At 41.5% G+C, this 72,089-nt stretch overlaps 1 long non-coding RNA gene across 1 annotated transcript; it reads right to left on the reverse strand.

Moving 5' to 3' along the window:
* Positions 1-9,480: 9,480 nt before the first annotated feature.
* On the reverse strand, positions 9,481-56,344 carry LOC137209855 (uncharacterized). The gene is made up of 2 exons (XR_010936137.1): positions 55,919-56,344; positions 9,481-11,341 (listed from the first exon to the last, which is right to left on the reverse strand). It is a non-coding gene; the product is annotated as an uncharacterized lncRNA (long non-coding RNA).
* Between the last annotated feature and the right edge of the window lie 15,745 nt (positions 56,345-72,089).

Consider the following 72,089-nt stretch of genomic DNA (forward strand, 5'->3'; position numbering starts at 1 on the left):
GAGAAAGGTGTCCTTTTTGGATGGACACTACCTTCATCTTATCATGGATGAGAGCAGCCAATGCAAAAAGGACTGATGGTCTCTCAGTAGACTCTCTGGGGTCCAACTTTCTATTGATGAATACACTGTGGGAAGTAGTTCCAGGGAACATGTCTCTGGATGATCTTTCTTTGTCTGTAGAGGCAAGACTCTCCATGTAAAGAGAGGACTTTAGCATTGAGGGAACTTGGGAGTCATTGAAACGTAATTGATAATGACAAGACCTTATGGTCAAGGACTGGACCATCATTATAAAAAGCTGTGACTTAACTATTCTAACCTGAGCTTTGCCATGTAGTAGCTGTGTGATCGTGGGCAAGTTAACTAACATTTCTGAACCTTGATTTCCCTATTTGTAAAATGGTGATGATAATAGTGTCTGTGGCATAGAATTGATGTAATTTTAAGAAGAGAAAACCCACCTTCTGTGCTTAGTGCAATAACAGAAGAACACAGTCTGCATGTATAATAGGGAAAAGGAATGAAGTCCTCAGAAATTAGCAAGGTTTATGTAACCCCATCTAGGAGAGAGGAACCCAGAATAGAGGAGCAAGGACATTCTCTAGGCCATAGGGAGATGGGTTTTATTGTGGTGGGGGCAGAATGAATTCTTCAGTTAGGGACAAAAGAGAATGACAAATACCTTTCATCATTGTGATTAGCTCTGCATTAAGCTCCTTTTTTGTTACTAATTTGGTATCCCAAGAATTTTCACACAGGTAAAAGTGAGCATCTGGAAAGCTGACTTTGGTACTCTGGTCACTGGACATATGTATTCCCCATCCTAAAGGGATTTATTGGCTGGAAGTAAACAAGGGGACATTATTCCCTTGAGCGGATGGGTCATAGCCTCTCTTCAAGGTGTTCAAGGCCTAAAATTAAAATGGAGCCCACCAAAGATACATGACTTTCTCATCACCCATGATCTTTACTTGAAAAATAATTAACTGGTTTCTCGAGACTTGGGACTTGAGTTGCTCAGCTGGGGTGACCATATGTCCTGGTTTGTTGCAGGACAGTCCTGGTGTATGCATTGTATCGCAGAATAATTATTCACAGCACTACCTTTCCTCCTGAAATCTATCTTGGTTCAGATGATTAATTATGTGGTCACCCTACCCTTATCACATGGGATTTGGCCCCAGCTTGGGGGAACTCATTTACTGTGTTTCTGGTTGTCAGTGTGAGGGGACAGATGTTCCTTTTTGTGATATTTCCCTTCTTTTTTTTGTCAGTTGGGATTATACTGTATTTAAAACTTTGAAAATAATATCTGGTTGGGTAATGGCCATTCAATAAAGGGTGGTAAGTATTATTGTTGTGGTGGTGGTTGTCATCATCTTGTGTGGGGATGAGATTTCTGCTGGTGAAAGGGCCTGCAGTGTGGTGGAACCATCAATTAACCAGAATGTTTTCCCTTTTCTACAGGAGGAAAAAAATAATAATTCTGGATGCCCACTGAAAGCCAGGCTCTGTGCTTGATGTTCTCTATGCATTTCAGTTCAATGGTGTTTTTATATCTATGTTTCTAGACAAGGTTTCTTCTCCTCTTAGTTGCAGTTCTGGCTCTGACATTTATTAACTGGTCATTTCATGCAGATCACTGACCCCTGTGAACCTCTATTTTCTCTCTTTTGGAGGAGGTTGTTTCAAATGAGAGTTCACATCCAACTGAGGTGATCAGAGAGTGGGCTCAAAATAGGACTGTCGTTAAGAAAAGCTGTAATTGTATTGTTTCTCTTGTCTGAAGAAAGAGTGTTTACAGAATAGGCTTGGAGATCCTGTCACTTAGCCACCACTGCCTCTTCCAAGGTACTGCTTTATGACTGTGTGTAAGAGGGCTTCCCACACCGACTCTGCCCATGAATCATAACCAGGGGAAGGGGCTTGACCACAGAGCCTGATAACAGCACTGTACTCTAGCATGTTGGTTGGATTCAGAAGCTGGGCGAGAGTGAGAAGTGGTTTTTCTGCTGGCTGCTCTGTTTTTTGCTTTGTTTTCTTTCTCAAGCACATGACAGGATCTGGCAGAGGTAGTGGTCAGGGGAGTATGATGGAGGAAGTAACCTTTTCTCTCATTGGGGGAGATTTGCTCCATTGAAACATGAAGTGCAACTTCACACGGCTGGGCCTTTGCTGGCTGGAAAGGGCAGTGTGTGAGCAAACAAAAATGTTCTTATTTTTTGGTCAATGAAAACTCAGTAAACCGCAGGAAGAGATGGCAACACTTTTCCCACTCCATTCACGTGAAGGATAATGAACTCCATTGTAGAGCCAGCCTTTGGGCATTATCTGATGCTGCTATTTCTGCTGGTCAGAATTTGCACGTCCCACATGACTCGGGCTCGTGCAGCCTCTTTCCCAGTGGGTGACTCTGACTGCTTAGCATTCTGCAGATTCTCAGCTCTGGCCTGGAGAGCCCACCACTCAAAATGAGCATGGCCATGTGGCCTCCCAACCTCTGACGTGGGAAATAGCTCCAGTGGGCATTTAGATTACAATGGGCTTTTCTTGTGGTTTTTAAATATTCACTGGCTTTTTGGCAAATGATATTCACACACACACACACTCCTCAGTGATTAGAATTTCAAATGAATGAGAATTTATAAGAATAATTATGGGGGGGCTTCCCTGGTGGCGCAGTGGTTGAGAGTCCGCGGGCCGATGCAGGGGACATGCGTTCGTGCCCCAGTCCGGGAAGATCCCACATGCCGCGCAGCGGCTGGGCCCGTGAGCCATGGCCGCTGGGCCTGCGCGTCCGGAGCCTGTGCTCCGCAACGGGAGAGGCCACAACAGTGAGAGGCTCGCGTACCGCAAAAAAAAAAAAAAAAAAAAAAAAAAAAAAAAATTCTGGGGCTTTCCTGGTGGTGCAGTAATTAAGAATCCGCCTGCCAATGCAGGGGACATGGGTTCGAACCCTGACCTGGGAAGATCCCACATGCCGCGGAGCAACTAAGCCCGTGTGCCACAACTACTGAGCCTGCACTCTAGAGCCTGCAAGCCACAACTACTGAGCCCAAGTGCTGCAACTACTGAAGCCCATGCGCCTAGAGCCCGGGCTCTGCAACAAGAGAAGCTACCGCAATGAGAAGCCTGCGCACCACAACGAAGAGTAGCCCCCGCTCGTCTCAACTAGAGAAAAGACCGCGCACAGCAACAAAGACCCAAGCAGCCAAAAATAAAATAAATAAAACAAATAAATTTAAAAAATAATAATTCTGTACGGTGAAGGGAAGGTAGCAATGTTTAAGTACAGACCATGCTACAGATCCCAGGTAGACAGTTCCCTAAAACTATCTTGTTAATTCCTCAGTGAACCCTTCAAGGTACATATTATCATCCCTACTGTACTAGTGGGGAAACCAAGGTTCAGAGAGGTTAAGTTATTGGCCTAAGATGAACACAAAGGAAAAAAGGGGTGGGTCCGGAAGATGATGCCAGTTGAAAATCAATTACATGCCAAGTGCAGTGGTAGGCAAAGCTGTAGACAGTTCCTCACTGATTTCTTATAACAACTTTATGAGGTAAGCATCAACCTCACTTACAGATGAAAAATGAGAGTTCCAAGAGGGTAGATAGTGTCTAGTGAGGCAGCCAGGATTGGAAACACATGCTGCCGTCCACATCATGCTGCCGTGTGATTCCACTTTTAAGAGCCAGAGACTGTTCCCAAGCCTATAATAGACTTATCTCAAGGATGTGATCAGAAAGGGAAGCTGGTTGGAGCTGACTTAGCACACGTTCCCCTACCTATGTCAAAAACTGTGTTCAATCGTTTCTTTACCCCCTTAGCAACCTTTGAAGACATACTGTGTACAAAGTGTCACAGAGGGCTCTGGTGTTCAAAACAATGATTTTTAATGTGTGTGTAACAAAACAACATGCATATATGTTCACTATACTGAGACAGCAAAGTAATGCAGTTTTAAAAGATTGGAATATGGTTGATTTGCAATATTACATTAGTTTTAGGTATACAGCATAGTGATTCAGTATTTTTATAGATTATACTCCATTAAAAGTGATTGCAAAAAATGGCTATAATTTCCTGTGCTGTACAATACATTCTTGTTGCTTACCTATTTTATTCATAGTAGTTTGTATCTCCTAATGCCATACCCCAGTCTCGCCGCTTCCCATTTCTTGCTCCCCACTGGTAACCAGGAGGATATTTTCTATATCTGTGAGTCTGCTTCTTCTTTGCTATGTACGTTCATTTGTTTTATTTTTTAGATTCCACATATAAGTGATATCATACAGTTATCTGTCTTTCTCTGTCTGACTTATTTCACTAAGCATAATATTCTCTAGGTCCATGAACATTGCTGCAAATGGCAGAATTTCACACTTTTTTATGGCTGAGTAATATTCCTTTGCGTCTATGTATATACGTATGTGCACACACATACACCACATTTGTCTGTTGATGGACACTTTGGTTGCCTCCATATCTTGTCTATTGTAAATAGTGCTGCTATGAACATTGGGATGTATCTTTCCAAATTAGTGTTTTTGTTTTTTTCCTGGATATATACCCAAGGAGTGGAATTGCTGGATAGTGGAAAGACACTTGATAAGATCCTCCGTACTCATCAAGCACTTTCGTAATTGGTGGTTAAATCTTTGTACTAGGAAAATTTTCTTATCAGCAATAGGGTGTAACATTTAAAAAAAGAAGCTACCGTCTATCCAATACCAACTTGGAGTCAGTACCATGCTGTATATATTATCTGTAATTTTTACAATAAGCCTGAAGGTAGGTATTATCTCCCACATGTTCTAAGACAGGAACCTGAGACAGAGAGATTAAGCAACTTGAAATATCAAGTCTTCAGCTAGTAACGGTTGGAGCCAAGATTGTGAATTCATTTGTGTTTCGGAGTCGGTGAGCTTTCTGCTCCTGCAGTCTGCTGACGTGCACACAAATGCAGCTTACCCCTCAGAGCACATTGGAGCCTCCTGATTGGGCTTTGTTTAAAACCCATAAAGCATTTTACGATAGTCTCAAACATGAGCCGTAGGATCCGGGAGCCTAATTATTAGTCAGCTAGGACTAGTGATCCTTATTTCATTTACAATTTTAAGATGGGACCCCCTTAAAGAATGCAACTACGTACCCTCTCCATTTATGATTTCCCTCCCTCTGTAAGAGCCTAGAGTGCCTCACGTATGGTAGGTACTCAGGAAGTGTTTGTTGAGTGTAACGTGATTTTTGCTTAATTTTTTTAAATTTTATTTTGGCTAAAAGAAGACCAGAAGCAGCCACGAAGAAGGGAGGAAGAGTCAAGACAGCAAGATGTAGCAATTTACTGGAAGGAAACAAAACGGGAAAACTATTAAAAGTAGACATACAATTTCATAAGCATAAAATTTAGGTCATTCAAGGTTGGGCAAATAACCCCAGTCATGTCAGTAATCTTAGTGGAGTTCTTCGTAATCTTTTCCACTGTCCAGCATTCACAGAAAAGATAATATTTGCTCAGCATACTGGATAAATAAAGGAGGTTGCTTACTGCAGAGCTGACCATCCTTGGGATCTGGCCAGTTCGCCCCGTCCATCCCCCAAGGACTAAGGGGATTACCACCTTGGCACAGCTGCCCTGTGGGCCCCAGCATATTGATTAGAAAGCACCATCTCGGAAAGTACCACAAAACTGAAAAATAAGGGGTGATGTCTTTGTCTTCTGCACCCCTAGCGTTTGACACTCAGTCACCCCTAAAAAATCTTTGTTGAGTCGAATAGAATGATGACTTTGCATTTTCCAGAAAAGACACTATTTAGCATCCTTTGTTCAGGAAGATGGGGCAATGCGTAATTATGTTAGAAATGTTTTGAAATGGAAGCCAAGGAAACAACATGGGGAATTTGCAAAGGCTCCCAGCTAGCCAGTGGCAAAACTGGGAGAAGGCACATCTTCTTCTTCTGCCACTGCTGCTGCTGCTTTTTTTTTTTTTTTTTTTTTCAGTTAAATGGTATGATATAGTTCTTCTGCTTGGGAGGGTCACACTGAGTGCCCAAAGCTGCCAGATGTTTCCAGCAGATAGACCACTGTGAACAGTGTACCATGCAGACACCCGGAGTTTATTTCTGTGTGCTAAGTAAGAGGTAGAAAGAAGGGGCACAAGGAGTATTGCATGCTGCATGGTCTGGATTCTATTTTAGATTTGCAGTGATATGGTGCTGTTTTGTGATCATTTGTGTTCTTTTTTAATCTAGAAACTTTCAAATAGATATTTAGATATTTCCAGTGTCAAAATTAGAGGAGACGTGCGTGCGGTTTCTTTGCTGGGGAGTGGGAAACCATTGCAAGCTGATGATAGCAGCCGTTACGATTTGACTAGTCTGGCATGAATTTTTCCCAAAGATATGCAACACTGATCATCCGAAGACTACTTGCTTACCAGAAAAAATAAAAGGCAAAAAGAGGAAAGAAAAGAATGATCTTGAAGGGAAGGGAAAGGCTGAAGCAAGCCTGCAAGGGTTTTGTTTTTTTTTTATGGCTCAAATTTCCTTCTGCAAGAGGTACCTTGTTGAAAGTGATACAGAAGGGCTGAGGTTCTTTTTTCTTTCGTTTTTTTTTTTTTTTAAACCATGCTCTTGGGAAGTTGCAAAAGCTGAACAGAAAGTATGAAATCTGGAAGTTTAAAAAAGGCACAAACCTCTCCAAAATGGCCAAAAAATGACTGATACTAAGAAGCAGAGGATATTGGCTCACTTGTCACTGTCCCAAATCTCACTCATTTAGTTTACTATTTTTTTTCCTATTAACTTAAGAATTAAGAAAGCTTACCAATTATTGTCCCAGGGACTTTCTCATAAATTCTCCTTCTGTATGATGAGAATCATTCCTGTAATTTATCATTAATAGCAAAGTTCCAGAAGTACCACCTTCTGGAAAGAGCAAGTCGGTTGTATCATTTGATGCACAGGAGGTTCTGGCGGATGTAAGTAAGGAACGTTGGAGGGAAGTTCACTCTGGGGATGCCCGTGGAAGCTGTTGTACTTCATCCAGGTCTGATTTGATGAGCAAAGTCACCTGAGGTTACCTCAGTGTCTTTTCTGGAATGGCCTTCGTTGGAGGATCTGAGCGGACACAGCACTGATTTAGATCTGGAGTCAACTGCTGACTCTGCCATTTAATGAACTGTATGACCTTGGACATCGCTTCAACGCCGTGAGCCTCCGAATTTCTCAACTGTAAAACAGGGATGCATGACCTCCAGCTACCTCACTGGGTTGTTGTGAAAATTAAATGAGGAAATATAGGCAAAGTATTTGGCATGTAGTACATACTGTTATAGCCCTTCTTCTGCCATCTTTTAATAGACCCAATGGCTATGTGGAGGTTGATAGGTGTTTAAACCAAGAATACACAAACACCTATTGTGATCAAGATACGCACGTTGGACTCAGTCCAGGACTCAAGGGGATGGGGGAATGTAGGGGACTCACATTTGTTCATCATCTGTTGGTGTCAGGCTCTGTGCTACATCATCTCACGTAGGTCGTATTTAATTCTTGCAGTAACCTCTGAGCGGTAGTTATCACACACATACTCATCCCCTGTTATGGATTAGGAAACAGGCTCAGGGAGTTTCTTACTTTCTTACAGTCATGCAGCTAAGCAAGTGGCAGGCTTGGGAAAGGAATTCAACTTTCCCTGTAGCTTATTGTGCAACTGACCAAGGTCATAATCTCAGACATGTATTTTAGGAAGTTCCCTACAGATGGACCATATCGAATTGCTTTCATTCTTAACAATGGCTGGATCATAGGTTTTCTGATATGCTGATTAATTGTGACCCCACTTGTAGCTCTCTTCTGCCTGAAGACCGTGTTTGTCCCCCCCAGCCTTTCTGATGTCGACTGTAGGAAGCTGCATTTCGAGGCCTTTGCCCTGAGTGCGGGGGGGGGAGAGACAGAGATCTTGAACAGGTTTTCAAGTGAAAGTGTCCAGATTTGGCCAAGTTCTTTTTCAAGTTTTCCAAGCCTTACCTCACTTCCACACCTCTGTGCCTTTGTGTGAGCTGTTTCCTCGATTTCACAAAATCTTACTCATCACCCTTTTACATCCTCCTTGACTGTCTTTTCCTATGTCAAGGCCTTTGTTACACACAGGTAGAATGAAGCATTCCCTTCTTTTTCATATGTCTTAGCAGTTATTACAATGCAGTGCATATAATTGGTTTCCCACCTTGCTCCACTAGGCTGGGAGCTTCTTGAGGGTATGGATTTCTTATTTCTCTTTGTATCTACTAGCCACTGCCTGGCATGTGTGAAATTGGTGTATTAATACTAGTAATCAGTGAATCAAAAGAGGCTAGCACTGACCTCTGAATTACTGTGATGTATCTGAGAGCAGTGTTATCCTCTTACGAGGCTAATCATTTATGCCAACTTTCCAGGCCTTTGCTTGGCCTCAGCATCCTCATTTTTACTCTTCTGTGGTCAGAGCAATCTCAGAATACCTCTAATCAATGACGATTTTGGTCCAAACTCTACCTTAACTGTTTATTTCTATCCTCTGCCTGGGACCCCTGGGAATTCTGATTTAATTGATTTGGGTACCTGCCTCCCAGAGCTAATTGTTTAAATATAACCAGCACAGTACAAGTCACTCAGACTGCAGCTCAGAGATCCCAGCATTTGGGGAAGAGATACACATGCGTGCAAAAGAGAGAAACCATTCATGAATGTTGGGGCCAGGGGAGGGGATAGCAGTTGAAAAGGATGTGAAAGCCACTTCCCTTTCTCCTGTGAGTAGAAACTCCAGTAGAAGTTATCAGAACCATTCATCTCTGTGATCATTCATTTATCTGTTTGTTCATTCATTCGTCCTGTAGAGCCCCTCACTGGTCTTTCTCCTCTTCTGGCCCAGTCTGGAATTCAGCGGTCCCCAGCCTTTTTGGCACCAGGGACCGTTTTTGTGGAAGACAATTTTTCCACAGACTGGGTGTGTGGGGAGATGGTTCAGGCGGTAATGCTAGCGATGGGGAGCGGTGGAGAGTGGCAGGGAGCAGCGGGGAGCTGCGGGGAGCGGCGGGGAGCGGTGGGGAGAAGTGGGGAGCGGTGGGGAGCGGTAGGGAGCGATGGGGAGCGGTGGGGAGTGGTGGGGAGCGATGGGGAGCAGTGGGGAGCAGTGGGGAGTGGCAGATGAAGCTTTGCTCGCTCACCTGCTGCTCACCTCCTGCCATGTGGGCTGGGGTTGGGGGGGTGAAGGGCACCCCTGGTCTAGATTATCATCTACTGCAGCACTGACCATGAGCTTTCTATGGTTCCCTGTTATTCATAAGATAAAGTGCAAGCTCCTTAGCATGGCATCCAGGATCATGGATCTAGTCTCTGCCTACTGGATCCCTCTCATCTCCTGCGGCCCCAAACTTGCTCTGCTCTAAGCTCTCGCCATATTGGACTCTTAAGGACACCGTTGAAATGCCAGGTTTTTAAAATTGTTGAAAAGTTTATTTATAAACTTATATCTATTTACCTGTCCATAACAATTCTGTTTAGATCATTCATGAAAATTTCTGAGACATTAAATAGCTAATCATCATCTTAAGTTACCTTTCTTGCTGACAAATTCTGTAACAAAGATAACATGAGCTTATTTGACCTAGGCAGAATAAAAGTGTTATATTTAATGCTAATAACTCTAAGGCAGGCTTGTTTTAATTAAAACAACAAACTTAAACTAGCTTTTATTTACAGAATGGAGCTCTTTACAAATACCATCTGAAGGTAAAAAAAAAAATCATACATGTATAACATACATACATACATAGACATACATAAACATACAGACAGAAACAGAAAGAGATCTTATAACTTTTATCCTAAAATGTTAGCCATGAGGCAGGTATGATAATGCAAAGCTCACTAGTTTGTTAAAAAACAGTTGAATACAAATTGTGTTTCTGGAAGTTTGTTTTGCCTCCATGCTTTCCTGTGAGCTGTTTTGCCTTCTAGATTTCTTCCTCTTCTTCCCTTACTTAGTTTTCAAAACTCAGCTGCACCTTATCTTCACTGTAAGGTTTTCCCTGATACTGCCAGTCTAAGAGAGCTATGAGTCCTTTTCTCTACTGCAGTGTTGTAGACACAGACCTGTCATAGCTCTGATTATATTGTGCTGAACCTGTTTGATATTCATCTTTCCTCCTACCTGTCTGTGAACTTCTCAGAGTCAAGGTCCATGTGCTGGTCCTCACAAGAGCAGCTCGTGACCTATAGTAGGCATGAAATAAATGTGCCTTGAATGAGCACATTAATTGTATGCTGCATGCTAAGGAGTTTGACTGTTATCCCGAATTCAAATAGAATCATTCATAGATTTTAAGCAGAGGTAATGGAAGGATTGGGGTTGCGCTTAAGGATGGAATGGAGAATGAAAGCAGTTGGGCGTTTCTGGAGGCCAAGAATCAAGTCCACCTTCTCACCCTCACCTCTAGCTCCTTCCACCATTATTATACTCCAACCACTCTGGAGAATGTTCACCTAGTGAGCTTCTGTACTCCTTCAAGACACAGCCAAAACATGGTATCCTCCCAGGAGCTGTCTCTGACCCATTTTCATAGCACTTTGTAATGTTCTCAATTGTGATATCTTTAATAATTATTGAGCATTTTATTATGTGCTGAGCACCTTGCACTTAAAAAAATGAATCATCACAGTGGCCCAATGAGACACTATTATGAAACTTCTTTGACCGTTGAGGCAACTGGAGCTCAGAGAGGTTAAGTCACTTGCTCAAATTACCCAGCTAGGAGTAGTAGATGAGATGTGAATGCAAGTCTGACTCAAGAGTCACTGTGCTTCCCCATGACAATATCTGTATCATGGTTTCTTTCTCTGCCCACATCTCATAGCAGAACACCTGACACAAACGGTTGGATTTAACTTAGCTCTGTAGCTCCGGTCAGTACGTTGGTTGGTATGGGGACATCGGGAAACCTCAGGATTGTTTGTAGTCTTTTCCTTCTTGTTTCCTCTGGGCAATGCTGGTGGTCCTCATTCTTTGTTTCTTTTTCTTGTGTTCCCCACGATTCTTTCATGAAGCTCAGTTTTCAGTTGCATCGGATGACTTTTCTCTCTTCTGTTGACATTTTGATTTGAAGTCTTCATCCGTCTTCCATGTTGCCCATGAAGCCCTTATCCCTGTTGTTAATGAGATCGTGGCCTCCCCTTCCAGGGACCCGTTGTTCTGACATGGTGAGAGGTGATCCACATTTCGAAGCCCGGTTGCCAGTATCATTTTGATAGCAGGTCCACACATCCCAAGGGTTCCTTTTCCTGCAAGGTCACGACCTTCAAGTAGACGAAGAGAGGAAATTATCAACCAGGTCTGTAAGTCTGTCAATTCTTTCACCCTGGGCTTCTGTTATGATAGAACCTAGACAGGTCTACGTTTAAACTCTGTTTCTACTGTTTCTTGGCCGTGGAACTTCTACAAAATGGGAGTACCAGTGACTGCTTTCCTGGGTTGTGGAGAGGATTCAATGTAGTAATGGGTATGAAGGCTCTTTGTTTAGCCCTGGTTCATAGCCCTGCTGAATGCTAACAATCTCCGTTCTCTTTGACATAAAGTCACCATTGAGGGTCCTTATGACTGGCTACTTTGTGTGAATCAGCCCAGTTTGGCAGAGGCTGCTAGACTTAATAGTGATTCAGGTAAAATGAATTTTCTACCTATTTACCATGTACCAGACACTGGCTAGGTGTTTCCATATATGTCTTGTCACATAACCTTATCACAGAAGTTGACATAGGTCTTCTTCCTTTTTAAATAATTAATTAATTAATTTTTGGCTGCGTTGGGTCTTCGTTGATGCACACGGGCTTTCTCTAGTTGCAGCGAGCGGGGGCTACTCTTTGTTGCCGTGCGTGGGCTTCTCATTGTGTTGGCTTCTCTTGTTGCAGAGCATGGGCTCTAGGGGCATGGGCTTCAGTAGTTGTGGTGCACGGGCTCAGTAGTTGTGGTGCACAGGCTCAGTAGTTGTGGCTTGTGGGCTCTAGAGCACAGGCTCGGTAGTTGTGGCATGTGGGCTTAGTTGCTCCGTGGCATGTGGGATCTTCCCGGACCAGGGATCAAACCCATGTCCCCTGCACTGGCAGGCGGATTCTTAACCACTGTGCCACCAGTGAAGTCCCAACATAGGTCTTCTGTAAAGGGTCAGATAATATGAACATTTTAGGTTTTTCAGGCCATAGGGTTTCTAACACTTCTCCTTAACTTTGCCTTTGTAGTATGAAAACAGCAGAGACAGTATATAAATGAGTGAATCTAGTTGTGTTTTGATAAAACTTTATTTGCAAAAAGAGGTCATGAGTCAGATTTGGCCCCCTGGTCATAGTTTACTGACCCCTGTGTTACTAGGATGTTCTTGGCCAACTCTCACTCCTCCATATTGTAGCTACCTCCGCCCAGAGATAGCACATTCATCTAGTGACTTCATTAGACTTCATATGGTTATCTCTGCTGTCTTGGTAGGCAGACATCAAACATCATGGCATTTGGTAACTGAGGCTCTCTGACCCAACTTGCTAATGCCTGTGCATCATTCTTTGTTTACTTCAAGGGGCACCTATTTCTTCCTGAGCAGGTCCCACTTCACACTGGCCAGAGTCTCCTCTTCTGTTTCACTCCAAAAGGGAAGGTTCATATTCTTCCACTTGGCATCCTCTTGATTTTCCTCCATCCCATCAGAATGTCTTCTTTCTAGGATTACTTTATCCCTATCACTGTAAGTACAGTTTATTCTAAGGTAGAGATCTGAGATTCTGTTTTTGGAATTGGACAGGTTGGGTTTGTGTTCTGGCTTTTTCCCACTCTCACTAGGTGTGTGACCCTGTGCAAGTTATGTAAACTTTCTAAATCCCAGTTTTTTTAATTTATAAAATAAGGGCAATAATAGTACCTACCTCATAGGAATGCATATGCCCTCAGCACTTTGAGTGGTCCATAGGAAGCACTCGTTCATTTATGTATTCATTCATCAGGTATCTACTGACTGTTTACAATGTGCCAGTCACTGAACGTCAGCCTTTATAATAACATCCATGGTCACTCATTGTGTAAATAGCAGAGCCAAGACTGAAGTCAGATCTACTAGACTTCTCATGCTCCTTACCCAATAATGGCCTTGAAAATAAATATTTTTAGGAAATTTATGACTTTTCACTAGTACTACAGTTTTGGTTACATTCTCTCCACCCCATCTCCTTTTTACATCAAAGTCCTTTATAGCCCCCGTAGTACTTCCAAACACACACCAAGTTCAGGCTTGGTAAATATTCACTGAATGAATGAATTTGGTGAGCCAACCAGTATCAAGTGGATTTTTCAAAAATAATGTCAAATTCTACAAAGGACTTGTATAGTCTTTACTCGTTCCTACCCTCTATATGACCATTGATATTTCTCCCATTTTCCCCCTTTGCCTTGAGATTGAGCTTTTCAGTCATTTCTCACAAGTACCCAAATTCTATCCAGAATTCTCATTGCTTCCCAGTCTATGATGGTCAAACCACACTTCACACGCCATGCATTTGAATATTCAGTGGCTTAGGTGGCTGCCAAGCCTAATTTTCCCAATGTCCCTCGCTGTCTCTCTCATTGCTTTTGACAGGAGCCAGGCTTACCGCAACACACTCGGCCTGTCAGGAAGGCTAAAGAAGCCGCCCCAGACCCAGATTTTTGGTGGCTGAACTGGTATCCTTTGCCTTACAAAGCCTTTAATTGAAAACAACGCATGGATTCTAACTTGTTTAAAATGTGTCCAAGTTCTGGCATGCATTGAATTGAACCCAAGACCCAAGACCTATCATCCCTAGAGAACTACAACATTAGAGGGACAGAGCTTAGGGTGGGAAGACCCATAGGAATGCAGAGGTCTGTAAAATGGCTCCAACATATTGTATGAGGTTTGGCAAAAGCCAGAACTCTTGTAGCCAGACACATTCTGCATGAAGTTTAAGCTGATTTGACATTGTGGCAGGGGATGTCCTTGCTCTCAGGGTTTATTAATTCATGATTCACTCATTGGGATTGTGTTTTGGGTAAGGTGCCCAAGATATCTTATGATTCCTGCTGAAATACTGCTAAAGCTTTGCTTTCCCACTCTCTCTCTCTTCTTCCTATTCTTGGTCAAGATCAAACAGCATTTGAATTTGGTATGTCTTTTTTTTTTTTTTTTTTTTTGCGGTACGCAGGCCTCGCACTGTTGTGGCCTCTCCCTTTGCGGAGCACAGGCTCCGGACGCGCAGGCTCAGCGGCCATGGCTCACGGACCCAGCCGCTCCATGGCATGTGGGATCTTCCCGGACTGGGACACGAACCCGTGTCGCCTGCATTGGCAGGTGAACTCTCAACCACTGTGCCACCAGGGAAGCCGAATTTGGTATGTCTTGATTTGTATTTAGGTCTTGGAAGTCAAATCATGTGACAAGATAGAAACTTGCAAGATCTATTCCCCTCACTCTCTAAAATAACTAGTGTAACCATCTATTTTAGCTATTCAGTTGAGTCTTTCACTTAGGCTCAGATATCATGAGCAGCGGAATTGTCAAAAATATTATTGTCCATTTAGAAATTATTCAAATAGACACTATTCTGAACTTTAGGTCCTTACGTTCTCAGGGATATATACTGCACACTGAGAAGTTCTTGTTTTGGTGTACATCCCGTTATGCCACCAATGGCCGTAGTTGGAAAGTTGAGAGTTATTCTTGCCTGTTCCCTCTCAATAGCTAACCAATTTCCAAGACATGCAGATTCCACTTTATTCATATTGCTTGACTGCATTCACTTCTTCCAGAGTCATAGTTCATGTGCTTGTCTTTCCTTCTCTACAATATTGCCATAGTTAGCTGACTAGTCTCCCTGCTTTCAGTCTTGTCCTCTTCCATTCCATCCACCAATCAGCAGTCATCTTGATCCATTGAAAGCATACATTTTTTCGTGTCATTCAGTTGCTGTAAACATTCTCAATGGTCCCCTTTTCTCTTAGGATAATGCCCCAAATAACAATCACAACCTACAGTGTCCAGCACAATTTGGTCTATGTCTTCTACTCCAGCATCACTTTTCATTCTTTAGGAATCGACCCTGTTGGACTCTTGGCTGTACTCAAGACAAACCATGTTTCTTTAACTGCTGTGCCTTCAACTTGATTCTTCTTCTGTCTTAATGGTTCTATTGACTTGTCTTCCAATAGCCTTATTCATCCTTAAGGACCCTGCTTAGCTACCACTTCTTCCAAGAAACCTTCCTAAGTCTGGATTATGAGCCCCTTCTCTGTGCTTTCTGTAGTACCTTGTTCTTACCCCTATCATAGCACTCATCATACGGTATTGTAATTAACTGTTTTCTTTTTCATTTCAGCAGCTAGACTATAAGTTCCTTGAAGATAGGACCACGTCATGGTCACCATTGTATTTCCAATGCCCCAGAAGGAGTCTGAGGGAAGGAATAATGTATTCAATCTTTTTACCTCCCCTGCCATGTATGTTCAAGGTATATCAGATGGATTCCCGTTTTTGAACACACTAAGCTTATTTATGTCATGATTCTGACTTTGTTCTAGATGTTTCCTTAGCCAGAAATGTCTTTTCCCCTCCTCTTCTTTCTCTATAATGATGAAAATAGAGTGTCACATGGTAAAAGTAAGAGGATTAAAAGGGGAGATACCTTGGATAGTTACTTCCATATGGTAAGCATTAAAAAAATATTGCTGATTGAAATGGTACACTGGACCTAGCAGGAACTAAATAAGTATTTGCTCAATATGTAAGATGGAGAATTTCCTTTTTATGTGGATAATGAGAAAACAGTCCTGAGGTTTAACTCTGGCTATTTGAAAGATTTGGAAGCGATGTTTCTCTGTTAGCGATATTTTGAGTTCTCAGTGAAAAGGGGTCCAACAGGCCACTTTAGTTGGTTCTTTGAGGCAGATTTTCAAGCCAAGATTTCACTCCACAAGCCAGCTCTTTCTCAGGCTTTGTTTTCCAAACACATACAAAACCAAGTCAATGTTCATCATTTATATCCTTTCCAAGTAATGTAAAACCATGACAGAATTTTTGTCTAAAGCTACATATTCACTCAGTGAAGTGACGTGCATTTCTAAGCCTTGGAGAATCTTCTCATTGAGTCAGTTTGTCTTTGGGGAAGGCACCGAAGCTAATGGGACACTTCAAGGTGGAAAAAAATGCTGCGTTCTCTTGTAAAGAGGGAAACGTATATCTCTGATAGTCGTAATAATCTTGTGTAGCCTTACAGATCTTCTCATTCCTTCCTTCCTTCAATCATGGAGAAGTTTATATATCCATCTCTGTGGATTACCTACCATGTGCCAGGCACCCTTGGGAAGTTTTCCATTTAATGTCTCTAATCTTATGCTCCTGTGAGGTAAATATGATCATTTCATTTTAATATGAGGGAGCAAGTGCTCATGGAGGGGAAGTGGTTTGTCTGAGGAGATGGAGAGGTAATTTAATTTCAGGTCTGTCTGTTCCTAAAATCCGTCATTTTTTTCACTCCACCAGACTGATTTTTAGGTGGGATCTTGACATTATCAGCTTTGCTGAGAGTGATGAATAGGAAGCTCTGAGGGGTTTAAGGACACAAGGTACATGAAGAAGAAGTGGCTCTATTGGGACCACCTCTAGGTCCTGGGCTTTCTCCTCTGTAACATGGCTGCCTTCTGCTGATGGATGGGTTAAGTTGCCTCAGATCCTTCAGCAAATAGAAAAGCAAAATCAACACACTGACGTGCATGAGGAATTGAGGATTATTTAATGTCGGCTTGGTCGTAATAGAGTCTCAGTCCATAACAGACTGTTCATACAGAGGCCTTTTGTTCAGGCTCACATTATATGCTCAGTGAACATACTAGAAGATATGATCTGAAGTACAACCCCAGTGACCCCTGTCAGGGCCCTAGGCTTGGTGTGGAGCCGGGACAATGTAAGTCCTTCAATGAACAATCATTATTGATCTCTTACTATGTGCCAGGCTGTGTGTTGTACTCTTGGTGTACCCAAAGCAGTTCTTAGCTCTGACTGCCTCTAGAATTATCTGAGAAACTTTGAAAAAGCATCAACGTTAAGGCTTCACTTCCAGAAATTCTCATTTAATTGTGTTAGAATGGGGCCTGGACATCAATACTTTTAGATGATTCCAGTGTGCGCCCAGCATTGAGAGAATCTGGTCTAAAGATAGAGACCAAAAAGTAAACACAGAAATGGAAGAAATAGGGAAGCCCTTAAAAGGGCAAAGCAGTGTTTTCCAGACAACAGTCAGTTGTGCATCACATTCTTGGTGTGTTATATATCCACAGGCTACTGTACTATGACTTACATAACAGATTTCTTTAAATCTCTCATTAAAAAATAAATCTCTTTAATAGGAAATGTACATACTTACCGTAATTTGAAAAGCATTATCACTTGCCATTAATGGAAAATAAGATTTTAAAATAAAATGAATATAAAGTGAACAATATCTATAGTTAATACACAACATTTTGAGAAGTACTGGTTTAAGGGAGAGAAAATAGAATTTAGAGGATGGACCTAGATTAAGGTTCTAGTTCGATGGCCTATTATCTGGGTACCTCCAGTTGAGTGAACTAGCCTCTCTCAATATCATTTTCCTTATGTACAAAATGGAGTTAATAATAATTACCGTGTCATGTTTTTATGCTAAATAAAATGAGATCACTCTATGAGAAAGTGCCTAGTTCAGTTCTGGGCACATAGCAAATAGATGCTCATGAAATTCAAGCTTCTAGATGCTAACTGGTCGGTCTTGTTAAAAACTTATGACTAAAGGATGTACAGTGCATTCGGGGGCCAACTTTTCAAGGACTGGGGAGTGCTGTCAGGTCAAAGTGTGATTTAGCCCAAGTTTTAAAGGGTGAGTAAAGATGCTCCAGGTGGATAAGGTTGGAAGGTTATGATGTACGTGGAAGATATCATGGCTATTTATCTAAAACTAGCTTCATTGAAAACCAAGTTGGGAGCTCCAAAAATTATTTCTCAGTATTCCATATTTATGCATATAGAAACTGAATATACTCTGGCAAGTGTCTGTTCATTTGTGGCCATCTGTCTACCTACCCCTCACCTGCCCCCATTCCTGGGACAGAGGGTTCCACCGAGGCAGCTATTTCCAATAATTATAGTTGGATTTCAGGTTAGTTTGCCTTCAGCAAAGATAAGCCCTGTTATTCCTACTTTCATTACTCATTATTCCTACTAGTACTAGGCATGGTCCTCTCTGAAAACCCTCAAACATGTTTTGATTCTTTATGTAAATGCTCATCTCCTGCTCTAGATGGCATCCAGCCTCATGTCTGACAGATTGCTTGTATAATAAATGATGAATGACTTACAGTGATATGCTTGGATGGAAATATGTAACTACAATTTTCGCTAATCATCAATAACTGTGTCTAGAGTCTCATGCATTTCAAATTAAAAACTATGAATGTGGCTTTATCAGTAATATTTGAGATCGATTGACCAATGGGTTGATTCAATTTGATTGTTTTATTCACTACAAAAGGTCAGCCAGCATCTGTTTTAGTAGACATGGGGGGATCCTGAGAAAAGAATTTTTCCCTGACCTCAAGAAGCTGAGAGACTTATGGGTGATCCAGGCAAGTGTAAACTGTAACAAAAATCAAACCCCAAACTGATAAATGAAGACAACAAAAATGCTGAACAGAGTTCTACGAAAAGTGTGTATAGGATACTGTGGGTACATAGGGAGTGAGCAGAAAAGCTAATCAAAAATCCAGTTTTATTCTGCAGTTAATGAATCCTTGGCCTTTACTCAGAGAAGCCATCATTTTCCTTTCAATGCATTCATCAAAACTTGACATAATTATCTGGATAATGACTTGCAGGCTCCATGAGGGCAGTGATGGAAGCTGCTGTGGTTCTCACTGAATCCTCAGTGCTTTGCTTAGCACAGTACTTGGCACATAGTAGGAACAGGATGCATGTTTGTTTAATGACTGTGTGGATGTACTAAAACTGGTCACAAATTCCATAAAGAACTATGATATAGGTCTGAAAAGAACGTAATGTTGGTGCAATGTTTAGTATGCTGGAGCACATTCTTGCTTCTGGAAAAGAGATTTCCTTTCTAGTTTAAATGTCCTGAATTGCATATAGCCACGTTGCCACCTTTCATAAGCTAAGGGATTCCTGAACTGTAAGTACAATTCCAAATGTAGAGACATTCCCAGCGACTGAATGAACACCCAAGAACGTCAGAGAGGCTTTCTCCACATGGACCAGATTTATAGGGTGAGAAGAGGTATGTGAATCTAGGCCAGAGGCCAAGGTTCCTCATTTATTCTATCATTGGCAAGTGAGGACCTTAACAAAATATAAAAACAAGTGGCTTCTGCATACCTGCCCTTGAAGGACACTTAGCCCAGAAAACTCCATACCCAACCCTTCTGCTACACTGCCCTGGTATCTGATTGCTTCAGGCATAGATCGGTGCCTGGGTGTCCCAGAAGGAGCACAGGTATTGCAAGAGTGGCTCCACTGTCCAGCTCTGCTACCTTCTAGTTGTGTGGCCCAGGTCCACTCACTGTCCCTCCCCTTGGCTGTAAAATGAGGGCGTGGGGCCCTCTGATGTCCAACACAACTGTGATTTAGTGTCCAGAAGACTGAAACTCCAGTCCTAAGTGCAAGACCCAGCTCAGCCACTCTACTTACTGGCAAATCCATTGCTCCTGCCAGAAACCAGGTCTCACTTTGGACACTGAAATCAATCCAGAATGTGAACTCCCCACGAGACTGTGAGCTTGCTGAGGGCAGGGGCTGTGCTGTGTGCCCTCTTTCTGCAGTGCATGTTTTACAGCAGACTCTCAATGCGTGTTAGGGACGGAATGAAACTTCATCTCTGTTCCAAGCGTTCAGGCGGGTATCGGTGACTGCCTGTCCGTGGATGTCCTCTAGATGGCAAACTCAGCTCAATTTTGGACAGGAGTCAGAGACTGGCTGGGCGATGCCCTGGCGTGGAATGTTTTATTGGAAATCCAGTTTTATCCAGTGCACAAGGAATCCTCAGAAAGCTGCAAGACTTCTGGAAATGCCAGCCAGGCAGGATGAATCTCTCTTCTTTTCCAGGGGGATAATGGGTGTGGTTTGTCGTCACCCCTCTCCCATCAGCATTTTCTGAACAGGGGAAATGGCCCCTCAGAGGTGGGGAAAGTGGGGAAGGAGCTAACCTTTCGTCACAGGCAGTGGTGGGTGGCTTCACGTGTATTTTCTCATCTAATTCTCACAATGACCCTACGATCTAAGGAGTGAGTGTTATTATTTCCCCTTTATAAATGATGAAACAGAGTCTTGGAGACATTAAATCATCGCATCAAAGTTAAATAGCTTTTTTTAGAAGGACTGGGTTGCTAAGTTATGCCCCGATGTCTCAGCCACTTTTACCTGTCCTCCTGTTTAATTCAGACAAGAAAAGATTGAAAATCAAGGGTGAGGGAAATAGAAATGTGATAGCTTTAATTAAGTATTTAGTTGTAAAAGAAGACGGTAACAGTTATCAGCTCTAGGCAGTGATGTCTACTTTAGCCTAAGAAGATGACTAGTGCCTCAGGTCTTGGCAAAACAGGTTTTTATGTGTCCGTGGAATTCTGTCACAGCTTCCAGGGAGCCCTTTTTAAAGGGCAGTCAACTTCAGAAGTTCTAGGTGCTTCTGGCTTCAGGAACTCTTGCCTGAAATGAGGCTCATTTTCTCCAAAAAACAGATTTCTAATTCTCTCTCTTTCACTGTTTTGTGCTTTGGAGTTGGATAAGGCTTTTGGGAGAAAGGTGAATCAGAAAATTCATCACTCATTATATAACAGATATCAGTTGAGCTCCCATCATGGTTCGAATATGTTTTGTCAGGCATAATCCATACAGAGTTGAAGCATATGGAAGTCCTACCTTAATAAAAGGAGACAGTAAGACATGAGAAAAAATAATTAGAATTTAAGGTAGAAAATATCAAGGGCCTTGATCGTATTTCTGAGTTTGGGAGGAATTCCATATTCTCAGGGGAAGGCTTCATGGAGGAGGTGATAGTTGGGCTGGGCCTTGAAGACTATGTAGGCTAAGGGTATTTAGTGATTATTTGAAGGACACGAGGAGAATAAGTAGTGGCACGTAAAAGCCAAGAAAGGTTAAAAATCAGTGTGTATAAAAGGGGAACAGTGAGTCCTGTAATACCCCATGTGTAGAGAAACGGGGAGTTACAGTCAGAGAAGACAGACTGGCCTCAGTTTGGAGAGGTCTTATACACCACGTTCATCTTCCATTATGATTATATTTCTGTTTGTCCTTTTTCTATAAAGTTTTGCTTTATACAGTTGGTGTTATAAGGGGTATGAAAATTTAGAATTATTACATCTGGCCAATTGACCTTATATCATAAAATATGTCTCTTTATCTCTAATAATGCTTCTAACCATAGAGTTTCTATTGAATGATGTTAATATAGCTACACCAGAGTTCTCTGGTGAGTTTTTGCAGAGTTCATCTTTTAAAACCGTTTGAATTTTAAAATTTGTGTCCTTATTTTTAAGACGTCTCACATGTAAGCAGTATATAGGGTTTTCCTAGTCTGACAGAGTGGGTCATTCAATTAAAGAATTTAGTCCATTAGCATTAAATGTAATTACTTATATATTTGTGCTTTTAAATATTATTATTTATTTTCTATTTGATTCCCTTGTTTTATGCTTAATTTTTCTTTCTTGCTTTACTTAGGAATATGCAAATATTTCTAAATTCTGTTTTCCATCTCTAGTTATACTTCAAGTAGTTGTTCTCGAGATTAAAAGATTGATTGCAGATTTATTAACTGTAACATAAATTTTTTACTACCTCCCCAACAATGCTAGGGCTTTGAACACTTTAAGTTAATTTGTTCTCTATTGCTTTTTTAGTGGTTTACATTTATTATAAACTTACATATATTTTAAGCTCATAAAATTTTAATTTTTTGTGTAGTCTATATTCATTTAGTCTTGCCAACATATTTGCCATTTCTATGACTCTTCATTTTTGCCTCCATTTCTACGTTTCCAACTGGGATCATTTTCCTTCTGCCTAAAAATTTCTCCTTTTCTGAAGATCTGCTGGATACAAATTATTTGTTTCTGCTTGTCTGGAAATGCCTTTATGTTACCTTCACTTTGAAGGTTATTTTCTCTGAGTATAGTGTTCTAAATTCTTGTTAATTATTTGTCTTCCAGCCTTTCACAGATATTCTTCCATTGTCTTCTGGCTTCTATAGTTTTTGTTGAGAAGTCAGTCTTATTGTTTCTCATTGGAATTTAATATTTTTTTCCTTTGTTTTTACTTGTGTGTGTGTGTGTGTGTGTGTGTGTGTGTGTGCGTGTGCGTGCGTGTGCGTGTGGTTTTCAGTTGTTTGACTATGATATGCTTAGGTGTGATTTCTTTTGTATTTATCCTCCTTGGGTTGTTTTACTATCTTTTCCTTTTTGGAAAATTTTCAGCCATTTTTCTCTTTAAATAAATATTCTCTCTGTCTCAGTCTTTAATCTTCTTTGGGACTTCAATTACATATATATTAGAACCTTATACCTTATCATTCATATATATATCATTTATATATATGAATATAATATGTATAGATCTATCATTTTATCTTACCCTCTTTTTGTACTTTCCATATTTTTTACTCTCTTTGCTTCAGCCTATATATTTTCTACTGATCTATTTTCCATTTGACTAATCCTTTCTTCTGTTACACCTAATTTGCTGCTAAGGCTACCTATTGAGTTCTTAATTTCAGTTATTGTATTTTTCAGTTTTAATATTTCTATTTGAATTTTTTATTGATTTAATTTCTTTGGTGAAATTGTAAATTTTGTCATCTATTTTTCTAATGTATCAATCATAGTTAAAAACAATATTTGGGTCACGCAGCAGGCAGAATCATAAATTGGACACCTAGTGCCACCCCTCCCTCCACCCAAGTACATGGTCCTCTCCCTCCTGAGTGTAGGTGGTACTTGTGAATATGGTGTGTTAACACTCCCTGATTAGGTTATGTTATATGATAAACATGATGACATAGTCATTTCTGTGATAAGATTTCTTCATAGCAAACGGAAGAGAGACTCTCCTGCTGTCCTTGAGGAAGTAAGCTACCAGTTTGTGAGATGGTCACATGGCAAGGACCACAGGGTGGCTTCTTAGAGCTGAGCAACCAATAAGAAAATAGGACCTTCAAATCTTTCAACAATTCAAGTGAGCTTGGATAAGGATCCTAAGGTCCAGATAAGAATACAGCTTCACTGATTTTGCCTTATGAGGCCCTGAGCAGAGAACCCAGCTATATCATGCATGGACTTCTGACCTTTAGAAGCTATGAGATAATAAATGTTACTTTAACTCTCTGAATGTGGGTGGTTTGTTATACAGCATTAGCAAATAGACACGGGTCACTGATGGATTTATTTCTCTATCTTTTTTATGTTCATCTTGTTTTTTGGTTATGTTTGTTATTTTTATATTGAAGGCCTGGCATTGTATGTGAAGAGTTGTAGAGGCTCTTGATCATGTTTTCTTCCTTTGTGGGAGTAGTCATTTCTAGTCTCTAATCAGCATCTAAGGTAACAGAAAATCATCATAATTCACTCATGAGTGGGGCTCATTCAAGGCTTGGTTGCGATGTTTGTGCAGCTGTATCTGAATTTGTATTTGCCCCTGTTCTTTGGTGTAGCCCTCCAGAGTTTACAAACTGAAAGCTGGGGTGTTCACTTGGGCTTTCCTTCAAAGTAGGTACTAAGTTCCAATATTGGACCCCTCAATATCTTGGTGCTATGGACTGAATGTTTGTGACCACCCCCCCCCAGCAATTCATATGTTGAAGCCTAATCCCCAAATGTGATGGTATTTGGAAGTGAGGCATTTTGGAGGTAATTAGTTCATGGGAGTAGAGCCCTAACAAATAGAATTAGTGCCCTTCTAAAAAGAAACAAAAGAGAGATGATCTCTTTCTTCATGTGAGGGCACATCAAGAAGGTATCCATCTGCAAACCAGGAAGAGGGTCCTTGCCATGAACCAGATTGGCTGGCAACTTGATCTTGGATTTCAGACTTCAGAATCGTGAGGAATAAATTTCTCGTTGTTTAAGCCACTCAGTCTATGATATTTTTAAAATAGCCCAAACTGACTAAGATACTTGGTGTTGGTAAAAATTCTGCTCTGTTTTGCAATGGCTTCTTTACTTGTATATTTAGCTCCCTGCCCCCTTTAGCAATTTGTGTTTTTCTACCATGCTCTTCATTTCCTTCTGAGTCCTCACTAGCAGAGTCTTTGACATTCATATTTCTACTAACAGTCTGTTCAAGTCAATGTAGGCTTTTTCTGTGATGCTCCTCAAAATTATTCCTACTTCTGCCCATTGCCAAATTCCAAAGCCACCTCCATATTTTAATGCATTTATTACAGGAGCACTCCACTTCCAGGTACCAAAATTTGCATCAGTCAGAGTTCAACCAGAGAAGCAGAACTAGTAGGAGATAAATATTAAGAGACTTATTGCAGTGAATTGGCTGATGTGATTGTAGGTGCTGGCTAGGCAAGTCCAAAGCAGGCCATCAGAGAGGGCAGACTGGAACTTTACATGGACTGAAGCTTCTGTCCATACGTGGAATTTTTTCTTCTCTCAAGGAAGCTGCAGCACCGCTTTTCATTCAACCAACTGAATCTAGGAAAATTTCCCTTACTTAAAATCAACTGACAACGAACTGTAGTCACATCTACAAAATACTTTCATAGCAACATCTAGATTGGTGTTTTACTGAATAACTGAGGGCTGTAAGCTAGCCAAGTTATACATCCAAAAGACCATCAAAATTGGACATGAACTTGTCCTGCCTTTGCAAATATTTGTCCTATTTTCTCTTCTTGATCAAATATCTTCAACTCTTTTTTAAGTGTTGCCTCTTCACTGTCTACTGCGCCTGCTCTCCATTAATTTCTTAGAAATTGATTTCTTTCTCTATGTTGTGCCTATGGCATCGCATATGCTATTCTCTTATAGCATTTACTATGTTTTCTTATAATGAGGTCTACTGTTATTTACCCACTTGCTGATCTCTGAGCTCTGGAAGACAGAGACCAGGACATCGTATTTAATGTCTGATACTCAGCAAATGCTCCATAAATATCACTTAAATGTTTATTGATCTGTTCTAAAGTAAAAGGTGTGTTTTTATTTGTTTGCTTTAAAATCTTAATCGAAGGAAGCTGACTTACTTGTGAAGGCTTATTTGAGTGGGGCCACTTAATTATGCAAACATATAGTGAGAGAGACACAGCCATTGTGTCGAGATAATGTATAGCAGAAACTTTTATAACTTTATCAAGAGTGCCACTCTCTAGACTGATGGCATGCAAAGTTGATCTTGGCAGAGGAGGAGGTGAATACATTTGCATGAGGATCCCATGGCTGTTTAAAAGAGAAGGGACAACAAACTTGTCCTTTCTCCCTGAGATTCTAATTAAGAGAGAATCGTTAGAGTGAAGCTGGGTGGACCTGCTGAAGTTGCAGGAAAAGGCAATAAAATTCTCCAAATAAAATTCTCCTTAAGGATGGGAAGACCTAGGCTGATGGCCTGGATCTACATCACCTTGGAGGGGAGCTGGTTGCCTCCCACTGTGAGTGATGTTAGAATCTCTTCTGGATTCAGCCACCTCAACCCAGAGCCATGTTTTGGGTAACAGGTGCTTAACATGGTGATAAAACTGTACACTGGTCTCAGCCTGGAATCCCTTTGGCTAATATTGCCCCTGAAGGAGTGAGATAATTTTCCTTTGAAAAATAGTAGTGCTGTGAGCAAGGAGCTTGACTAGTGAGAGAGTACTGCTGTGATGACCAGTGTTCCATTACAACAACCTAGAACGATGAGGTATGGCCAGAGACAGCATGTTGGAATTTGTTACCCCACTTGCTCTGATGTGATTTTGTTTTAACAACTTTACTGAGATATAACTGCCCTACAAAAAAGTGCAAATATTTAATGTATACAACTTGATGAGTTTGGACAGATGTATACACCTATGCAACCATTATCATATCCATCACCTCCGAAGGTTTCCTGTGCCTCTTTTTATTTATGGTAAGAACACTCAACATTAGATCTGCCCTCTTAACAAATTTTTAAGTGCATGGTACAGTGTTATTGACTTATAGCTATGGTGTTGTACATCAGATCTCTGGAACTAATGTTGAAAGAACTGCCTTTTTGGACAATGAATGCTTTGAGTTTTGGTGCAGTTTAGTGGAAGAAGGGAGTCCCAAGGAAAATGAATTCTTACTAATCTGGCAGGTAAGGGATCAAGCATGCATAATTGTAACCGAGGTTGGTAGAACTTACGTCAGGTTTTAGATGGATTCAGTGAATAGAGGAGTGAATGATCATGTATGTTATTCCCCTACTGCAAGATTTAACAGGAAGAACATGGCATCAGAAAGACCAGCATTAGGAATCTGATTTCAACACTTATTACCTGTGTAAATGTGAGCAGTGATTTAACTTCTCTGAACATTAGTTTCCGTTTCTGTCACATGTGGATATTCATACCTATTTCAGAAGATGACATTTGTGAGACAATGCAGACCCCCTGATACCCACCTAGACCTGTCCCCACTTTTCGCTGCATGTCATAGGCATACGGAAACCATACGCAGATCACTATTTTTCAAGTCCTGCCCTACATGTAACAGTAGATACAGTAAAAGACTGTTTGCTCCCAGTATGCACAGAATCTGTTCTCCATTCAGAACTGAACGTGAGAACATCACTATTACACATTTTGTACAAAGTCTTATTTCCCCTCTAAGATTGTCCCCCTCTGTCAAATGGAGACAGTACTTGAAATCAAAATAGGATGAAAATTCAGAAGGAAACAAAACAGAAGGTGAAGAGAAAGTACTCTCAAAAAGAAGTGAAAATACAGGAGGCTCTAGATTGCTCAGGATTGTGGTTTTAGGTCCTAGAAGATCTATTCTTACACCTTGTCTTTTAATTTATTTTAGCAGGGGAAGAGTTGCTGGGAATGCTGCATAGAAGTGTTTTTGAATGGTACCGAATTTACTATGTAGCTGGCTATTAAATTTATATCCTGTGGTCTTGATGGTTCATTTTGGCTGTCTCTCTAATGTAAGCTCCATGAAGGCAGGGACTGGGGTTTATCTTGTTGATTGTTGATCCCCAATCAATTTATCGTCTCACTCACTCATTCATTCATTTGAAAATAGTTTTGTGCTCCTGCTGTTTTATAGGACTGTCCTATATATAAGGAAAAGACATAAAAATGCTCTGCCTTGATAAAACTTTTATTCTAACATGGGAGACACATAAACATTAATATTTTCTGATGTTATTTCCTAAAAAATAGGGTGTTGTTATAGATGAGTTGGCAGATGCTCTCCTTTAGATAGAGTGGTCAGGGAAAGAATCAGCAATTCAAAGAGCCATGAAAAAACATGCAAGACAGAGAGAATAGGAAACACAAAATTTTGAGACTGGAGAAAGCTTGTCTAATTTCTAATAATTTATAGAAACCAGTGTAACAGGAGGATGGGGAGTGTTGACCTAGACTATGGCACGTCATAGACACTCAGTAGATACTTACCCTATTATTAGCCTGTGCGTCCTTCTGAGGTCTTTAGCCCTGTAAGTGTCGTTCCTTCTCCTTGGCCTCGTCTTGAAACTCTTCAGCTCTGCCTTCTTCCTCAAACACCCCATCTACTCAGGTACCAAATCCTGTTGTGTTTCTGTAAACTTTCCAACTCTCGCTCTTACCCATGTTGATTTTTTTGCCCCCGTTGCTACTGACTGCCCTGGTGCAAGTCCTCTGAGCTCACGCTTGCACTGCAGTGATAGCCCCCTGAAGTCTACATTATCATTGCCTCCCTGGTGTCTTTTTCTACATTGTGTCCACTAGCAGCAGGGGTGTCGTATAAGGAGACTGGCCATGCTTAAGTCTCCAACAATGATCCCTCATGTGCTAATGCCACGCCACTGACATCTTCACATTGTGATTGGTTGAAGGAAGGACATGTAATCCAGGCAGTCTGACTTTCCTATGGTCAAACTGATAGGTTCATGCGTGGTTATATAACTTAAGTTGGTCCACTCAGTGTGAGACCCTGGATTCACTGATTGGGTAAAGAGAAGCTCTCTCTTCTTTTGGATTTGTTGTAACTGCATGAGGCCTAAGATTGCTGTGACTATTGGGCTATTATGTTGGAAGCCAGCCTAAGGAATAAGCTGAGAGATGAGCAAGGGCAGAGCATGGGAATTTGTAGAGAAGGGGATTTAGAGACCTTAATAACTTGCCTCAACCCCTGTCTCTGGACCTCAGTTCTGTTAGCCAGCCAATTTCCTTTATCACTTGAGGTATTTTGAGTTAGGCTCCTTTTTACGTGTGCAACAGTTTAACTCCTGAGTAAGTTACCCTCTCAGTTGTGACCTTATACACCACATGCTAATGTCCATGGTATTATAATGAATTATAATAAAAACAATAGCTAATGTTTATTGAGGATTTACTTTGTTCTCAGCACTGCTCTAGAGGTTTAAATGTATTATCTCACAACAATCTCATGAGTTAGATATTATTATTAAGGCCATTTTAATAGATAAGGAAGTTGAGGTCAGGAAAGGTTAAGTAATCTGACCAAGGCTGCCTGGCTAATATGACACAGCAGCTATATTACTTATATATGACTGCATGATAAGTTACCCCCAAATTTAGCAGCTTAAAACAGAAAATTAATTATCTCAGCATTTCTGTGGGTAAGGAGTCTGGGTACAGCTTAGCTGGTGCCTCTGGTTCAAGATCCCTGATGGGTTGTAGCCAAGCTGTTGATTGGGCTGAAGTCTCATCTGAAGGCTTGACTGTGGGGTTGGGGGATTCACCTCTAAACTCATTCACATGGTTGTTAGAGGGCCTCGGTCTCTCTCTATGTGGGCCTCTCTACAGGGTGGCCTCATGACACAGGAGGTGGTTCCCCCAGGGCTGAGAGCTCTAAGAGAGTGAGTGAGAGCAATGTCAGGAATTCATGCATGCATGCATGCATGCATGCAGGAGAGAGAGAGAGAGAGAGAGAGAGAGAGAGAGAGAGAGAGAGAGAGAGAGAGAGACTAAGATGGAAGTCACAGTCTTTTTGTAACTTAATCTCAGAAATGACATCCCATCACCTTTGCTGCTTCGTCTTTGCTGGATGTGAGTCACTAAATTCAGTGTACCTCCAGGGGGAGGACAAAGCATGAATTCCAGCAGGTGAGGCTCCTTGAAGGCCATCTTGGGGGCTGCCTGCTACAGCCACTGATCAAACTCATATAGTCAGAGTGTACACTAGACTAGCTAATTCTTATATTTTACAGACCTTCTAATGTTCTGACATTATAGGGTCACTCCTCTCCTGGAATTCCTTCATGCATCCATGATATACTCTAAAGACATCCCAGTCTATCTCCCATGAACCTGCCCAAAACGTGTCTTAAGTATTACAAAACATGACTAGTCTGTCAATAAAACTTCTCTAACATGTCCCAATGTCTGATAAAAGTGTTATAATAATAGCTGAGACCCAGATAATCTTTGATTCTGGAATAGTCCCTGCATTTTCTCACTACCATGTTTTTGTCCTTGCTATCACTTTCTCCCTGAATTCCTTTGAAATTTCTTTCTCCACCATCTGTGAAAGTTCTTTTTATGCTAAAGCTTCTGCCCACATCTAGTTCCTTTTGGATGATGTCTCAGATCTTCCACCACTGTCTCTGCTGGGATTACTTTCCTTTTCCTTACTGTACTGTGGTCCTTCTTGTCCTGTTTTTAGTTCTTTCTTAGTCTTTCTCTTGTTTAGATTATGTACATAACCATTGTCTGCTCCTGATAAATTCCTAGGATGCAGGGACTGTGTCTATCAGGAGCAAGGTGGGGAGATTTGTTCCTGTAAGAAGGTACTTGCTTCATGGAGCTGTTGTGAGGATTAAGTGAGCCTAGCTCACTGTTCTCAATACTCTGTAATGACTTCTATGGGAAAAGAATCTAAAAAAGAGTGGATATATATATACATAAAATTGATGTACTTTGCTGTACAGCAGAAACTAACACAACATTGTAAATCAACTATACTCCAATAAAAATTTTTTAAAAGTGCTCTTTTCATTAATAGCAAAACAAAACCAAAGTCTCATGCTAATCTCTTTACTTGTTCTGCTCAGGTCTTTAACCTGAAATTTCTCCAGGGACTCTGCTGCTTACAATTCCCTTCTTCAAATTTTAGTGCCTTTTAAGATTAACCTGGATGCCTCTGAGATTCTTTGGGCAGGTTTTGTCTCATTTGGGGGCAGGTTTTTTTTTCTTTTTTGTGGTACGCGGGCCTCTCACTGTTGTGGCCTCTCCTGTTGTGGAGCACAGGCTCCGGACACGCAGGCTCAGCGGCCATGGCTCACGGGCCCAGCCGCTCCGTGGCATGTGGCATCCTCCTGGACCGGGGCACGAACCCGTGTCCCCTGCATCAGCAGGTGGACTCTCAACCACTGCACCACCAGGCAAGCCCCTGGGGCAGGTTTTGTTCATTTTCTGCTGGAGCCAAGTCTCCTACACTAGAAGTGTATCAGTCAGGGTAGGTGAAGTTATGCTGCAGTAACAAAAAACCTCCAAGTGGCAATAGCTGAAGACAATAAAAATATGTAGTTTTTACTCACACTGTATGTCTATTAGGAATCAGCTCCATGTTGTTCTCACTCCAGGACCCAGGCTAACAAAATAGGCACCCCCTAGAATATTGGAAGGAAACAAACATAGAGTGAAAGACCTATATCAGGTCTTGTACCTGTATTAGACTGGTACAAGACCTGATATAGACTGGAAAAGACAAATGTCCTGCTCACATGTCTTGGCAATAACTAAACATGTGGCCTGCTATGGGTTAAACTGCATCCTCCCAAAAGGTATGCTGAAATCCTAACCCCTGAAACCTATGAATGTGATCTTATTTGGAAATAGGTTCTTTGTGGATCAAGCTAAGATGAGGTTATACTCAATTAGAGTGTTCCTTAACCCGATATGAGTTGTGTCCTTATAACAAGAGGAGAAAACACAGGCTCAGACACATGAGGGAAGAATACCATATGATGCTGAAGGCACAGATTGCAGTGCTGCAGCTGCAAACCAAGGAATGCCTATGGTTCCTTGCATTTCGGTACTGATCAAAGGCATTCCAATGCCATTCAGACTACCAGAAGCTAGGAAGAGGCAAGAAAGGATTCTCCCCTAAAGGTTTCAGAGGGAGCACGGCCCTGCTGACACCTTGAACTAGTAGTTTCCAGAACTGTGAGATAGTAAATTTCTGCTGTTGTAATCCACCCAGTGTGTGGTACTTTGTTACAGCAAACTAGGACGTGACCCTAGCCAGACACATAGAGGTCAGGAAGTTCAGTCTTCAGTGTGCCTGAAAAAAGAGTGGACTTCCACGGTGGGGCAGTGGTTGGGAGTCTGCCTGCCCATGCAGGGGACACGGGCTTGAGCCCTGGTCCGGGAGGACCTCACATGCCGTGGAGCAACTAAGCCCGTGTGCCACAACAACTGAGGCTGCGTGCCACGGCTACTGAAGCCTGTGCACCTAGAGCCCGTGCTCTGCAACAAGAAGCCCAAGCACCGCAATGAAGAATAGACCCTGCTCACCGCAACTAGAGAAAGACCATGCACGGCAACAAAGACCCAACACAGCCAAAAAAATAAATTAATTAAAGAAAAAAAAGAGGAGGACTACACATCAGTACTAATGGCTACAAAAAGAAGTATCATACTGAATATTCTATGGATTTCATCACAACATGTAGCAAAATCTTGTCAAAATATCTACCTGAGATGGATGCTAACTTGATTTATTGTGGTGATCATTTTATAATATATACAAATATCAAATTATTATGTTGTACACCTGTAACTAATGTTATATGTCAATTTTATATGTGAGTGAAAAAGTCTGTTTCTATGTATGTATGTATGTATCTCTCTACCTAAGATATCTCTCTTCTCTTTTCTAATGTTTCCCTAGCAACTACTCTTTCCTTATCTTTACAGCCTGCAAACAAATTGCTTTTATTTTTCTTGCAATTCACCTCACCTCGTTCAGCTAAATAACAGCCCCATGATGAGCCAAACATTAGCCCCGTGTTCGTCTAACTGCAAGAATCCTCCTACTGGAGGATCTCACACTAACGCGAATATGGGGCACTGGCCAGGGGCTGCTTTGGTGCTTCCAAAGCATCACTGGACTGGGTTTTAATTACCCAAATATGTACACAGTACATTTCTTCCTTCTTATAACGTTAGGTCTTCGATTGCATCACGTACACATATGAGTTAAGGCTGCAGCACAGCAGAGACTTTTCCAGCTATGCATTCCCATTGCCTTGAATATTATTGGCACATGGTACCAGTTTGACTAAATTACTGGATAATTTCTATTTCATATTTTTGGTGTAGTGCCTTGCCTAAAGGTGTAAACATCAGCTCATGAATTTTTGCTGTAGGCAAACATTTACTAGTAGATGTGCATAAAATCATCTTGTAGGGCTTCCCTGGTGGCACAGTGGTTGAGAGTCCGCCTGCCGATGCAGGGGACACAGGTTCGTGCCCCGGTCCGGGAGGATCCCACATGCCGCGGAGCGGCTGGGCCCGTGAGCCATGGCCGCTGAGCCTGCGCGTCCGGAGCCTTTGCTCCGCAACGGGAGAGGTCACAACAGTGAGAGGCCCGCATACCGAAAAAAAAAAAGAAGAAGAAGAAGAAAAAATATCATGTTGTAAGGTAAAATGTACTTTATTAACAGTAAGTACAGAGTCCTTTGTGGCTTCTCCTTGTTAAAATTATAAGAAAGATCTTGCTATTCTGATTTCCTGCAACAAAACAAGCTAGGGACTGGAGCAAATATCAAGGAGCTGTGATTTGAAGTCATACTGAAGTCTCGTATTGGCTGAAGGAGGATCTGAGGTCAGGTGGTAAGGGTACTAGGCAGAATATTCTACCTATCTCCCCTCTAGTTCCTTCAACACACATAATGTTATTAGCACATCTTTACTTGAAGGGCTAGCCCAGTAGCACAGAATGCTTCAGTTCTCCAGATAACACATGATACATAAATATTTCATATGTACTAAGCAATCACAAGTCATTGCTTCTTCCCAGCAAGTCAAGTTGCATAAGTTAGTTAATGTTTGGCTTGGATTAATATTTATTAGATTACCATTTACATTAAATTATATTAAAATATTAATTTAAGCATACATTGAGCAAATTCAGTTCCCAATTGTGGGATATTTGCAATGTGTTTGTTGAGTAATTAGACATTTATAAATCCCTACAAGCTGTCCCTGTATATATGGCCAGATATGCCAAAGGTATGCTTTGAGGAAAACAAGTTATACTTTCTGAAGGTGATTTTGATGCATATCAGAAGTAAAAGAAGGTATAATTTCGAACATGTGTTTTCTTTGAAAACATTAACAATGTAACCCAAACACTGGGCTATACATAAATGGCAGACATATACATATATATATATGAATGTAGAATATATATATGAATTCATATACATACATAGAACTCATATGCGTATATAGAATTCATATACGTGTATATGAGTGTAGGATATATATGAATCCATATACATACATAGAATTCATATAAGTATATATGAGTGTAGGATATATGTATGAATCCTTATACATATGTAGAATTCCTATGCGTATATAGAAGTCATATGCGTATATATGAGTATAGGATATATATATGAATTCTACACGTCTGCCATTTGTGTAGTGAGCACTTCGACAGGCTAGACTTTGCTCTAGGTAGTTCACATTATTTTCATATTCAATACTTGCAACAACCCCTCAAGGTAGGATTGAAAAATTTGCTTTATAGATGAGGACACTGAAGTTTAGAAAAGTTAAGTAATTTGGTAAAAGATAATTAATGGTAAATAGTAGAGAAACTTGACTTTGAATGAAAGTTTCTCTAACGTCACAGCTCTAACCTTTAAGCAATAAATAATAAAGCCTCCAGTGTAAAGTGTGCTTTGCATTTATTCTCTAGAGTTTGTAAAACTCTCTCAGGAGGGAACCTTAGCAATCTTGCCTAACGCTGCCATTTTACAAAGGAAAGCCTGAAGCCTAGCACGTTAGGAATATTTCACCTGAAATAACTGAGAAGTCCATACCATAAATGCAATTCTCAAACTATCCAGGAGAGGGGCTATATGTTTTTCATATTATATTACCCCCAAATAACACAACACTTAGTGAATGAATTCATGGAGCTACTCCTTACTTTTAATCCTTTGATGATTTCCCCATGATATTCAGGACAAAATCCTGACTTTTTATGCTATCAACATAGACTTCCACGATCCATCCTGCCTGGCTCTCCAGCTGATCTTCCATATTTGAGGAACAGGTGTTTTATGCTCTAGCAGAGGCGAGCTGACTGATGGTACCTCCCAGAGGATGCAGTGTTGCCCCAGTCTCTGACTCTGTACAAGCTATTTCTGGCTGTCTGGAGGCTCCTTTCCTCCACCTGTTGGGTCGTTTGAGTCTTCAGCTCCTAGAGATGTCCCTAGACAGAGGTGTCCTTCCTTCTTCATGTTTCTGTGGTGTCCTACACTATTTCAATCTCAGTGTTTCCACACTGTAGTGCAAGTCAAACCATTTGACAGAGCACGTGGAGGGCAGGGCCCAGGACTTAGCCAGAGGCATAATAAATATAAATCCTACTTACTGAATGTGTACAAATTGTCAAATCCTCTACATAAATGATCTCATTTTATTCTCTCAAAATAATGAGAAGAATGTGTCTACGTTTGGACATTGTGTGCCTATAAACACCATTTTTATATCCCCCAAGTCCATTGATTCAAAGCTAAATGTAGTTTTAATTAATTCATATTAAACGTTATACTAATATATTCTCATTCTTTCCATTGAAAAACATTCTTAAAGATGTTAAGTAGGAGGGTACTTTAAAAGTGAAACTCTTTCCCTATAACATGTTTATTGAGCACCTAGTAAGTGCCCAGCACTATGTTAACCCTGATATTTTGAAAAGGCTGTGTTGAGGAGTGTTGAACAAAGAATACACTATGGGGGAAAGCTTATTTGTAGTGTGAGGAAACAAAGTTGCAAGGTAAGCCTGAGAAGCAAAGGTGGAAATGAAAAGGAAAGAAAAGGAGTAGCTTTTTTTGGAGCCCCTGCTAGGCACTTGCCATTCTACACACTTTAGAACATCCAGTTCTTATAACAATACAATCAAGTTGGCTGTTACGCATTGAATCATGTCTCCTAAAAAGCAGTGTTGAAGTCTTAACCCCTAATGCCTCAGAATGTGGCCTAATTTGGCATAGGGTCTTTACAGAGGTGATCAATTTAAAATGATATCATTAGGGTGAGCTCTAATCCTATATGATCAGTGTTCTTTTAAAAAGAGAAAATTTGGAGATGGTCATGCACGAGAGAAGACAATGTGAAGACAGAGAGAAGATGGCTGTCCACAAGCCAAGGGATGCCTGAGGCTACCAGAAGCTCAAAGAGAGGCGAGGAAGAGAGTCTTTCCCACAGCCCTCGGAAGGAACCAGCCCTACTGATATCTTCACCTTGGACTTCTAGCCTCCAGAACTATGAGACAGCACATTTTTGTCTTTAAGCTACCCAGTTTATGGTACTTTGTATGGCAGCCCTAGGAAACTAATGCATTGGCATTTTGATCTCTGTTTTTTACATGACTAAACTGAGACACGGACATAGTAATGTGATCCGTATGGGACAAAGCCTGGGCTGGAACAGAGACTATTAGAGCCCCCAGATATTGGCTCTTAGCTACAAAGGACACTGAGAAAGTAGGATAAGCAAAAGGAATCGAAGATTTGAGTACATGAAGAGGAAGGGACAGTCCCGGGAGGAACTGGTGCCCAGGGAGCTCGTATAGCTTTAATCATTTGTTTCTCCCAACATGGCTGATTAAACCCAATCTGATCATGAGTATTGCCTTTCACTTAGAGAATTTTCCCTTTCCTGGGTCACACATTGACCCTTTTCTGTGTTTGGGGGATTCTCTGTGTCAAAGGGAATTTGAGCTGCTTATTCAAATGTGTCTGATTTGCACAGGGCGTCAGCCTGAAGGATGACAGGACAAACCTGAGGGGACCACCTCCAATTAATCACAGTGACCAGTAAGTCAGGTTTAACCTTCCCAGAGTCTCACAGAGCATGGCACAATCACACCTATTGATTCCTGGTCAGCAGATGCTGCAGCTCAAAAAGCTCCAGGTAAGAGGAAGGAACAGAGCCTTTGCTCTCATTGCCACCAAAGTGCCCAGGCCCTTTAAGAAAGCTGTTTATTCTAGACATTTAGTTGAGGGGTCAGGTCCTATTACTTGCCAACTGAATGGAGTCTAAGACTGTGGTTTCAGCATGATCTTTGGGCCACTTACACAGTCTCTTAGATTGTCTCCAAGACTTTATTAATGTACCCTAATACATTAATATTAGGGTGCCACCTCATTGCTTCTGCCACCTGATGGCTGCCACCTGATTGCTTCTTCTGTCCTGCTTACCCTGTGTCTCTAGCAGGCAGTGTATAGCCATATACATCATAGAATCTCAGTCAATATTTATTGAATAAATGGAAGATGCCAGGGCTTGGAATCATATAGGCTGAGTTTAAATTTGAACTCCTGGTATTGTGTTTCAGGCACTGTGCTAAGTATTGGGGAAACTGAAGTAGGCAGATCTGATTCCTGTCTTCAAAAGTTCACAGTGGGTGTGGGGATGCAAGTGGGGAGGCAGGAAGACCAGTATAGAAACAGATCTCTAGTGGTCCATAGGTAAACCCAGGAGAGCATTTTAGCAAATCACCTTCTCTGGGAAGGAACTTGAGTCAGAGATACCAATGGGAACCTCAACTGTACCTGACTGAGCTGTACTCAGAAAAGGAATTCCTGTTCTAGGCCATTTGGTTAGAAATAGACATTATCACATCACCAAGGAGAGAAAGTATTTTTATTGGTCAGCCCATTCACTGCTGAGAAGGCCCCATGAGAAATTTGGTGTCCTTGGGCTCCCTGGCAACCACTGGTATGTTTTGCTCTAAGTCCTTATCATGAGCACTGCTTTTTATAATTCTACTCAATATCTGTAGGGTACTGCATGGGTACCTGAATGATCAGTTGGCTGGTTTATTCTTCCCACAAGCATTTATTGGTTAGCTACTCTAAGTCAGGCACTGTGCTGAGTCCTAGAGGAAGAGGTAGAAATAACACACTCCCTGCCCTCAAGACTCATTACACAGAGTCCATAGACAAGTAGTAGATGTATAACTACCTAGATAATAGTCTCTCATACGGACATAGAGAGGAATGGTTTATGAAGAAAGATGGAATCACAGCTTAAATGATCCCTAATGAATCTAACAAATGGCTATAAACAACAGAACATTCAGCTGGTGTAAACCTATGCTGTCCTCAAAAATGAGGAGTGATTTATAAATAATTTGGAAAATGTTCAACTGTAAAATAGGGAAAAAACGGGCACACAGTTATATAGAGAATATTTTAACCAGGCAAAACAAGTTAAGAATCAAAACAAAATAAGAATATGTAAACAAAAATTTGGAAGGATTTACACAGATACGGAAACTAAATCATTTCTTGGTGTGAGACTCTGTGTTTGCTTTTGCTTTTTTTCTTCTTTTGGGTATTTTCAAAATTGTACATAATTAGCATTCATAATTTAAAAAATGGGATGAAAACACCAATCAGCTCTTTTCTAAAAATGTCCTGGTTACTGTAAATTAATGAAGCATTCTGAGTGTGAGGTGTAAGGGAGGTTGTTTTTGAAATGAATGGAATGAATGATGTGAACCCACTGATCCATGATGATCCTCATTAGACAGAAACTTCATTAGACACAGCTGAGGCCAAAACCAGCCTGCAGAATCTGCCGGGATTGTCTCCCAGGAGCAATGGCCAAACTTGCAACGTAAGGTGAAACAAGTCGGTCAAGGAGGAAAAAGCAGTGATAAAATCTGCTGTATCAATTGAATCATAACCTGTTTTGCTCTTTCTTGATTTGTCTTTTTCTCTCTTCTCCTCTCTTCCTCTCTCCTTTCTTGTCCCTTTCCCCAGTTTAAATAGAGGGCATAAAATACTTAAGGATTTAACAGGATGCTAGGTACCAGGATTTGTTCGCATTTAACTTGAAACTGGACGTTGTCTAACCAACATTTTCTATTGTTCACTTACTGTCATAAGGGGCGTGAAAAGTGTCTCAGAATCTGTGGAAAATGTGACTAAATCATATTTTCCATGCTCTGCTCCCCTGCAATTCTTGCTGTTTGGCATTCACATTATTTATGGCCCTAAGAATTATATGAAAATACATTTTTCTGATTGGTGCAGTCTTCCTCACCTGTCTACTTTCTCCTGGATTTCAGACTATGTTGGTGAGATGGTGACAAGGTCCATGAGTTAAGATATCCTTGGGGAAGAAGAGCATTCCTGGGTCAAGGAGAGAGCTGTGGCTAACTATCTATCTATCTATCTATCTGTAATTTATCACAGACTACTGGTATTGTCATTTTACTAGTTAGAGTGAAGTGTAGAAACATTGTCTATCTTTTTGTCCCTTGGATATTTTCTTGTTACCTTTCTGTTATTAGTTTCTGTTGGATTCCACTATGGTCAGAGGATACATTCTGTATGATCTCAATTTTAAAAAATGTGTTGAGGTTTGTTTTATTGCCTAGGATGTGATCTATTTTGGCAAATGTTCTGTAGGTACTGGAAAAGACTGTGTAATCTGCTCTTGCTAGGTGAAGTGTTCTATAAATGTCAGTTAGATTCTGTTAATCGTGTTTTTGAATTCTTCTATAGCCCTCATGATTTTCTGTCTAGTTCAATCAATTATTGAAAGAAGAGTTTTGAAGTATCCAGTATATTTTTTGATTTGCCTATTTCTTATTTCAGTTATAAAGGTTTTTATTTTTCATATTTTACAGTTCTGTTGTTTAGTCCATATACTTTAGGATTGCTATATCTTCTTAATGGATTGAACTTTTTCTCTTTATGTAATGTTTCTCTCTGTTGATAATTTTTTTTTGTTCTAAAGTCTACTTTATTGTATATTAATACAGCCACTCCAACTTTCTTTTGATTGAGGTTTGTATGAAATGTCTTCTTCTATCCTTTTACTATTTATATTTGAAGTGAGTTTCTTGTGACTTGCCTATTAGATGTGTCACATTTTTAATCCATTCTGCTAATCTCTGTCTTTTAATTGGTATATTTATATCATTTAAATTTAATGTAGTTATTGATATGTTAGGGCCTACATCTGCCACTTTTTAATTTTTTTCTCAGTTCTTAATTTTTATGTTTTCTTACCTCCTGTGGATTATTTGAATATTTTTTAGAATTCCATTTTGATTTATAGTGTTATTTTTTTGCTTTTATGTTTGTTTTTTTTTTTTGTGGTACGCGGGCCTCTCACTGTTGTGGCCTCTCCCTATTGTGGCCTCTCCCATTGCAGAGCACAGGCTCCGGATGTGCAGGCTCAGCGGCCATGGCTCACGGGCCCAGCCGCTCCACGGCATGTGGGATCTTCCCAGACCGGGGCATGAACCCGTGTCCCCTGCATCGGCAGGCGGACTCTCAACCACTGTGACACTGGGGAAGCCCGATTTATAGTGTTTTTGAGTGTATGTCTTTGTGTAGAATTTTTTAGTGATTGCTCTAGGTATTTTATAATATATATGTATAATGTATAATATATATAATATACAAATATATGTACGTATATAACAACTAAAAATAGAAATATAGAATATATTTTATCACTATCTACTTTAGTTGGAGAGCTTGGACTTCTAGACTTAGAGGTTTAGACTTCTTGGGAGGGGAAATAATATTTTCCAGTTTTATTATTCTTTTATTTCTGTGACATCAGTAAGTCAGGTTTCATAGGCCCACCTGACAGATAAGAATTCCTGGGTTCAGTGAGTTCAGATAACTTGTCTGAAATCACCCAATTTGTTAACAGCACTAAGAAAGCAGGTAATAAAACTTTTGAGCGGATAAATGCGTCAGCACCGAAGTTCTGATTTGTTGACTAGCAGCTCTGACAGATTTCATGGTTCTGGCCCGAGAAACTGGAGGCACTTCTTTTCTGCCAGAAGTGCAGAACTTCTCCCACTTTTCACAAACAGCCCTTGGGAGACCTTGACAAGCACAATGGTCTAATGGAAAATTATTTATCAGTGCTCCCTCCCCTTCTGTAGATGCTTACACTCATTTTATAAGGTCTTTGACATTTAGAAACATGAAAAACATTCTCTAATTTAGTGCTAATGTGACACCAGTGCATTTCAGAGGTAACCAAATATAGACAATTGCGGAGGGTCAGCTCAGGGTCCAGTGCATCACCATCCCCAGACCTAATCCCAGGGGATACAGTTTCTCTACACTAAATGAAGGGCTGAGATGTTAGGGTCCAGAAAGACCATATATTGTAAACTCCATTAGATGAGACCCTTCATTTTACTATGACCCACACTTTGGGGAAACATTTAAAGTCAGCAGTTCTCATCCAGTCTTCCTGTTTGTGGCATACTCTGCCTCTGTGGAAAGCCCCAGTGGTAACAAGCATGGAACCCAGGATAAAGGAAGCATGAGGCAATGTTTGACTTTCTCATCTCCAGTGATCCTTACCTCAGTTCCCCCTTGTCTACCTTCTCCCTTGGTCATTGTCATGGCCAAAGTCTCCTCCTCTAAATCTAGAATTCAAATCCCACTCTCCGTCCTCTCTGTCCTCTACTTCCAGTTCTTTTACTTCACCCCTTGACTTCTATCTTTTAGACCTCCAGACCCCAGCTCTTCTGTCTTCTTCCACTTATCACCCTGCTTCTTGCTTCACATTCCTTCCTATCTAGCTTAGCTAAATTATGTTATTGTGATCCAGCATTTCACTCATGTTTTCATGAATAGCCTTTAATTGTTCCCTTGTCTATATTGTAAGACCCAACGTTAACTTCTCAGTTTCTCATTTTGATAGTTAGGGAGCTGAATTCTGATAGAGAAATCAAGCTCCCGTGGATATTTGGTCTCATTACAAATTCAGAGTCTCAATCGGCTTTTGGTGCTTTCAGCCATTTCTTCTACATTTCTCCATGGTTCATTACCATCTTCCACTCCTGCAGTAGATGTTTTAAACTTTCACTTCTTTGCTCAAACCTCCAATTTACCACTACTCTTCTCACTCTCCACAGATGACTTCCCAGTCAACTTCAATGAGAAAAAAATCAAGGCCAAAAGTGAGATTTTCATCAGTTTCCTTCTTTGACATTTGTACACTCATCTTTTTTTCTTTTCTTTTCTTTTATATATATTTTTAAACTTTTTATTTTATATTGGAGTATAGCCGATTAACAATGTTGTGATAGTTTCAGGTGCACAGCAAAGCGACTCGGCTATACATATACATATATCCATTCTCCCCCAGACTCCCCTCCCATCCAGGCTGCCACATAACATTGAGCAGAATTTCCTGTGCTCTACAGTAGGTCCTTGTTGGTTACCCTTTTAAAATATAGCAGTGTGTACATGTCAATCCCAAACTCCCTAACCAACCCTTCCCTCCAACCTTCCTCCCCAGTAACCATAAGTTCGTTCTCTAAGTCTGTGAGTCTGTTTCTGTTTTGTAAATTTGTTCATTTGTACACTCATCTTTGTATACATCCACTTTGTATACATTTCCTATCTCGATGGATGTGATGAAATTACCTCTGACTTAGGTATTCGCATTAAAATGTATTCTAGATCTCATACCATTCTGCTCCTGTATGAACGTTATACTACCCTAAATATCCCTTTTAAAAACTTGTATCTTATGGCTTTCTCTCTTTCCCTTCAGAACAGAAATATGCACATATTAAAAAACAAACAAGCAAACTAACAAATAAAAACCTTAACTTTTGGCTGTGACTTATATTCCTGTTTTCCCCTTTTAGCCAATTTTCTTGAAATATCGGCCTACTTTTAAGGTCTTCATTTTTTTAAAACTTCCCTTCTGTGGGCTTAACTATAATTTGAACTCTATTCCTGATATATCACTGAAACCGTCTTTCTAAGGACACCAATGGGTTGAGTATTGCTCCCCGAAACAATTGATTCATTTCTGTTTTTTGTTTTACTTTCTAAGAAATTTCTGTAGCATGTGGAAATATCGAGAACTGTTTCATTTCTTAATTAAATTAAATTAATTTACTTACAAATAAGTAATAAAATCACATGGTTAAGAATCCAGTTCTGTGAGCAATTTTTTTACACACAAGCAAAAATGCATACTTACACGCATACACACACATGCACATATACACATTCACACATATTCCTCTGACTTTTTTTTTTAAAGATATAAACATGTGCTAACTCAGCACTATCCAGTTGCAGAAAGAGAATATACATTAGTCATTTTGATAGATATTCAAAAAATTCTTCAGGGAGCTTGTGCAGTTTATAATGCAAACAACCCGTGATTTAGGAGTGCCTAATGCAGTGTTATAAAAAATTTTAATTTTGCCTATATGATAGGTAACATTTGCATCTCAGTGTACTTTTAATTTGCATTTATTTTATATGGGGGTGGGGCATTTTTTTCATATGTTTAAGTGTCATTTGTACTTTTTCCTGTTAAATATTCATTTTTTTTGGTATGTGTCTCTTAAATTAATATTTTTCTCACTGATTTGTAGGAGATCTTCAGGGAAATTAGATATATGTCTCTTATATGATTTCCCAAACAGTATTTTTTCTCATAGTTGCAATTTCCTCCTTGAATCTCTCCTGTTGTCTTTTTAGGCCCATGCCTTTTAGTTTTCTCTTCCCTCATTGGCCCTTTCTCTCCAGGATCCTCTGTGGGCTCCCTCAGCTTTGCATATTGGTATTTCCCAGGGCTTTGGTCATAGTCCTTTTCTCCCCTCTCTATCTTGTAGAATGATCATAATAATCATACCCTATTTTTTGGTTCAGTGCTCACTCATATGCTGATGTCAGTAAGATCAAGTGCTCTGGATAGACCTACTTGTTAAGCTTCAGAATCACCAACTTCCTACAGGTTAGCTGGTTATCTTCATGAGATATCCTCCAAGTATCTCAAACCCAACTGGTCCATAAGAGAACTCATCATCCCCAGCCTCTTCCTTCCTTCCTCCAACGCTCTCATCCCTACCCATATACCCTTGCACATCGAATTGATGACCCCAGCCAGAAATCTGCAAGTCTTTTCAGATGACTTCTTACCCTTTATTTCTCCAATTCTAGCAGTCTTCAGGTCTTCCTGATTTAGATGTAAAACCTGTCACATTAATTCCTCCTCTGTATTTCCAAAATCCTTTCTTTAGTTCAAGTTCTTATCATTTTTTACTCAGATTATTGAAAACATGGCTGCTTCTCTCTCTTCTTGCCCCTTTGATTCCTCTTCTACGTTGCCAAGGTGAGCGTCCCCCAAATCTGCTTCATCACTCTCCTGCTTAAAAACTTATCGTGGCTTTCTACAGATTTTAAGGTGAACAAACCTCACTTTAGCTCACAACGTTCTTATGGTAGGTGGAATAATGTCCTTCAAAAACATCTATGCCCTAATCCCTGGGACCTGTGAATGTTACCTTATATGGCAAAATGGACTTTGCATATAGGATAGTTAAGGATCTTGAGACAGGGAGATGATTTTGGATTATCCATGTGGGTCTTAAATGTAATCATAAGTGTCCCTAAACTAGGGAGGTGGAGGGATATTTGAATACAGAAGCGAAGAAGGTGATGTGATGACAGAGATTGGAGTGATGTGACCAAGAAATTCTGGCAGCTTTAGAAGCTGAAAGAGACAAGAAATGGATTTTCCCCTAGAGCCTCCAGAAGGAACCAGCTCTTCGCACATCTTGATTTTAGCCTTTAGTAAGACTCATTTTGGCAATCTGACCTCTAGAACTGGAAGAGAATAAATGTGTGTCATCTTAAACCACTAAGTTTGTGGTAATTTGTTATAGAGGCAATAAAAAACTAGGACAGTCCTTTTCATTCTTAGTTCTTGCACCCTTTCCTCCATAAATCCCTCAGTCCGGCCACACTGAATTTCTTTCTATTCCTGAGAACACATGTGCTTTTAAGCCTTTATTCCTTTGTATGTAAAATTACTTCCACCAAAGGTTTTCCTTACTTTTATCCAAATAAACTTAACTTCATCTTCAAAATTCATCTCAAGGGTCACCTTTGTTAGGAAGCCTTTTCTTACTCACAATCTGATTTAAATTCCCCTGATCCATGTTCCCAGGGAGACACCTAACTGCACTGTACTGTAATTACTGACTTGCCTTTCTGTCTCTGTTAGCCTGGGAACTCCTCAAGAGTAAGTGGTATCTCTTATCTGGCCTTGTAACCTCTGTGATGGTGCAGAGCTTGGCACATTATCTGACCCTAGTGAATGCTTGTGGAGAAAAGAAATCAAATATAATTGAGCTGGGCATCTGCTAATGCTGTTCTTTATGTCTATCGCAAACTTTCCTTTTGCCCAAGGAGACAAACTGTGAGTAGAAAAGTCACCTTCAGGAAGGACACACTCACCTACCTACTTGTTTCTCACCTTTGCAATCAGTTGTACTGCCAGGAGACTTGGTTAAAACAGTGGCAGTCCATTGTCTGGAATGTTGGTGATCTACTATAGAACTGAATGTATATTATTGGTTTGTGGGTGGGGTTATGTAAGAGCAGTATTGGGCTTGGGGACCAGGAGATCCCAGTTCTGGTTGTGAATTTGACATAGATCTACTTTCAATTCCCTTGTATGAAAATGGTCTCTTTGTTCCTATATAGCCTATTATTTTAATCTTCAGGTAGGATATACTTTCTTGAACATTTAAGACTTAATGTATATTTATTCCACTTATTCAGCCAACCTAGACATCTGGGTGAAATGAAGTATTTACATATTTCCCCCAATTACCTTAGTAAGGATAGTACAGTTGCCTCCTTGTTTATCAGATACTCTACTAGCTTCTTCCGTTTCCAGTAAAGCTCATATTCCACCTCTTTCACTTCCCTAATGATTTTCAGAAGTTCTTTTCCTTTATACTCTAGGGAATTTAGAGAAAACACTTTGTTCCTAGTTTCCTTTGTTTGCATGGCTTTTCCCCTTCTTTCTTCCTGGGTCTCCTGTCTTCCCTCACACACACATCCATGGGGAGAACTCATCTCTTAGAAGCCTTGAATTGCCTTTAATGCTTTTGTTATTATTTCCTGTATGCTGAGAGGACTGTGGCTTATTATTAATCTTTTATTTCTTTTAAATTCCAATAGCTGTATTGTGGTAGGCAGTTTCCAGGATTGCTCCCAGTAATTCTTGCCTCTTGGTCTTCATGCCCTTATGTAATTCCCTCCCCTTGAGTGTAGGCTGGACATAGTGACTTACTTCTAAGACCTGGTTACACAGAGTCTGTAGCTTCCATCTTGTTTGCCCTCTCTGTATCTGGCTCTTTGGCTTCTTCTGCAGGGAGCCAGGTGCCATGTTGTAAGCTACTCTATGTGGCATGTGGGCCAGGAGCTGATGTCATTGGCCAGCAGCCAGTGAGGACCTGAGGTCTGCTAACAGCCAGAGAGTGAGTTTGAAAGTGGATCCTTCCCTAGTCAAGCCTTGAGATGACTTCAGCCTGGGCATAATTTCTGACCCACAAAAACTGTGAGATAATAGATATTTGTTGTTTTAAACCATTAAGATTTGAAGTACTATTTTATGCAGCAGTTGATAACTAGTATGTCTGTATTGCCATGCTAATGGGTGCAAGAATACAGGGGTTTCTTGTTAAAACCTGTTACCTAACCCAGTCTACTGTGTACTTTCTTTTTTTTTTTTTTTTTCTGAGTCAGTGTTATGAGTGAAATAGAAAAAGCTCTCAGTAGGAGACAGAAGAGTCAGAATCTAGACTTTATTCTGCCACCAGCAAGATAGTCTTGGTTTCCTCATCTGGAAAACTGGTGGTTAAAATTCACTGCACATTGACATCATCTGGAAAACCTTAAAGATTACTGAATAACAAGTCCTACCCACAGAAATTCTGTTTTGTTATGAAATATGACTTGAGCAATGGAATTTTAAAAATTTCTCTAGGTGATTCTAATATGCAGCAAAGATGGAAAACTATTGCTCTGAACCATTGGTTCTCAAATTGTGGTCCCCCTATCAGCAGACCAGCATTACCTCGTGAACTCGTTAGAAATGCAAAATCTCATGCCTTTCCCCATATCTACTGGATCAGAAACTCTGAGGTGGGACCCCGCGTCCTGTGTGAAACAAGCCCTCCAAGTGATTCAGATGTATTCTGAAGTCTGAGGACCACTGCTCAGTCTAGATGATTCCCAAGGTTCTTCCAGTTCAAAAGTATGTGCATCTATGTTTTCCTGCTCTTGGGCTCCATATAAATCTCTCTAACCCTAACGCTGTTCACTTAAAGCATGTGGCCTACCAAATTTCTAGTTATATGTTCCTGTCACCCAGAATTTGAAGATACAAGTTCCCTGCAAGCCTAGAATTTTTGATGCAGCAGTTGTTATTAGCCTGTTAACTGATGAGTTAACTGGTGAATGTTGCAGGGCTAAAGTTTCCAAGAAACCTAGTTGAATTTGAACCAGTCAGCAAACATTTTAATTCTATTGAGGGTACTTTTTCCTCAAGGTATGCAATTCTCACATCATAGAAGACTCAAGTGTGCTCTGAGGAGCCCAGAATCTTCTCACAAAAAAGTAGAAATAAATTAAATTAAATTAAATTAAAAAGTTGGAGTGCAGAGGAAATAAAAATAAATGACATAGCTATCGGAATATGAGGTAGATTCTGGGGCCCAAAGGACTGGCCAATTTGATATAAACTTCTAAGATTCTGCCCAGTTGCCCAACTTGCTCGCAATTGTTACTTGGCTTATTGATACAGAGAAGATAAGACAAAAATAGTCTAGGAGGAAACAGCTATAATGACTGATAGGAGGAGAGATGGCTTTGTTGATGATAAGACCAGATTTTTTTTTTTTTTCTCGGTACGCGGGCCTCTCACTGCTGTGGCCTCTCCCGTTGCGGAGCACCGGCTCCGGACGCGCAGGCTCAGCGTCCATGGCTCAAGGGCCCAGCCGCTCCGCAGCATGGGGGAGCTTCCCAGATCGGGACATGAACCCGTGTCCCCTGCATCGGCAGGCGGACTCTCAACCACTGCGCCACCAGGGAAGCCCCAAGACCAGATTTTGATGGATCGCTAGGTTGGTTAACTGCTATTTTCATCAGTTTAGTCGACACCTCCAACTTTGGCTAACTGTAGGAATTCATCTATTCATATTAGATTTCAGGAAGGAACTTTCGTTATGGGAGTTACTGTTTTGCAAGCAGTATTTCATAAGTAAAAAGAAAATTAATATTTAAGTTCCTTGATGGAACTTAGATGTGGATTAAATTGATATTTGCAGAGAAAATCTCTGTAATATGTCATCTATAGACATTATATCAGCATGGAATGCAACATTTTCAGGAATCTTTCTAAGTATCCTGGTGTCTTCCTTTTTAATGTGTATTTTCTCTTGTTTGTATACTTTTCTAATATACATACATGTATACATACAGATAGATAGCTATAGATATGTATATATTCCCTTATTATGTTTATACCCATTATTTGGTCCTCAACATCTTGGCTGTGTGATTAAGTTTGGTACAATAAAAATAATAGCTTCTGCTATTTGTCGTGAAACTGAATGACTGGCACTTGGCGCTAACCCAGGAACTTCACCTATATTGCCTCTAATCCTTATGGAGACCCTTCTAAGGCATTTATTATATTCCCATTTTATAGATGAGCAAACTGAGGCTCAGACAGGCAGAATGACCATCTCAAGGTAGTAAGTGGCAGATGTAGATTAGAACCTAAATTTCTCAGATTCCAAAAGCTGAGATCCGACTCTATATCCTCATCATTCAACATCATATTGACAAAACCTTAGAGCGATGAGTGATCTTAAGTCATGCAGTGCTCTCCTCCCCTGGCCACTGCATTAGTTTCACCTTCAGTCCCTGTTACCAGGGATAGAGTGATGGTTATTTACCAATTTCCCTATCCACAGGTGCTTTGTCCTCTATTCCCCCTTCTTCTGAGATGGGATTAAAGCCCAGGTGATCTCACTCTGGTGCTCCCATCTTAATCACTGTTTTCCTGTCCCCAGTCCAGAAAAGGGCAATCCTTTATTCAAGGTCACACCTGCAACTAGTTCAATATAGGCCTTCAACTAATTACCTTGCTCCTCTCACTCTATGACTTTTTCCAGCTCATTCTATTCGCTTGATTTGTGAACACATTCCCTAAGCTGGCCCTTAGTTTTCTCCTGGCTAACGAGCATAGTTCAAAATCCTTTGATCTTCTATCCTAGGACCTGTTTTCCTTACCTCTAATAATTTGTCCTGGTCTTCCTCATCACTTGAATGGCAGTGACTGAAAGTGGACTAAACCCAATACCTCTGTACTGTTTCAACCTCTGGAGAGACACTTGCTGCAGCAGCAGGTGTCCTTACACTAGTTGGTTCATTCTGCCCCCCATCATCATGGATTCCTCTATTTGAAAGGTACTAATTTGCAGTGCTTCCTAGCCTCCAGGCACAGATTAAATGCAGTTACACAATTTATTACTGGATAATCATTATTTACCTGGGGCTTTCCAAACAATAAACCCTAAATTGCATTCCCCAAAGGTCAAAAGCAATTTTTCTTATCCTTGCAAAGTGTTTAATGACTCTGTACAGAACAAAATATGTGCACATGAGGAGTGAGTGAATATGGAAAAGAACTGGTAATTTTGAAACGTGAGTTGATTAAATTCCCAATTTTTAAAAAATTCCATCTGGTCCCTGGATTTGTACAAAGTCTGCTCTAAGGAAACATCACCATGGACAACAGTAGTTTTATTTCTTTTATTATCACATTTAGATCATGTAGTTTAACATGCCCATGTGTCTTAATTTAATTTTTTAAATTGAAGCATAATTGATTTGCAATGCTGTGCCCATCTTTGCTGTACAGCAAAGTGGCTCAGTTATACACATGTAGACATTCTTTTTTTAATATTCTTTTCCATTATGGTTTATCACAGGATATTGAATATAGGACCTTGTTGTTTACCCATCCTATACATAAGAGTTTGCATCTGCTAATCCCAAGCTCCCAGTCCTTCCCTCCCCCACCCCCCTCCCCCTTGACAACCACAAGTCTGATTTTTATGTCTGAATCTATTTCTGTTTCATAGATAGGTTCATTTGTGCCATATTTTATTTTTATTTATTTTATTATTTATTTATTTATTTTTTTTGCGGTATGTGGGCCTCTTACTGTTGTGGCCTCTCCTGTTGCGGAGCACAGGCTCTGGACCCACAGGCTCAGTGGCCATGGCTCACGGGTCCAGCTGCTCCGCGGCATGTGGGATCTTCCCTGACCGGGGCACGAACCTGTGTCCCCTGCATCGGCAGGTGGACTCTCAACTACTGCGCCACCAGGGAAGCCCCATGCCATATTTTAGATTCTACATACAAGTGATATCATATGGCATTTGTCTTTCTCTTTCTGACTTACTTCATTTAGTATGATAATCTCTAGTTGCACCCATGTTGCTGCAAATGGCATTATTTCATTCTTTTTTATGGCTGAGTAATATTCCATTGTATATATGTACCACATCCTCTTTATCCATTCATCTGTCTGTGGACATTTAGGTTGTTTCCATGTTTTGGCTATTGTGAATAGTGCTGCTATAAACATAGGGGTGCATGTCTCTTTTTGAATTATAGTTTTGTCCGGATATATGCCCAGGAGTGGGATTGCTGGATCATATGGTAGCTCTATTTTTAGTTTTCAGAGGAGCCTCCATACTGTTCTCCATAGTGGCTGCACCAACTTACATTCCCACCAACAGTGTAGGAGGGTTCCCTTTTCTCCACACCCTCTCTAGCATTTGTTATTTGTAGACTTTTTAATGATGGCCATTCTGACCGATGTGAGGTGGTACCTCATTGTAGTTTTGATTTGTATCTCTCCAATAGTTAGTGATGCTGAGCATCTTTTAGCATGCCCATGTGTCTTAGGTCGAGCTGCTATAACAAAATACCAGACTGGATGGCTTAAGCAATAACAATTAGTTCTCACAGTTCTTGAGTTTGGAAAGTCCAGGATCAAGCTGCCGGCTGATATGGTTCTGAGTGATTGATACTCTTTCCCTGGTTGCAGATGGTTACCTTCTTGCTGTTTCTTCTCTGTTTATCAGAGAGCTCTGATCTCTCTTCCTCCTCTTATAAGGACACTAATTCCATTATGGGGAGCCCCACCCTCATGATCTCCCAAGGGCTCTACCTGCAAAGACCATCATGTTGGGTTGTAAATACCATCACGGTAGGGCTTCAACAGATGCATTTTGGGAGGACACAAACATTCAGTCCATTACACTATGGAATAGATGAGACTGAGGCTCAGCTAGGTGAAATGGCATGAAGGAAGGAAGCGTCATGTAGAGAATGAACCTCCACACCCAGTTGCCTCACTCCTAGTTAGAGCAAGCTCTTTTTCTCCTAGAATTAGTAGAAGGATTGAGGAGAAATGTTTCAAAGAGAGGTGCTGGCCTGAAAAGGAAATAATGAATTCAGAATAAGAAGGACTTACACTTAGGTTTCCTCAGACCTCCAACTGGAGGACACCTTAGAGCTGGAATAGCAGATGTGGAACAGGTGTGCCAGCCATTCTCCTGTCTCATGCCTCTGACAGCCGCTGCTCAAACACCCTTTGTTCTCCATCTCTAGGTAACCTCAGAATCCTTTTCAACCCAATTCTCTAGTTATTGTTAGGCAACAATCAGTAAATCAGGGTTTGAGGAAGAAAACACTGTGTTTCTGAATCAACCCCTACACACAATTCTTTATAAACACTTGCTCCCCATTCTTCCCTCTTGGTTCCTTGGAAGCCGCCTCTGATGTCTTACATTTGCTTCTGGGTGGCCACAGCTGGCCTTGAGCCTTTCACCTCATGGCCTCCTGACCTCCCAATCATCATACAGTCTCACTTCCAGTTTTGAGGACGTAAAATATTCATTCCCTTTGGACGAGTCACCGCCCTCTTTACACATTCACATGCTCTGACATCACACCTGCCCAAGAGATGGAGGGACTCTGCCTCTCTCTCAACTTTTGCTCTCTGGTGGAGTATCAGTGAACATTAAAAGGAAGGCAACAACATAGCTGAATCTCAAAATCACTACACTGAGTGAAAGAAGCAGATGAAGAAAAAAATGAGTGTATACCATTTGATTCCGTGTCTACAAAGTCCTGAGAAATGCAGACCGATCTATGGTGAGGAGATACCAGATCATTGTTTGCCTGGGGATTGTAGAGGGGAACAGGGGGAACAGACGGGGGAGTAGGGAGGAAGGGATTGTAAAAGGGGAACAAGGAAACTTTTGGAGATGATGATCATGACCTGTCTTGCCTGCAGCGACCCTTCCACAGGTGTATACATTTGTCAAAATTTAGCAAATTGATCTTTTTGAGTTTTGCTTTTAAGCTCTGTTAAGCAAGACAGAGCAACATTTCTTCTAAGGCTAATTTCCCCCATTACTGAGGCAAAACTATTCCAAATATTTTACCAATACTCCATGAAATATGAGATTTTCCACTCTGGCTGTTGGGAAAAAGAATTATTCTTGGCCCTTGTCAGCTGAGGGGAATGATTCCTCTACTCCTTTCCGCCCCCCTACCACCGCCCCGCTGGCCTCAGGGCTTCTCCTCACATCCGTGTGCTGATTAATACTCAGCTGAAGACTCAGACAGAATCTTTGTAGATCTCCAGAGCTCTGCCTGCGCTCCAGTTCTCTGTCCTCTAAACTCCAGCCATTTTGGTTTCCCCACATTCTCTGCCCCATCACCTCAGCTCAGGGTGACCACCGGGCTCCTCGAGGTTTCTCCTTTCTGCGCCGAGGCTTGGAAACGCTGTCCAGTGGGCTGGGGCCATGGTACGGCTGGCCTCAGTTACCTCGCTTCTCTCATGGTGCCTTACATTCACTGTCTTGAAAAATGCTGTCTCATATATATGTTGGTTTCAGGTGTTTCAGGTGGGAGGGTAAATCTGGTCCCTGTTACTCCAACTTGACCAGAAACATACACCTCTTTTCTCTTTGGACTGATGAAATGGTTTGGATCCTTTGAAGAGGCATTCTTTCTGAATTCTGCTCCCCGAAATTGCCTTTAAATGGCAGTCTCTGGGGTGCTTCCTCACTGGACTGATAGAACATCTTTCTTCTTTCCTGTCCTCATTGGTTAGAGAAGAACACTTGGGCGTTGCACTAAAAGTCTCCCTTCTCTTATAACTGATGGTATAAGGCAGTGTTTTCAAACTGGAGGCCTGTAGACTAAATCTAACCCAAAGACGTGTGTGTGTATGTGCACAGGTCTGTGAGTGTCTGTGTCTGTGTGTCTATATGTATTTTTGTGTACACAGTGCTTAAAAAAAAACTGAATTCGTTTTCAGTGTTGAAGCCCTGGAGTTTTCCTGTGGATGTCTGGATGTCTGGCTTCTCTTGAAAAGTCAGAAGACCTGACATCTTTGACTCGTGTTCCCACATAGTACCATTTGTCTAAAACGCATTAGCAGCTGTCCCTTTTTGAAGGGCTACACACTCTCCACCTTGACACAGGCCTCCTCAGGCACCCACCCTTCATGTCTGTTACTCAACTGGTCCCAAGAGGCATGAGGCTTTGTAGCCCCCCCGACCCCCACCCGTGGAGGCCAAGAGCAGAAACTCTGGAGTTCAAGGGCTACTGGTCCAAGTCCCTCCTCTGGCACTTAGGTGACTCAACTGCAGTGCTTTCCCTGCGTGCATTCTCCTGATGCTACGGAAGCGCTTCTCGATGCTTCTACACCCCTATACTACCCTCTACTCCCTTCCAGATCCTGGCTTTGCTGCCTTACACGTTTTGCTCTGTGTCTAGTCTGTACTTTGGCTCCTGGTCCCAGGACCATCTGCCCTTTCTTTTCTGTTTCACATCCAAACTTCCTTTAGAAAAGCTTTCTGATGGATTGAGTAAATCGTTAGTATCCCTTTTCAGCAAGAGCTTTGTTTTTGTTTTTTTGTTTTTGCGGTGCGCAGGCCTCTCACTGTTGTGGCCTCTCCCGTTGCGGAGCACAGGCTCTGGACGCGCAGGCCCAGCGGCCATGGCTCACGGGCCCAGCCGCTCCGCGGCATGTGGGATCTTCCCGGACCGGGGCACGAACCCGTGTCCCCTGCATCGGCAGGCGGACTCTCAACCACTGCGCCACCAGGGAAGCCCTCAGCAAGAGCTTTGTACCAAGAGAACTCAGAAGCCAGAAGCCACTGTAAATGACTCTTCATGGTCAAATGTCTATTTTTGGGTCAATCAGCCTTGTTCATAGTATCGAGGATCATATGATCAACTTTCTTCAGAAAAGACTGGCTTGCCAGGTATTTCGAGTGGGATAGATTGCTCTATGCTACTGCAGCTAATTTACTTTGAATGCTACCTAGGACATAGAAAATGCTCACACAGTAACTTTACAATAATAGTGATAACAAAAGTAATCATAATTACAATAGTAAGAGCTACCCTTTGTCGAGTACTTACTGTTTTTCAGGTGTCATATTAAGCACTTTACACAAATTAGCTCATTTTATTCCAATAGTAAGTGTAAGAATTATGGACTTTTTTCATTTAAAATAACAACACTCTCAGAGAGGTTAAGTGGCTTTCCCAAGCTCTTTTTAGGATCAGGAATGAAATTCAATGCCAGATAGGTCAGTTTCCAAAACTTTTTGCAGTGAGGCACAGAGAGAAAACCAAGGACCATCAACGGGGGGTGTGTTACTGGGAACAAAACCGTGGGGTAGGACTTATCATCCTCACGCTGTAGAGTCCTCTCGGGGAAACTGGGGGGGGGGGGCTTCCAAAAGTGGAAAGGGCAGGAAGGGCATTCAGTGGAATCAAAGTGGCTCCCAAGGAAGGCAGCAGTTTTGCATCATGGAAAAAATGCAGCTTTTGGTACCAACAGACAAGGGTCCCAGCCCTGCCATTTACCTGTTGCACAACCTTATGAGAGTTATTTAACCGCCACGAACCTCAGCCTCCTTTCCTTAAAATAGAACACTATCGTGCTGCAGTGTTACAAGGTTCACTTAAGGTGGTCTACGTGAAACTTTATCAGATAGGGTGCTCAGTAACAATAAAACAACAGTTTCCTTTGATGGACTGTTTGGAGGGTTAAAGAGGGTAAGACATGTCCATTTCCTGGGACATAGTAGACACTCAGTAAACGATAACTATTGGAGTTCCACAATCCTGTAGCTGTAATTCCGAAACCCAAAAGGCTCTGAAATGGAAAATTTGGTGCCAAAATGAATATGGGGGCAAACTCTGACCTGAACTGAAGCTACTTGTAAGTCTTCTTATACCAGTTAGATTTGGTATCGGGGTCCCGTGAAATACACAATATACAACATGTCATGTCTCTAAGTTCTGAACATTTCTGAATTCTGAAACTCCACTGGCCTCAAGGATTTTGGATAAGGGTCTGTGGACTGCTCTTATTGTTATTATTATCTTATATCTGTTTCCCTCGTTTTGTCCCTGCAGAAATAGCAACCCGTCTTGTTTTGCTTGTTTTCTCCAACCCCTAGCCTGAGCCATGGTTGGTAATTTATAATGTGTATTGATTAAATGAATGAAAGAATGATAGGGTCTTGGTAATGAAGAAAATAAAAAAGGAGTTCCAGAAACAGAGAGGAAGGATATGCATTATTTTCCCCCCTTCTTTTCTTAAGTCTTTTAATGGGTTCGAGCCTTTTGAAGGGCCCACATCATTAACCAGTGGAGGAAGGACTGGACGCAGCCCCAGAATCCTGAAAAGGCCGTTGGAGGAGTGGAGCTGGCAGCAGTGCCGTGCTTCGCGATTCTGTCAAGGAGCACAATTGCCTTTTTTGGAGGGCTGGCTCAGACACAGCTAGCGTTACAAGCTTTGCAACCATAATGCAAGGAAAAGCTGGGAAAATCCCACAAAGTGAAATTGTATCTGCTTGTGGTCAAGTTGGGACTCCAAATTTGGACAGTGGAATTTGGTGGGAAAATGGGAAATGCATCAGGGGTTACATACTAAGATTTATCACTACGGCAAGCAGCTATTTCCAGAGAAACCAGCAAGTTGTGGTAATATTTCTGTGAAGGAGGAGAAGGGGGGAGGGACCCGCAGCTCACTGCCGATGTGATCAACCTGTTAAAAATCTTTGAACAAATGGAAAAGTCAAAGTTGTTCCATGATACCTTTCAGATCGCTGCACACCAGCATATATATGAACATTTAAAAAGCATGAAACCAATTGATTAGAACATAAAAGACCAGAGGCAGTCAAAGCAGTTGCACTAAGTGCCAAAATCGTATGTTGCCAAGCTTCTGTTTAAAACTATTTAAATGTATCCCAAGGAGAAAGTTGGAAGCCAGAGACGGCCAGCTCAAGCTAGGGCCAGCTCTTAATTGACTTCCCGGGGGGTATTTTAGATAGTGAGGCCATCTGAAACCTGAAATGTAGACCAGCTCAGTCGCCTCCAGCTTGTGATGTTGGATTTATCAGGTAACCTCTCTCAGCCTCAGTTTTTAACCTGTGGAATGGATTTAATCTGTAGAATGAACACTTACCCCAGTTCTTTAAGGGCAAATACGATCAGGCATAGGAAAGACCACTGTCAAAGGCTGTTCGGGTGTTGTGGCCAAGAGAAAGCTGGGGAAGCCAACATCAAAATAATCTGTCTTCTGTGTTAGAAATGTCCTCATTTTCCGTGCGTTGTTAAGCCAGGGGTTGGCAGCTCAGATGCTGGCTGAACATGGGACACAGCATTTAAGAATAAGGATTTATCACACAAAATTCTGGAACTCAGGGTTCTGTTGGAAGACTGGAAGCTCTGGAAACACTGTTCCTCATTCCAACATAGCAACACACAGACTCAGTGTCCAGAAAAAAATGGGGGCTGGGGAATGGAACAAAGACTTTGGAAAACCCCAGAGAGCATGGCTATGCATCAGAAAAATCCTGAGCTAACTGGATTCATCCTTACTCACTCACATCATCTGCTTAGCCCTGGAGAGCATTTGAGACTTTGACCCTTGCCTTAAGGTACTTGAAGAGCTCAGTTAAGATGCTAATGATTTTGGAGAGCATTAAAACATCAAGCAATTATGAAGCCCAAACACCCTAACTGAAATCAGTTGAGTAAAAACATCTGGTAATTTAACAAGGCTAGCCACAGACAAAGGAAGGAACAGAAAACCCAAATTCTACCTGGGGACTAAAATGGGCTGAAGGTCAAGAATTTTTGTCAGTGGCCTATTTAGGATTCTAAACAGTAGTTGCAAATTGCTGGTTGGGCAGCAAACAGTCCACACCATCTAAACTTGGGCCCAACAGGGAAACATTTTATATTATCTTTATACCAGAATCTGAGGACAGTTAGTAATACTAACTTACAGAAGCCTGTTGTTCACTGCTGCTATGTATACAAACACATACACTTCTGCCCTCATATCACCCCACTTCTCTCTGTGTTTTCCCCCGACCAGTGTGTCTTTTCCTAGCTGTCCTTCCTGCAAAAACTTTCTCCCTCAGAGGGTCTAAACTATTTTTGTCCCATGCATCTTTTTTGTTAGTCAGGTGAAGCCTGTGAGCCTCTTTTTGGAATGATATTTTTAATTTATCTTTTTACGGAAGTATAGTTGATTTAAAATGTTGTATTAGTTTCTGATATACAGCAAAGTGATTCAGTTTATACACATATACATATATATGATATGTATATTTCATATTCTTTTCCAGTGTGGTTTATGAAAAGATATTGAATTTAGTTCCCTGTGCTATACAGTAGGTCCTTGCTGTTTATCCTGCTGTTTTATATATAGTAGTTTATATCTGCTAATCCCAAACTCCTACTTTATCCCTCCCCTACTCCCTTTGGTAACCATAAATTTGTTTTCTATGTCCTGTTTCTGTTTTGTAAATAAGTTCGTTTGTATCATTTTTTAGATTCCACATATAAGTGATATCATATGATATTTGTCCTTGTCTTTCTCTGTCTGACTTACTTCACATAGTATGATAATCTTTAGGTCCATCCACGCTGCTGCAAATGGCATTATTTCATTCTTTTTTATGGCTGGGTAGTATTCCACTGTGTGTATATGTATATATATATATGTGTATATATATATGTGTGTGTATATATATATGTGTGTGTGTGTGTGTGTGTGTGTATATATATATGTATATTACGTCTTCTTTATCCATTCTTCTGTTGATGGACACTTAGTTTGCTTCCATGTCTTGGGTATTGTAAGTAGTGCTGCTGTGACCATTGGGGTGCATGTATCTTTTCGAATTATAGTTTTCTCAGGGTATATGTCCAGGAGTGGGATTGCAGGATCATATGGTAGCTCTATTTTTAGTTTTTAAGGAACTTCAGTGCTGTTCTGCATAGTGGCTGTACCAATTTACATTCCCATCAACAGTGTAGGAGGGTTCGCTTTTCTCCACACCCTCTCCAGCATTTTATTGTTTGTGAGTTTTTTGGTGATGGCCATTCTGACCAGTGTGAGGTGATGCCTCGTTGCAGTTTTGATTTGAATTTCTCTAATGATTAGTGATGTTGAACATCTTTTCATGTGCTTTTTGGCCATCTGTGTGTCTTCTTTGGAGAAATGTCTGTTTAGGTCTTCTGCCCATTTTCAATTGGGTCATTTGTTTTTTTGTTATGAGTTGTATGAGCTGTTTGTATATTTTAGAAATTAAGCCCTTGTCGGTCGCATAGAATGATATTTTTAGATGAATCAAATGATATTTATTACATTATAATAAACATGAAATAATATGTAGTATAATATATATTAAAATACGCCTTATAAAGTTCAAAACAAACCAATTATATGTAAATACAGTCCTCAAAATATTTAAAAAAGCATTTGCGTTATAATGATACGGGGGCTTCTTCATTAACATCAAATAACAAGATCTAGCAGCAAATTTAATAACTACTATAATTTTGAAGTGATAGTGAGTATAAATGGCATTTTGTGACGTTTACAACAATTGCAATGTGATATAAAAGTATCTGATTTTCACTGATAACAGTTACTGTTAATAATACTGTGATTTGTTACTTACCTTCAAACTTGATGGAAATGCTAAATTTCAGTTAGAGATGAATGCAAATTAAATGTAATTATTTTCGCAGCCAAATACACAGATCCCCTAAATTCTCTCTCCAGACTCCTCCCTTATCCCTAAGAGGTAAGCCATGGGCTTTAGGGTCAGTGTTTGTGCCTAGCTCTGCTACTTCTACTAGTATGACCTTGCCCGTATAACTTGACTGTGCTTCCGTTTTCTCACCTCTAAGTGGTAACACTAATGTCACGATTGGTGCTGTCATTATGATCTGTCTGCTTCATCACCCCCCTGACCTCTCAGTGATATCTGCGCTGGTGTTCCTCCTACCCTGTGCAGTTGACCAGCTGCCTTGTTTGTTTCAGGATGACTTAGCACTGGGTTTACGTGCCTCAAATGTGCAGCATGGGTGTTCAAAGACCTACAGAACTCAAAACTGGATGAGGGGCTGAATATTGAAGTCATCTCACTGAGTGTGTGGTGGGGACTCAGCTTCACTTTACGGTATAACTACTTCAGAGATCTGCTAGTGAGCAGCCTGGCTCTGGCTTGATGATGAGTAGGAAGGAGGTTCATTTTGCAAGAGGCATCCTTGAGCCTGAACTGAGAATCAGAAATTCTGGGCATGCCTAGTGTGCAGATGGAATGAAACAATTAGCATGATGTTTGCTTTGTTTTGTTTATTTTAGGCTCTCTTTTCTCTTTCTTCTGTTCTTTTTGTGGACTGAAAAAGGAAGATGGTGTGTGTGTGTGTGTGTGTGTGTGTGTGTGTGTGTTAATTGTCCCTATTTGTGGGAGACCTGGACATCATGGTGTCCTTTGCAGAAGTCAGTTCCTGTCCCAACCTCAAGTCCTATGCAAAAGCCCTGTCCTATTCAGTTTGGGTTCTATAATAGAATACCATAGATTGGGTAGCTTAAACAACAAACATTTATTTCTTACAGTCTGGAGGCTGGGAAGTCCAACATCCCGGTGCCAGGATGGTTGAGTTGTGGTGAGAGCTCTCTTCCTGGCTTACAGATGGCTGCCTTCTTGCTGTGTCCTCACATGGCCGAGAGAGAATGAGAGAGAGAGAGAGAGAGAGGGAGCATTCTTTTGTCTTTTTACAAGGACATTAATCCTACTCATGAGAGTTCCACCTCCCAAAGCCCCTTACCTCTATATACCATCATACTGGGGCTTCAACATAGGAATTTTGGGAGGCCACAAACATTCTGTCCATAGCAAGCACCCAGGAAGAAGCAAAAGGGACTCTTTCCTTAAAACTCTCTGTGAGACAATGGGATACAAGTGTCTTTGCTCAATGTCCTGTTTTCTCATTCCTGGAAAAGAAGGTGAGGAAGGTAAGGTCTGGCTGCCAATAGAGATTGGGTACCATCTGTATCTGATGCATTTGCATGCATATATGTTCCCCATTTATCCCTCATTCCAGCTCAGGGGAGTAAGTATTTTTCAAGCCTATTTAACAGCTAGAGAAATGAGGAGACATGAAATAAACCGTCTGAAGGCTCCCAGCTAGGAAGTGGTAGGAAATATGAATAGAGTGGGATAGGGCCATTTTTGGCCTGGTGATCCACTTGTGCAGGGAATGCAGCTTTCCTCCAGAACCTTGAATGCTGGCAGCTTCAGGAACATTCACAAGCAGCACCCTCGTCGTGGACATCACCCCTCTCTCCCAGGGCACCGGAAACAGGTGCAGTGGTGAGGTGTCCTCAGCTGGCTTCACATCCAGCAGCGAGATAAGGGAACCTGCAAGCGGTGGAAGGACACAGAGATGTTGAGTGCAGTGGAGATAGACAGGCACATTCAAGAGCCGTGGCAGGTACCTGCTGGGGTCTCTTAATCATAAATGGTGACATTGTAAATGGGGCTGAAGTACGGTGCAAGCGAGGAAGGCGGTAGAGTGAGCTACGAGCTGTTACTTCTCCCACAGTCCCATCTGTGCCCAGGGACGGGAAAGGCCTGGAAAAATCGGGGCTGTATTCATTTAGAGCCCCTACTATGTGCCAGACCCTACATTAAGCCCTCTCACATACGGTATTTGATTCCACCCTAGGCCATCATTGCAGAGGAGGAATTATAGCTCCCAATTTACAGATGCGGAAACTGTGGCTCAGAGGAATCAGGTACCTAATCCAAGGTTAAGAAGCTATCGGGAGGCAGGGAGAGGAGGAAATGTTTATAGGTGCAGAGGACGGAGGTAGGGAGACAAGCTCTAGAGTCTTCTGCTCGGCAACACACACTCAAAGCCCTGGTTTAATGATGGTTTTCCTGAGTTAGGTGTGCTGTAGAAGTTCACACTCTATCTGTTTCGCTGGGGCAGTTGTGTGTGTGTGTGTGTGTGCGTGCGCGCACGCGCGCACATGTGTGTATATTTGGAGGGGTTAGGGATGGCTTTTGTATTCCTTTTTATGCTTGCTCTCCGTTGCGTTTGTCAACATTACACGGCTTGCACAGCATATTGCGGCTCCCCCATGGAGCAGCGCCCTTGAGCTGTCAGGGAATCTGCTCAGAGTTGCCTTGGTCGGTGGCAGGATTTTAAGCACAGTCCGTAGGGACTCGCCCTGCATCCTGCATGAGCAGTGCTTCCTCTTTCAGAAGCAGCCAGCTCTTCTTCCCCGTCCTCCACTTACATTTCCAACTCTTTGGCATTGCATTCACCCCTTCAGTGCTTAGCTCTTCTGTTTCTTCAACCGTCGGGGGGATCTATTTTTGCCCACCTGCCGTCTCCCACATTCCTGAGACTGTGGCCATCACCATGGCTTTTGGGAGCACTGAAGTGGTGAAGGTGGCATTTAAGTTTGTGCCTCACAGATTGTAAAGTCTGAGTTGGCTCCCGTATACCAGGGTAGTTTAAACACTGACTTACTTGATTCAACGATACAACCAGTTAATTCAATCAGGCAAGCTGACTTTTTGAGGTCAAACAGTTTATCACGATGTATTGAGTAATCGCCTTGTGCAGGCACTGTTCTAGGCAATGGGGAAATAACAGTTAATAAGATAGATAAGTTCCTGTTCTTACGGAGCTAACCTTCTGTTGCAGCTGAAAAGTAAATAAAGTACATGGGATGGTTCATTTTATGTGTCGACGTAGCTAGGTCATGATACCCAGGGGTCAAATACTAGTCTAGATGTTGCTGTGAAACTGTCTTTTAGATTTGCTTAACATTTAAGTAGTAGACGTTTAGTAAAGCAGTTTACCCTCTATTATGCGAGTGAGCCTCATCCAATCAGTTGAAGGCTTTAAGAGAAAAGAATGAGGTCTCACAAAGAAGGGGTTCTGCCGGATCACCTTCAGACTCCAGACTGCAACATCAACCCTTTCCTGGGTCTCCAGCCTGGCTGCCTGCTCTGCAGATTTCAGACTTGCCAACCCCCATAACTGTTTGAGCCAATTTCATAAGATACCTCTCTCTTTATCTATCTATCTATCTATCTATCTATCTGTGATCTACATCCTATTGGTTCTGTTTATCTGGAACAGTATGTGTGGGAGCTACTAACATGATATGAAAACAAATAAGGCAGAATTATGGGATGGACAGTGAGTGATACTTTAGATACAGTGATAGAAAGGGAGAGGCCTTTTATTTTTTATTTTATATATATATTTAACATCTTTATTGGAGTATAATTGCTTTACAATCGTGTGTCAGTTTCTGCTCTACAACAAAGTGAATCAGTTATACATATACATATGTCCCCATATCTCTTCCCTCTTGCGTCTCCCTCCCTCCCGCCCTCCCTATCCCACCCCTCTAGGTGGTCACAAAGCACCGAGCTGATCTCCCTGTGCTATGCGGCTGCTTCCCACTAGCTATCTATTTTACGTTTGGTAGTGCATATATGTCCATGCCACTCTCTCACTTTGTCCCAGCTTACCCTTTTCCCTCCCCGTGTCCTCAAGTCCATGCTCTAGTAGGTCTGCATCTTTATTCCCGTCTTGCGCCTAGGTTCTTCTGACCAATTTCCTTTTTCTTTTTGTTTTTCTTTTAGATTCCATATGTATATGTTAGCATACAGTATTTGTTTTTCTCTTTCTGATTACTTCACTCTGTATGACATACACTAGGTCCATCCACCTCACTACAAATAACTCAGTTTCGTTTCTTTTTATGGCTGAGTGATATTCCACTGTATATATGTGCCATATCTTCTTTATCCATTCATCTGTTGATAGACATTTCTCCAAAGAAGATATACAGATTGCCAACAAACACATGAAAGGATGCTTAACATCACTAATCATTAGAGAAATGCAAATCAAAACTACAATGAGATATCATCTCACACCGGTCAGAATGGTCATTGTCAAAAAATCTACAAACAATAAATGCTGGAGAGGGTGTGGAGAAAAGGGAACCAACCCTCTTGCACTGTTGGTGGGAATGTAAATTGATACAGCCACTATGGAGAACAGTACGGAGGTTCCTTAAAAAACTAAAAATAGAACTACCATAGGACCCAGCAATCCCACTACTGGGCATATACCCTGAGAAAACCATAATTCAAAAAGAGTCATGTACCAAAATGTTCATCGCAGCTCTATTTACAATAGCCAGGACATGGAAGCAACCTAAGTGTCCATCAACAGGTGAAAAGGCCTTTTAGATGCAGTGGCATTTGAGCAGAGATCTGAAAGCAATAAGAATAAGCCCGTGAATATCTAGGAGACAGGATAGCAAGCCCAAATGCCTGAGTGGGTGTGTGTGCTTGGCGTGTCCAGGAAACAGCAAGTTGACCAGTGTGGCTGCAGGCAGCGTGAGCAAGGGGCCAGTGATTGGTGACAGGTGGTGTGGTCACGGAAACAGATTGTGTTAAAGGGCTTTGCTTCTTATTCTAAATGTGATGGGAAACCCTGGGAGAGGTCTGAACAAAGTGGTGACCTAATCTGACCTCCTTCTGGCTGCTTTGTGAAGAATAGACTACAGGGAAGAAAGGTGGAAGCAGAGAATCAGAGAGGAGGCTGCTGAGTACCAGGTGAGAGATTATGGTCTCTTGGACTAGAGCAGGGCTTCTCAGCCTCAGCACGACTGACATTTTGGGCTGAATAATTCTTTTACTGGGGCTGTCCTGGGCATTGTAGGATGTTTACCAGCATCCCTGGCCTCTGCTCACTGATGCCAGTAGTACCCCTGCCTCCCATTTGGGACAACCCAAACTGTCTCCGGACATTGCCAAATGTCACCTGGGTGCAGAATCTCCTCCAGTTGAGAACTGCTGGACCAAGATGTGGGATTTGGAAGAGTCAGAAGGAGTTGGATTTAAGTAAACTAAACTAAACTGAACTAAACAATTCTTGTACTGATTGCTATTTTTACTTGAATTTTAAAAAATCTCAATTTAGAAATTTTTAAAATTATAGTAAAGAAAATCACCCATAAGTCATTACTTTGAGGCAGCGTTGTACAGTGAATTAGGTGAATGATTTTTAAAATTTTCTCCATTTCTAGTACTGTTTTACTTGAAGTTATAATTTAAATGAATCTATTTTCAGACGGTAATAACAATCTTATAAAAATATTTGACTTATCTTTCCTGGTTCTCTCTCTCATTTCGTATTCATTTCCTCCCTCTGGTCTTTCTTTTTCTTTGTACATTTTCCTTTTTCCTACTCAAGCCCACTCTCTTCACCCTGTCCGCTCAGAAGATTCTATTTGGGGCCCTCAGTGATGCCACACACCTTCAGTTTGGTTCTGATTCAGGGCAATGAAGATAAAATGTGAATGGGCTTAGGAAATGGTCTTCCACTTTCATAAAAGAAAAAAAAAAGTAACACTGCTGCCAGGTCACCCAGAACAAGTTCCAGTTCCCAAGAGCCAGGGAAGAATTTTCAAAGTAAAAAAATCAATGGGTATGAAATTACACATTAGTCCAAGGGAGAGTTCTCTGTCCGTTTTTGCAGCGCACATCCATCTTGCTATAGTAATAGTGGCATAGACAATTTGCTGCAGTGAAGTTGATCTATAAGTGTTTTAATTAAAGTTCTGACAGCCGATTGAAGCCTTTTTTATTTTTTGGATGTATGGTATCAATCTTTTTCTGTCCCTGAATGACTGTGCCTGGGGAGTTGAATCTTTTAGGGAGGTGTAAGTTAATGTCCTGGATGCATTAACTGATCAGAAAGAAAGGGACATCCATGGTTTTCTTTTTATTTTAAGCTCCTCAAGCTCTAAGTTCCATAAAGGTACTTCTTAATAAATTTTTGTTGAACACAAGAGTTGATGAGGATTGCTCAGGGACAGTGATAGAGAAGGGGGTAAGATTTGAATTTAGTCGTCCTAGGTCTATTTGCTGGCTTTGTCTCTCATAAGCTATATGCTCTTGGGCAAGATACCAACACCTTCAAGTTTCACTCTTCTCATTTGTGAATGGGGACAATCACTATCTAGCTTATAGGATTGCTTTGCATTTAGCACCCCTATCTCTGCCATTGTTCACTGGTATTCTCAGGGTACACAATTCATGAACTCAGGGACATAATAGCCCTTCATCAACCCTGCTGGAATGATTTGACATAAAGGATAAAAACATATACCTTAGTGACCTAATCAAGAGTTTATCAAGAATTCTACATAAGCCATAGATTGTATATTATGAGGGCCAATTTTGACTTGGAAAATTCTTGGAATACCCATCTGTCCACTTGGCCTTCTCAGCCTCAATCATTGACAATTTTCCTTGTTCCGAGTGGGACCATGAGACTGACGTGGATACTGCATGCAGGTTTAGCCTCCCATCTTTCTCTTCTGCTAAATCTTGGACATGGCCGATTGTCACCTTTGCCTCCACCAAGAGTCATCTCCATTCCCCACTGGCCTTTGTGTGTAGCAGCCATGATGATTTCAATTTCCACCTTCTGGGAACGCATGGACCACATGATGCTCTTGTGCTCTGAGCAAACAAGCTACCGAAAGAATCAACTAGAGGGAGGAGAAGTGACTCTTTACTGGTCTGTAACCATCCACTCTGTCTCTCTTCTTTTACCTGGCTATGGCCTTGACTGAAGCATAACTTCCCATCCCCACTGAACTTTATATGTTTCTCTGTATACAACTGTCCTTTCTATGCTCCGAGAGGATGGCACAAAATCATACATGTGAATTGGCCAGGTAAACTGTAAAGCACTGCATGCTTCTAAGGCTACACAATTATTATTAACCTGTTGTCTGCTTCATGGCACTGTTCTTGGTGGGTGAGGGCACATGGGATGATGGGAAGGGTTTAGGCCAATCTAATCACAACAGGGAGAGTTAAAATCAAGATAAATAAATTAGATGCTTAAGGGAAAGATTGAGTTCTTATTATATGACAGATTTTATGTTAGGTACAAGGGATACAGAGAAACTAATCTCGGTACCTGTCCTTGAGGTGATCCAAGTGTAGAAGGGGAGATGCACACAACATACTTAATGAAAATACAACATGAACGAGGCTGTCCAAAGTGAGTAGCATAGTACCACAGAAGACCCAAGGGCAGAAGAATGGACTTTGCGCTAATGAGAGGCAGTGCATCCTAAGGCTTCCCAGAGGTGAGGTAAGAACATAAACATCCACTGAGGTGGGTGCTATCCTCTTTGGCTCACCAGAGTGTTCTCAGGACTGGAATAGTGCTTGGCACATACTAGGTACTCAAAAAAATTTTGTTGAATGAATAAATGACTGATTTTGAACTGTGAATTGGAAAAAAACAACACAGAAGTAACTGACTTGGGGTAAGGGGGGTATATTAGAACACGGCATTTCTGCCCTCTGTGTAGGACCTTAGACCTTTCTAGCACCTGCTAAGTGAGGACTCTTCCCCTCCCTGAGCAGGTGCACCTCTAGGCGGCTCTGTCCTCACTGCAAGGGGTAAGGTTTGATCCAAAGATTGTGCCAAATCTGGTTATATCAATCAGTTCCAAACTCTTGATATCATTCCGTAGTTTGGGTTTCTGGAAGACTTTTGGAATTGAATTCTGACAAGGATTAAAGGAAGTAGGAAGAAGTTAACTACCTTTCCAGTATCACCAAGGACATAAGCTTGGCACCAGCAAAAATCCCACATTCCTGATGTTTACTATAATTCGGACTCTTGCAAGCAAGTGGTTATACAATCCAAGAGAGCCAAGCTGATGGTCAGTGCCCTGCTGAGCACTGGCTACATTTTTGGCTCTTAATATTAGAAGCAAAATTCAAATTGGTACTAAATAAATCTTTGCTGAATCAGTGAATATTGCTTATCTGCTGCTCTACAGTTTCAGATATTTCTGGTGAGAATGGAATAGTGAATGATAGTGCATTATTGCTGGACTCTGACATGTGTGCCGAGAAGCGTGACTCTGGAATGAACTCTTCAGTGTGGGCAGTCTGGAGAGCTGACTTGAAGTCCAAAGTCTCCCAGGGTATGAATTTGGGCTGAACACTTCTGCTCGAGGAACCTAGATTGTCACTCTCTAAATAGGGATTCCTTCAGCCTCTGAGCTTCCATGATTCCACCATCATCAGTTCCATGTGCACGACTCTTGTCAAAGGCAATGAGATTTTCTGTTTTTAAGGGATGGAGGCATTCACATTCGTCTTTGAATCCCCAAATAATAGAAACCCAAATAATTAGAACTGGTCTAAATATTTCATTTTTATGCGTGGGAAAGTTCCAATATGGGAAGTGACTTGCCCAGGGTTATGGCGCAGGTTTGGATATGCCTAGAAGCCTGGGTTTCTGACCCTCAGTCCAAGATTCTCTAGGTTTTCACGGTGACAGTAATCAATAATAGTGGCATTGTGTTGGAGGAGGTCAGACTGAGGTGCATGGAGGTCAATGACTTGTCTAAATGATGTATTGCTCTCTGTGACCTTGGATGAATTGATTGTGGGTCGTGGAGATCTATTGGCCTGGTTTTCCTATGGTCATTTTACTGTTTCTTATGAGACGAGTGCACCTTAAATGTTAGAAATGTGCCTATGGCATCCAGAGGACCAGGAGTAACCAAACCACAGGCTTTTCAGGCTGAACTGGGTCTCCAGCAGCACATATGTTGTAGCCAGTGCCCACACCACTGCCAGATCTGACCCTGGCCACTCACACCCCAAATTCCCTTAGTTCTAATCTGGGGGAAAGCTGTGATTTAGGACAAGTGAAAGAAAGAAACAGCAGAGAAAATCAAAGAATTTCTTCCTCCTGGGGTTGGGGGAGAGTTGACGTAAGATCCTTTGCTTGTCTTATGGTTGAGATAACTGGGCACATCACCCAGTCTATCTGAGAGCAACTGAAGTTAGAGTAATTTAGAGAACCCAAGGTAATTTTGGGCTTTGTCGATGTCCAATGTGGGACCTGGGTGGTTCTAGAGCATTTTCAAGGCTAATTGTGTATGTGCATTGGCTGTAATCCATTACAAAGTTCAGATCACTTAATACAGTGAATAGAGATGGAAACAAAGAAAGGGGTTTCATGAAATACAGGAAATATTACTCCAGGAGTCTGTGCATACACATGTATAGTCTGTCAGTTAGCAGAGGGCTGGAAGGACCTGGGTTTTCAATCAATGGCTATGCTCACTTTATTTAACTCAATTCAACAAGTGACAGGCACAATAACGTATAATGAGAATATGGAGGAGGGAGAAATTCAATCTAGTTGGAAATAGCATTTCGGAAAGTCTTCTTAGAAGAGGAGAATTAGACTAGTTACTTGTAATGGTTAAGTATATAGGCTATGGGTTAAAATACTTGACTTCTGAGTGACCTTGAAAACATAACCGACCTCAGTTTTTTTCTTGTCCATAAAATAAAAATCATGACAGTATCTACACCTAGGGTTGTGAGGATTAATAAACGAATCTATGTTATATGCATAGTACAGTACTTTATATAGATCAAGTGCTCAATAAATGTTAGCCATGTTCAGTGTTATTATTTTATCTGATACAATGGCTTTCAGAACAATTCTGCAACCTTGCTTTGCAGACTTCTTTCGGATGGGTAGGTATATGCTGATTTTTAAGCTATTGTCTCTTAGCTCCAAGTCGACAATTCCATATTCTGCTGTGTGATGCTAGGGTTTGAAATCTGCAAATTCTATTTCTTCTTTGCTGTTGGCTCCCTGTTAGTTTCTCCCAATAGGGGCACTTGAGGTAAACCAGAAGGCAGGAGGAGAGAGTGGGGACTCGCTCCTTTCTGTTTGTTGCTGTTCCTCTCCATGCTATCCCAGCAATAGCCCTCCATCTCAGTAGTGCAGTTAATTCCAGTTTCCAGCTTCTTTCCACACTTCATAGTTTCATTGCATTCCTCAGAGAGTGCCTGGCAGCATTTCTTCCTTACGGGACTGAAATTGAGTTCTACAGGGCTCTTCCTCCAAGCTCCTGAAGGGAAGAAGCAGCCAGGCAGTACCTCCTTTCCGGAGGGTCTGAGTTCTAGCTCCCTGCAGCCACTTCTCTGAGTTTCTGGCTTCCGATAACCCCAACGTCTTCCCACGAATCAGCTCTATTGTGGCTGCTTGCCACATTGTATTATCATTCCCATTTTTTATTTCTCAATCCTCCAATAACTTTGTAACCGACTGCCCATATTAATTTTCTCTGTTAAAGTCCGTTTTCCCAACTGGAGCCCGACTGATGCAGGGTGACAGCACACCTAGAAAGAACTGTGTATTCTCCCATTAAACAGGCCATGGTATCTTGCTGCTTTCTGGTCCTAGTCTATGAGCTCAATCTCTGCCATTCTTTCTTCCTTTTCCCCATAAAAAGTTTCTGTCATTTTTTTCGGCTCAAGCTTTTTCAAAGTTGATGAGCTAAGGCTCTTTAACATTCAGATGGTTATGAAGGGTATTTCTTGTGCTAGATGGGCCTGATAGATCGGCCAGATAAAGCCATTATCCTTTGGATGTTCTCATGATTGGTGTTGCTCAATAAGTTGTTTTGAGCTTGGCCCCATATCTCAGCAAACTGGTCTTAGCTGTTCTTAATTTTCCCCTCTGTGAATTATACGCTTATGTAAATATAACGTAGGACTCTTTCTGTTTTAAGTGACAAAAATCCAACTCGTTCTCCCTTAGTGAAAAGAGAGACTTTCTGACTTGAAAAGTTTAGGGCATCTGGTTCAGGCAGAGCTGGATCCAGGTGCTCTAAATGATATCTCCAGCAATCTGCATCTCATAAACACACAGTGAACTGTGCAGGGAGAAGAATCTCTGATTGGCCGGACCTTGGCCTTGTTACTGAGAGTATAGCAAGGGTGGCGCATCCAATGGAAATCAAGGTGGTATCTCTAGGATAAAAAGGAAAAGATTTTGAGCAGCAAATGTCACCTACCACAGTATTGGTACAACTGGGTGTCAACACTGAGGCTTGGGGGATTTTTGCCTGTCGAGATGGAATGCTTCACTCTCCCCATGGTGGTCACAGCTCCACACACCCCTGTGTCTCTAGGGCAAGCAGCCCTGATGCTGGCTACAGGAACAAGTCCCTGAGATGACACACTTGCCTGTTCTTTCCCTCTGCGAGGGGCTTTCTTGCCCTTTTTATTTCTCCTTCTGGGAAATAATATGGTGAACTGGCTGATAGCCTGAGCTCTGCAGCTACATAGCCTGGGGTTGAATCACGGCGCCATTCTTATTAGTTCTTTGACTTTGGGCAAGTTACTCAACCTTTTTGCACATCTGGATAAGCAGGTGCATTTTCTTGGGCTGCATTTATTTCTTTATCTACTTTTCTTCGTCACATACTACAATAGTGTCTTTCCCAAGAAGATCAAATGAAATAATAATTGTAAGGGCTCAGACAGTGCCAGACATATGGTAAAGGATTAACAGGTATTAGTTATTATGATTCTCACCCTACTGCAGAAATTCCTCCCGGAGAGCTTAAACCACTGGTGGGCCAGATTAATCTACTGGATGCTTTGCTAGATCCATCCTCCTTCCTTCCTTAGCATCCTCCATACTTTGTCCCATTGGTCCTCTTGGGAACAAGGGCATTCTGGTTAAGCCTATGAGTTTGGAAGTCAGGCAACCCTGGGAATAAAGCCTGGAATTACCAGAAGTAATCAAAATACTAACCGCGTCATGGATGTTGGCCCTAAGCACAGGGCAGCATCTTGGAGACCCTCTGATGGGTATTAAGACTGGGTATTAATCACTGAGTTACTATGTCATTACTGGTTCAGGGCCAGGTGTCCTGGCTTAGGGAACTAGGTGTGTGTGTGCTGGGTTTACGTGTAGGAAACACTTAAGGGCTTGGGGCAGCTGCTATGGAAGAACCCCAATATTCTAACAATTGGCAGGGCTTTCTGTCCATGCCTCCTGGTAATAAATCCTGATTGTACCACCTACTCATTCTTGCCCTATCCAAGGGTCAGTTTTCACAGCATTTAACATTACATGGGTTAGCATATAGTAAGAGCCCAATAATACTATTAGTATTAATAATACCTACTATTGTTAATGTATATTCCTCCATTCCCTACCTCCGGTTTGTTCCAGCTTAGAGTTAAATCCTGTGTTTCCACTGAGATTTTGGTACGAGGTATCCTGATTTTTGCCTTAGGTGGAGAAAATATTATTATCAGAAAATAATGTTGGTAATTAATTCTTCAGAAATAGAAGGTGATGCTTAGCTTATCAAATTTGGGCTTCATTCCTCCTCCAAGATTATGAACATGCACTGGTATTCAGATTCTTTTTTTCCCTCCACAGTGCTCTGGCAGAGACTTTTTGCAAGGTTCAATCCAGGTCTGCATAACACTCTCAGATAAATCTCTGGCTTTGTCACACTGTCGAGCTGCTAATAAAGAGAGCAGGCAAGCATTGTAGCAGGGCTTTCTTTGGTCAGAGAGCCCTGATGGTGTGTCAGCATTATATAATTCACCCTCCTAGGGAATCCAAAAGAAAGATAAATTGTTTGGTTGGGAGAAATTAACCGCGGATTGATCCTATCTGTTTTAATTTAGCGCAGGATGGCTTAGACTACTCCAAAGGAGCAGATGGGCTATTGATCTGACAATAGGATAATCAGAGCATCAAAGCTGGGTCGGGGGAGACTTTGGAGCACTTGGGGCTTTGCCAGCATGGCCTTCTTGGAAGGAAAGCTATCCCTTAATTGAGCAAACGCCTTTGCCTGCTAACAGGTCTTATTAGGGCAAGTACTCCCAAGGCTCAGACCTGGCACTGGCACGGAGCTCTCGTGTAAAGAGGCCACATCTTATGCCGGTTTGCTGGCAGAGAGATCCAACTTGGCAGTGGAAGGGGGATAAACTGTCGGGGAGGGGATGTGAGGGAGGGATACCTCTGGGAAGGCACTGTAGAAAGATGGAGATAGAGACAGAGGAGAGCTGGAATTAGAATCAGCTGGTAGAACTCAGACTACAGGGTCCCTCTTTTTCTACCTTCCTTTTCTTTGCAGATGCTTCTGTGCCCCTTCCCCGGGTCTGTTTCATTTCTGTCTCATCTCTGGGTTCACCCCTGCTCCCCTGCAGCTGCAATAATGCTGTGATTGGCCTGTGGGGACTGCAGTTACCCTGAGGAGCCAGGCCAGAGGTGTGTGCTGGGTCAGGGGCCCCAGGATGAGCAGGGTCACACTGTCCTGTGGTCCTGAAGCTCTGTTTGTGGCCTTCTCCTGCTGCATCAGGAAGCTCCCAGATGGGTCAGGCAGAGTTCTTGGGCTGCCACAGTGACTGCTATGT

This window comes from Pseudorca crassidens, chromosome 17, assembly GCF_039906515.1.
Source record: "Pseudorca crassidens isolate mPseCra1 chromosome 17, mPseCra1.hap1, whole genome shotgun sequence".
NCBI classification, from domain to species: domain Eukaryota; kingdom Metazoa; phylum Chordata; class Mammalia; order Artiodactyla; family Delphinidae; genus Pseudorca; species Pseudorca crassidens.